At 45.0% G+C, this 71,006-nt stretch overlaps 2 protein-coding genes across 6 annotated transcripts; one reads left to right on the top strand and one right to left on the bottom strand.

Moving 5' to 3' along the window:
* The first annotated feature begins 4,860 nt into the window (after positions 1-4,860).
* AQP6 (aquaporin 6) lies at positions 4,861-9,019 on the top strand. The gene is made up of 4 exons (XM_007528535.3): positions 4,861-5,872; positions 6,442-6,600; positions 6,761-6,841; positions 7,802-9,019. Exons 1-4 carry the CDS (start codon positions 5,378-5,380, stop codon positions 8,012-8,014), a joined length of 948 nt encoding a protein of 315 aa, XP_007528597.2. The 5' UTR covers positions 4,861-5,377; the 3' UTR covers positions 8,015-9,019.
* An 11,715-nt stretch (positions 9,020-20,734) lies between these two features.
* Positions 20,735-65,883, bottom strand: RACGAP1 (Rac GTPase activating protein 1). 5 transcript variants are annotated; one of them, XM_060195394.1, is made up of 18 exons: positions 65,744-65,771; positions 52,209-52,297; positions 51,977-52,059; positions 44,207-44,409; positions 42,421-42,557; positions 40,944-41,013; positions 39,548-39,601; positions 38,811-38,888; positions 38,313-38,433; positions 37,830-37,960; positions 36,673-36,837; positions 30,347-30,442; positions 29,863-30,061; positions 25,366-25,471; positions 25,072-25,204; positions 24,820-24,955; positions 22,632-22,740; positions 20,735-21,353 (listed from the first exon to the last, which is right to left on the bottom strand). In XM_060195394.1, the coding sequence occupies exons 4-18, from the start codon at positions 44,402-44,404 to the stop codon at positions 21,281-21,283; spliced, it is 1,806 nt and encodes a 601-aa protein (XP_060051377.1). In that variant the 5' UTR covers positions 44,405-44,409; positions 51,977-52,059; positions 52,209-52,297; positions 65,744-65,771; the 3' UTR covers positions 20,735-21,280. The 5 variants fall into 5 exon arrangements, with proteins under 5 accessions (XP_060051377.1, XP_060051375.1, XP_007528553.1 ...); XM_060195392.1 differs by lacking the exon at positions 51,977-52,059 and having other exon boundaries at positions 65,744-65,883; XM_007528491.3 differs by lacking the exon at positions 51,977-52,059 and having other exon boundaries at positions 52,209-52,294; positions 65,744-65,880.
* Between the last annotated feature and the right edge of the window lie 5,123 nt (positions 65,884-71,006).

Below are 71,006 nucleotides of genomic sequence, written 5' to 3'. Positions count from 1 at the left end.
CGTGGGCCTGAGGGAGACAGACCTCAGCAGAGGGGGAGGCCTTTGGCCCTGAGCCCCTAGGAGGCGGGGCCCCCCTAGGGCTTGGCGCGGACGGGTTGCGCTGTGGGGCTGTTTGGCCAGCAGAGGGCACTGTGCACCTTGGTGTCTGCGCTGCACAAAGAGCTCGGCTCACAGGAGGGCACACGCTATCCCCGCTGACCCGCCGGCAGCGCAGGGCCCTAGTCTTCCTGGCATCACAGCTAGCAGGGGTGAGTGAAGCCACGTCAGCCCGCATCCCATCTCTCACGGCAGCTCCAGGCCAACTCTGGGAGCCTGTGTGTAGCCAGTCTTCCACACTTGCCCGTCACCCCCTGACCCTCTGCTCCACCTAAACCAGGATCCCAATTAAAAGCCTTGGGCCAGCGAAATAGCTCATGTGGTTAGTGTGCTGCTTTGCACGGTGCATAGCACAGGTTCAAGCCTGGCCCCCACTGCATTGAAGGAAACTTCTGTGCTGTAGTCTTTCCCCCTTTCTCTCTCTCTCTCCCCCCCTTTCTCTCTCTCTGTCTCAAGAAAGAGGGAGGGAGTCTTGATGGCCCGAGGGGATGGTCCCTCCCCCACTGCCCGGGGGCTGCCTGTTTCCACAGAGGAGAGTGGGCGTGGCAAATAGTGGGGAGATGGAGTTAAGACAGAGAATGGAGAGAGGGTTAGCTGCCTGGGTGTTTGGACAGGGGAATAGGTGGGCCCTCTCAGGCCTGTCTGAGTCCCCATTCCTCTTCTAAGGGCACGAGCCCTTCTTATCTCACCATACTTTGTGAGCATCATTGAGACAATGGAGGGTGGTTCCCTCTTTTCTCCCTGTTCCACCCTTCTTCCCCACAGCTGGCTCCTCCTGCCTCCCACAGGTCCCAAGGAAGCCTGAACCACTAGGAGATGGGGCACACACCCACAGCACACCCCTTGGAGAAGCCACCACCCCTTGACCCAGTCCCCAGAGCCCAGAGACAGGCTTCTGGGAGGCAAGAGGACACAGACAACTAGCAGGTGACTGTGGGCAGCCGGGCGTGGGCCTCAAAGCTGGGCCTAGAGCCCAGGACTGGTTGGATCCAGGGTGGGGCTAGCTGGAGCAAGTCCGGCCAATGCCCAGCTGCTCTTGGAGGGAAAAGGACCCTGTCCCAGCTCAGGCTGTGTCCCCAGGAGGCTGTGTTCCAGGGCCTAGCACAGGGCCACAGGTGCCACAGGTGCAACGTGCCCAGAGCTGCCACCCCCCCACACACACAGTCATGTCCACTGAGGTTTTTATTAAAAGGCTCCTTTATGCCAGGCTAGCCCAGAAATCTGCTCTGAAACAGTTTGGGCACTAAGGAAATGGAAGCCAGAACTCACCTCTGCTCAAATCTGGCTTCTTTATGAACCTCAACTAGACTCAAAGAGGGAATCAGACTTGAGCAAAGTCTTGATGGTGCAGCAAGGCCGAAAGGCCTTCTCAGCTCAGGGTGCAGAACATTCAGAGCTCAGAAGCTTGGCCCAGCTGGAGCAGGGGTGGAGCCTGGACAGCAACAGAGACCTCCCTCCGTTTCAGATGTGGATCTGCATTTGATCCTAAGGCCATGGGGAGCTCTTGAATGTTGTTGAGAAGAGTGATGTGATCAGCTTTGCATTGTATTTATTTATTTATTGCCTCCAGGGTTATTGCTGGGGCTCAGAGCCTGCACTATGAATCCACTGCTCCTGGAGGATATGTTTTCCCTTTTGTTGCCCTTGTTGTTATTATTGTTATTGCTGTTTTTGTTGCTGGACAGGACAGAGATAAATTGAGAGAGGAGGGGAAGACAGAGGGGGAGAGAAAGATAGACACCTACAGACCTGCTTTACCACTTGTGAAGTGACCTCCTGAAGGTGGGGAGCCAGGGGCTCGAACTGGGATCCTTGCACCAGTCCTCACGCTTTACCCCTCATGCCATGTACACTTAATCCGCTGTGTGACCGACCGCCCAACCCCCTGTATTTATTTTTTGAAGACATATCTTAGTTTCTTTCTCTCTTTTTTTTTAAATTTTTTCCTTTATTGGGAGATTACTGTTTTACATTCAACAGTAAATACAATAGTCTGTACATGCGTAACATTTCTCAGTTTCCCACAACAATACAACCCCCACTAGGTCCTCTGTCATCCTTTTCCAGGACCTGTACTCCCCCCACCCACTCACCCACCCCAGAGCCTTTTACTTTGGTGCAGTACACCAAGTTTCTTTCCCTTTAGTTCATTTATTATTTTCCAAGATATGCTTATATATAAACCATGTGTGCTGCTTAGCTCTGGCATATCTGATACTGGAGACTGAACATGGGGCCTGGTTGAGTGCACATGTTACAGTGTGCAAGGACCTGGGTTCAAGATCTCAGTCCCCACCTGCAGGGGGAAAGCTTTGTGAGTGGTGAAGCAATGCTGCAGGTGGCTCTCTGCCTGTCTCCCTCTCTATCACCCCCTTCCCTTTTGCTTTCTGGCTGTCTCTATCCAATAAATAAATAAAGACAATAAGAAGAAGAAGAACACAAGCCGTATGCTCTAGTGCTGACCTATCTCCCAGTCCTGCCTTCCAGTTTAGAAGTGTCTCTCTGACAGTGGAGGGGAGAATGGTGTGGAGGCTTGAGAGATAACCTGAGAGTCCATAGGAAGGTCAGTGTCGGTCTGGGGAGATAGCTCAGCCTGTTAGAGTACAAACTTTAGGTCAGAGAGCTGGCTCCATGTTATGGCACCAGCTTATATGCCTGAGGCCCAAAAGGCATTCAGTCTCCAGCACTACCTCATGCCAGAGCTGGACAGTGCTCAGGTTCTCTCTATCACTACCTCTATCCCTTTCTTTCTCTCTCTCCTCCCCTCCCTCCTTTCTCTTTTCAAAACCCAAGAAGCACTGCTCCTTCCCCAGGGCAGGAGGGAAGAGGGCAGCGGTTAGCTGAGTGTGTGATGTGGGGAAAGATGGCTTCCTGCCAGCTTGCCTGTCTGGGTCAGGGAGCAAGCTGGTCTGGCGTGTGGAAAAGCAGGAGTGAGTAGGGTACTTAGAGCAGAAGAGATCTGAAGAATGTGGAGTCTGGAGGGGATGTGAGGATGGCTGAGCTGAGCCACCACCCCCACTGAGTCTGGGGGACCATGGCAGCAGACTCACAGCTGGGCGGCTTTCCTAGCACAGATGGGGGCAGAGCAGCGTGACAGAGAGGGAGCTTCGGAGGACTTGGAGGGCACTGAGGTGAGAGGGCAGGATGAAGACAGCAGGAGGCTGGGGAGGGGGTAAGGTGGGGAAGCTGAGTGGACAGAGCCTGCAGCCTGAGCTGGGATGTTCACTTACAGATTTCAGATGGCCAGACCCAGGTGAGGCCAAGGGAGTGGGGCAGGAAGCAGACCAGAAACGGACCTGCCCACAGGAGACCATGAAGCCCCTCCTCAGCCAAATAGCAGAGATTCAGCTATTGAGCATCTACCTGGGCCAATATTTGGTCAAAGTACAAATAGGGATGAACAAAGGTTGACTCTTCTCCCCCTCCCCCCTCGGGGTGCACCGCCTCACTACTGAGGGCAGGGGGTGGGAGCGGGGTGGGCACAGGGACACCATCGTGACCGGAGCACCCAGGAAAAGAGATGGGGACACGGAAACTGAACCTTAGGAGTCACTAACCAGCGACCAGGGCAGAGGAGAGAACACATCCTCTAAGGAACAGGCAGCGGGTTGGTGGGGGTACTCCTGGGGGTCAAGGTCGAAGCAGAGAGGGAAGAGGTCGTGGGAGCAGGACCCCAGAGGACCTTGTAGGCCAGGCAGGCGCTCAGCAGGGAAAGGAGGCTGTGCAGGACTTGTCACTGGGGAGCAGCGGGATCAGATTTGCATTTTAGAAAGCTCTGCCGGCTGCAGTGTGGAGAATTGATTGGAGCAGAGCAAGGGAGCAGGCCGGGGGATAATGGTTAAAGGCAAAGAAGAGAGCCCAGTCAAGAAATGTTGAGGGTTCAAAATCAGCAGGACCTGGTGTTTTTACTGGCCAGAGACAGCGGGAGGGAAGGGTCAAAGGCACCTTTCAGGCACCAACCACCCCATGTGTGTGTGAGTGTGTGTAGGGGTTGGACAGAGAATACAGGATCTCGTTTTGAGAGAGGTTGAGTTTGAGGAGCCCAGAAACAACCAGGGGACACCTACCTGGATGGAGACATGTGGCCAGGGGACAGTTCAGCGAACCCAAATCAGGCTGAGGCAAAATCTTGCATCGGCAAGATAGCTCAGAGAGGGAGGCGGGGAGGTGGGTAGGGAGCTGTTTTGTCACAAGGATGATTCAAGTTAAAATCCAGCTCTCACCACACTAGGGGAATCTTTGGTGCTATGGTATCTTCCTCACCGTCTGCCTCTCTCTATCTGGAAAAGTCAGCTTGAGCTGTGATGGGGAAAAAAATGAAAAACCAGGGCTAGGAAATAGCATAATGGTTATATAAAAGACTTTAATGCTTGAAGCTCTGAGGCCTCAGGTTCAATCCCCTGCACCACTATAAACCAGAGCCATAAGCATTGCTTTGGTGTCTCTCTCTTTCACTAAATAAATAAAATATTTTATTTAAAAAAATAAAAGAAAAAAAGATGTGAAGACTATCATTTTAACAGCTGAGCAGCACTCTCTTAGAGGGAGAGGGAGCATTTGTGTTTGAGACAAGACCTTGATCTGCTGCGAGAGCAAGAGAGGTACATTGGGTCCAGGGGGGGAACTGAGGTCTCAAAGGTAGTTAAGCTGCCCCTGTGAGACTGAGAGGAATTGTTTTGGTTGCTGAGCAGGAGGGGGGGGAACAGACGCTAGAGAGGGGGTGGGGGGAGGAGAGAGGCAAGGAAAAGCCAGGAGGGTGAGTGAAAATTCCCACTACCCTACGTGCCCTTTGATTAGTGAAGGGAAAACTGCCTCTATTTGCCCCTCTGCTCCCAGGCCCATCATCCTGGGAATGTGGACTATTTTCACACCTGCTTTTTGTGAGCTGGGCCTTGGGTGGGTTTGTGGAGGCAGAAGCCTGGGCCCACTTAGAAGCTGAACCTGCAGGCAGAGGGGGCCAGGAGACCCCCAGAAATGCACAGGCTTCGAGCTGGGAGCCCAGTGATCCTACTCTGCCTGAGCTAGCATGGGGGTGTGAGCCATGCCCACCGCTGCCCCTGCACCCAGGGCCTCGGGTTGGGCCTCTGCCTGCAGCAGTGAGGCCTGTCCTGGCTGAACCCTCCTGGCAGGTTCCACATCAGTGCCCTGGCCCCTCCCCCCCCCTGTCAGGTGAGCTCAAGGTGGAGCAGGCATGTGAGTGCCACCCCCCAAACCTCCTACCAAGCCAACCACAAAACCCCACCAACCCACAGCTGCCCAGCACAGTCCTGTGGGCAGCAGCATGGCTGAGGAGCTGCAAGGAAGCTCTGACACAAGGCAGAGCAGTCAGAGAGCGGGCAAGAGAGGCAGGCCACGCGCAGAGGCAGCAACAGGCCTGGATGCCATGGAGCCGGACGAGCAGGGCTGGGCCCAGGCGCTGATGTGCCGGCTCTGGACAGCCATCAGCAAAGCCCTGTTTGCCGAGTTCCTAGCCACAGGGCTGTACGTGTTTTTCGGCGTGGGCTCAGCCCTCAGATGGCCTTCGGCACTGCCCTCTGTGTTGCAGATCGCCATCACCTTCAACCTGGCCACAGCCATGGCTGTGCAGGTCACCTGGAAGGCCAGCGGGGCCCACGTCAACCCCGCTGTGACGCTGGCCTTCCTCGTGGGCTCCCAGATCTCCCTGCCCCGTGCGCTGGCCTATATCATTGCCCAGCTGGCGGGGGCCACAGTGGGAGCTGCCCTGCTCTATGGCGTCACTCCAGATGACATCCGGGAGGCCCTTGGGGTCAATGTGGTAGGTGCGGGCAGGGGTGGCAGCAGCTCAGCCTGGTGCTCCCTGTCTGCTCTAGGCTGGGCCCTGGGCCCTGCAGAGTCAAGCTGCAGCCTTGCTGATGGTGGGGCATGGGCTTGTGGTTCGAGGAAAAGAGAGGTGAAAAGAGAGGGTACACTATGAGGTAGGAGCTGGAGGAGCAGGGAAGCTGCAGAGGGCTGGGGTCCTGAGCAGGGGAAGGGAACCCTGCTTAGTCTCTCCCCTCAAGTCCTCCCATATCTCTGCTCCTGTTTCCCAGGATCCACCATCTTTGCTACCCCCACTCCACATTCCCATAAGCATCTGTGTTCTAGCTGCTTCCCAGTCTCCTCCACCACCACCACCACACCCCCCCCTCAGTCCTGAGCCCGGCCTCTCCTTTGCACCACTGACCCCAAACAACTAGGGTGTGAGAGGCGTGATGCCAGTCAGCCTTCCAGGGCCAGCAGAGCCCAGTCACACAACTTTTTCCCTGGCCCCAGAGCTGGTGTATGTGGGTGTGTGTGTTGGGGGGGAGGAGTAGGGGCATCATCCAGTGTGACCCCTTCCCCTAGGTCCGAAGCAGCGTCTCCACTGGCCAGGCAGTGGCAGTGGAGCTGGTCCTCACCCTGCAGCTGGTGCTCTGTGTCTTTGCGTCCACTGACAGCCGGCAGACATCAGGCTCACCGGCTGCCATGATCGGAATCTCTGTGGCGTTGGGTCACCTCATTGGGGTAAGGAGCAGAGGCCACAGAGGCCCTGGAAGCCAGGAAGCATCCCTCACTGAGCCTGCAGAGGCTGGGGCTCCAAGCCGGGGCAGAGGAGGAGGCCCCACCCCCACCCCCAGGCCTGCTGGTGGTCTCCTCACGCCCTGAACCCACACTTGCTCCCCAGATCTACTTCACCGGCTGTTCTATGAACCCAGCCCGCTCCTTCGGTCCTGCTGTCATTGTTGGGAAGTTCACAGTCCACTGGGTAAGACCTTCTGCTGGTGGCTGTGGGGGTGGGAGATAAGGACTGTGACTTCACCTGCGATGTATCCACAGAGACTGAGGGAGACAAGCCTTCCCACCATAGACCAGTGTGACCTAAAGGGAAATGTCCCCAAGCTCAGAAGACCAGGGCAAATCTCCTGGCTTGTCTTTTCTCTCATTTCAGCTTCGAAGCCTGAGTACCCAGTGGATGGGCAAGAAATAGGCTAAGGTGGGGGTCGGGCGGTAGCGCAGCGGGTTAAGCGCATGTGGTGCAAAGCACAAGGACCAGCATAGGGATCCCGGTTCGAGCCCCCGGCTCCCCACCTGCAGGGGAGTCACTTCACAGGCGGTGAAGCAGGTCTGCAGGTGTCTGTCTTTCTCTCCCCCTCTCTGTCTTCCCCTCCTCTCTCCATTTCCCTCTGTCCTATCCAACAACAATGACATCAACAACAATAATAACCACATCAAGGCTACAACAAGGGCAACAAAAGTGGGGGGGTGTCCTTCAGGAACAGTGGACTCGTGGTACAGGCACCGAGCCCCAACAATAATCCTGGAGGCAAAAAAGAAAAACAGAAATAGGCCAAGGCATGCACTGCGGTCTCGGCCCAGACTGCGAGTCCCAGCTGTTTCTTTATTCACTTTCTCCAGCTGGACCACTTTTCCAACTTGGATAAAGAAAGACAAACAGAAATAGACACTCACATCAGCAGAGACAGGAACAGAACTAGCCAGCCCTCTTGACTGCAACAGGGAGGCGGGAATGCTAAGACGTGGGAGGCGAGGTCCCCTCGCTGTGTGGACTTGGAGAGACAGGGAAGCAGGACTCACACTTCTCACAGTCTAAGGATCCGCTGGAGGCCACCCAAGTCTGCAGCAGGGAAGCAGGCAGGGGTCCCCAGGCCACGCTCTCCTGTGGATAGCTCATGAGTGCTGTACACACTTCTCTCTGGTTCTACAGATCTTCTGGGTAGGACCCCTAACAGGGGCCATCCTGGCTTCGCTGATCTACAACTTCATCCTGTTCCCTGACACCAAAACCCTGGCCCAGCGACTGGCCATCTTCACGGGCACCACAGAAGTGGAGAAAGTGGCCGACAGGGACCCTGAGAAGAGAGACTCACATTCCACCTCAGAGGACACAGAAATGGAGAGCGTGTGTCAGACTCCCTAGAACATGCCCCCCACCCCATACTTCTGAGAGGAACCTGAAGGGGGCAGCATGTACCACCCGCCTTCAGTGTTTCCTCTGAGGGAAAGGGGGAGGGCTGACTAGGTGGGGTGAGGAGGCTTCACCCCTTATCCTCAACAGAGACATCAGTTCCTGTCCCTGGCATTACATTTCTAGATAGAAAGGTGGAGCAGAGGAGGTCAGGAGAGTTCAGGAGTGTCTTCTCCCTCACTTATGTGCCAGGTCCTCCAGACCCCCAAGTCTTAAAGGAAAGGGAACTGTTGCCCAGACTGTCATTCTGCAGAGACAGAGAGGGTTCAAGAGACCTCAGGAACCCAGCTTCTCACTAAGCTCCTCAAAGGGGTATTTCTGCTTTGAAGAGTGGCTTTGTGACTCTGGCTCAGAGTAGGGCTTCCTGGGACAGAAACTGCCTTCCACCGAGCTCCGAGCTCCTCCAGCAGCTCAGGAGAGGTTCTCCTCCCTTGGGAAGAGCTGACATGGAAGAGGAGTCTTTTCTGGGGGCTGCAGGAGGGCAGGATGCAGGCTGGGGGAGGGGGGGGCTGAGGTCAGGCACCCTTTCCAGCTCAGGCTCCTTCACCATAGAGCCCACTCACAGAACAATCCTGAGAGCAAGAAGTCCCCATCCCAGCCCTCACTTCCTGACCTAAGCAGGAGAAGTTATCTCTGGCTTTTTTTCAACTCTGCTGGGATCCTCAGAAAAGTTGTTGAATAAGTTCCAAGGATGACAGGAACTCAGAAAAAAACCCATGCAGCCAAGATCTGCAGGTCAACACCTTGGAAAGACAACTGGCATCGGTGGGTCTAACCTAACAAGCTGCTGTCAGTCTACTAAGCTGCCCATCTGGACCTTAAGCTTCCCTGGCTGTAAAATGGGCCCAACCTCCCCACAGCCCAGACTGCTGCAAAAGAAAACAAGAGATTGGAAAATGGTTTTGGAAGTTAAAATGCTAGAAAAAACAACCTCAATAAAGGATGATGATGGTTGAAGTTACTGAAATTATTGGGTTTGAATATGGTTGCGATTGATAATAGAAGGGAGGTGGGGAGAAGGGAGAGAGGGAGATGACGGAGAGGGAGGGAAAATAGAGCAGGTTTTTCTCATTTCCTCTGCTCTACTTCCCATAGCCCTGCCTCCTTCTCTCCTGGGTCTGCTGACCCGGGAGCTTTGTGAGGGTGTGTGGACGGGGGTGGGAGAGGGGGCTGAGGAGGGACCCTGGAATGAGGCGACAAGCCAATAAGTCAGTTCTTCTCATCTCTATGGCACCCATCTCCATGGTACCCTGAGATGCAGCAACCAAAAAATCCATTTAAAAGACAGGTCCTAACGAGAATTGGCATATTGCACCAACGTAAAAGACTCTGGGGGGGGGGGCGTTGTATTGTTATATGAAAACTGGGAAATGTTATGCATGTACAAACTATTGTATTTACTGTTGAATATAAAACATTAATTCCCCAATAAAGAAATTTAAAAAAAAAAGAGGTCCTTTTCCACAATGCCTCCAAAGGGGCTGAGGGAGGAGGGGCTGCCCAAGACGTCCAAGGGCAGGACCTGGGCCCAGCCTATGAGCAGAGCCGCAGTGGAGTCCCCGTGCTCCTGTGGCGCGGTGCTCTGTAATGCTGTCAGTGCGGAGTGCTGTCCACGCCTCTCCAAGCTGGGCCCCACTCATCCATCTTCAGTCTCGCAGAGCCCAGGGCTTCTTGTGTCCTTTAATGAGCAGGAACAGGTAGGGGTGTGTGTTTTGAGCAGGAACAGGCAGGGGTGTGTGTATGTGTGTGTGTGTGTAGGATATGACTGAGTTGCTAAAGGTCACGACCCAGCTCAGTACCACATGCCCCCCCCCCCCCCGCCCCTACAGTCGCCTCTTAAGCTCCCAGACAATTTATCTCCCTGTCCCCTGAGCCAAGCACACACTGGGTGCTCAATAAAAGTTTGATGAATGAATGACTGAGGCTGGGCGGCTGGGGAGGGAGGGGAAGCAGTCATTGATCAAGAGGATTTCGGAGTCACAGATCCAAATGAGTCCAGATGACAGCAGCTGAGGAGCCCCTGGGAAGAGGGGGCACCGCACTCTGGCTCCCTGCGCCCTCCCCAAGCAGACTACGTAACCTCTGTGCCACAAACTTCCCAACCACAAAGGTCAAGAGGATTGTTTGGAGAGAAATCTGGGAGCTGTGTTTCCCAAACTGTTATTTAAAGCCTCGCTGTCAGAATACACTAGAGCAAGAGATGAGCTTCACGGAAAGCGAGGAATTGGGTTAGAATCTGAAGAGCATCCAAAGTTAGACGTGGCTTCTCCTTCTGAGTCCTTTACTAGGCCAGCCAGCCATCTGCTTGGAGATGGTAAGGGCTGGCCTTCAGGGAGCCACGTGTCAGCAGTCCCAGCCAAGAGCAGCGGGCTCACAGCCACAGCCCCTCATGGCCTGGGTGGGGGGACCACTGCTCAGGGAGGATGGAGACCCAGCCAGACCGACCCTCCCTCCGTGTGCATGTCCCCCCCCTTGTCAGGGGGAAGTTTTTAATTAATGGTATGTAATCTGATCTGGCCTTTCTCCCTGCTGAGCACTGCCTTCAATCGGCAGGGCCATCTGCGATCGCAATTCATGATTCTCCTGAAAGGGTGGGGGGGCCGGGGGCCTTAGTGATTAATACAATTAGCCTTTTATGCTGGTGATTGTCTTAGCAGGAGCAGATGATGCCAGCACAGAACTGAGGCTGTCACTTCCCCATTGGCTGGCAAGAAGCCCCCTCTGCTCCTACCCCCATCCGCACCTCCAGACATGGTCTCGAGACAGGTCTAAACTGGGGCCACACCGTGCCAGGGGCAGAGTCCACACAAAAGACCAGGTTCTGGGACACATTTGGGCTCTTTAGACAAGAGACAAAAGGAACAAGATGGTGATGGTGATGATGATTCAGAGATTCTAATGGAAAGAAAATCGTTTCGACCTAAGATTCTGTAAAGCAGGGTTTTTAAACAAAGACTAATAAGGGTAGATTAAGAGTTGGGTGAGAGTGAACACAGGCCCAGGCACTGATTAGCTGTGAACTTCAGCAAGTTTCTTAATTATCCTGAGCTCCACTTTCCTCATCTAAAAAATAGGATTTATTCACTGCATGTAATGCATGTACTTAGCACCAGGCCATTGCTGCATCCCTTAAGAGGTGGGAACTAACTCTACCACCATTAGAGTAAGTGGAAAGAGAAAGAGAGAATAATGAATGTGTGTTGAAGGAGTATCCCAACAGGAAGATGAATCAAGAATCAAACTCAAGAAAGAAATAAGGACCAGGGAGCTGGGCGCAAGGACCCGAGCAAGGATCCAGGTTGGAGCCCCTTATCCCCACCTGCAGGAGGGGTTACTTCACAAGCAGCGAAACAGGTCTGCAGGTGTCTATCTTTCCCTCTCCCTGTCTCCTCCTCCTCTCTCAATTTCTCTCTGTCCTATCCAATAAAATTGAAAAAAAAAATGTGGGGTCAGGCAGTAGCACAGCGGGTTAAGCGCACATGGCTTAAAGTGCAAGGACCAGCGTAAGGATCGAGCCCCCGGCTCCCCACCTACAGGGGAGTCGCTTTACAAGTGGTAAAGCAGGTTGCAGGTGTCTGTCTTTCTCTCCTCCTCTCTGTCTCCCTCTTTTCTCAATTTCTCTCTGTCCTATCCAACAACAGCTATAACAACAATAACAAACACAACAAAGGCAACAAAATGGAAAAATAACCTCCAGGAGTAGTGGATTCCTGCTGGCACCGAGCCCCAGTGATAACCCTGGAGGCAAAAAATAAAAAATTGAAAAAAAAATGGCTGCTAGGAGCAGTGGATTCATAGTACCAGCACCAAGCCCTGGTAATAACCCTGGGGGAGGAAGGAAGGAAGGAAGGAAGGAAGGAAGGAAGGAAGGAAGGAAGGAAGGGAGGGAGGGAGGGAGGGAGGAAGGAAGGAAGGAAGGAAGGGAGGAAGGAAGGAAGGAAGGAAGGAAGGACCCACCTCCAGAACAAAACAGAGAGGTAGAACATTGCAGTGGTTGTGGCTGGGAGCTGTTCTGGTGGAGATTCAGCCAGTAAGACAAAGGAGACTGGGTAATGATGAAGGTGGAGGGAGAAGGACTCTGAAGGCCTGAAATTTCATATGAAAGCTAAGTAAACAAAAGGGGACTAGCTACAGGAGCTGAGTCTGAGGAGCACAGAGCAAATCTGACTTGTAATGGTCAAGTGACCGGGAACAAAAACAGTGGAGTTGGGATGGGAGGCTCAGCTGAGTCAGGGGAGGGAAGTCACCTCACCCCTTCTGAACCCACATCGCTATTGTTCACAGGCTGGAGCTGTGCCAGAGAACACAGGGACAGGCATGCAGAGAAGAGAGCTTCCTGTCAAGAGAAATGTTAACCTAGAGCTGATGCCAAGCCCCTGCAATGTCAGGAAGACAAGGCGGGAAGGAAGGAGGGGAGAAGTTAAGGGCTAATCAAGATAAAGCATCCGGCCAAACAGCGGCCACTGGGGCAACTAGGGCAGGGAGTCCACACAGCCAAGGTCTGTAATCACTTCTCAGGGAGCGGCAGCTACACCAAGGAGCAGTCACAAATTTAGCAAAAGCTGGAGAGGGGAGGCATGGCTAGGGGGTTTATGAGAGTAGGGAGTCCAACAGCACTAATTAATAGGCTGTATTTAATGGGCAGAAAGGGGGGTGTGAGTGGGCATGAAAAACAAGGTTTCAGAGTTCTGATCAAGCCAGATGAAGGGGCAGCAATTTCCCAGAACTGGAGATGGCAAAGGCCAGGAGCAGAGGCAGGAACCAATCACTCCACCCACTCCCACATAGTTGGCACAAGGCCCAGCAAGGCCAGGACCCAGCCTGTGGTCAAGGAAGGCCAGGACAGCGGTCAGGGGGCATCCAGTTCCAGAGCGACAGCTAGGGGGTGCATCCTCTGCCTGGCTGTTCCCAGGTCCTCTCTGGCTCCCTTGTTCATGCTGGGACCCAACTCGAATGTCAGCACCTGAGGCTCTCCACCTCCCTGGGCTCCTCCAGAGCCTTGCACCCACTCAACTGTCCATCTCACTTGTTAATCTGAACACATTTATTTATTTATTTATTTATTTATTTTTGCTTCTATGGTTGTCGCTGGGGCTTGGTGCTGGCACTACAAATTCATTGCTCCTAGAGGCCATTTTCCCCCCATTTTATTGGACAGGACAGAGAGAAATTGAAAGAGCAGGGGGAGATAGGAAGAAAGACAGACATCTGCAGACCTGCTCTGCAAAGTGACCCCTCTGCAGATGGGGAACTGGGGACTTGAACTGAGATCCTTGCACAGGTCCTTGCGCTTAGTATACAATATGTGCTGAACCAGGTATGCCAGCATCTGATGCCCCCTTGAACAGCTCTCTCTACCCTAGCCTTTTTTTTTTTGCCTCCAGAGTTATCACTGGGGCTCAGTGCTTGCACCATAAATCCACTGCTCCTGGCGGCCATCTTTTCCCATCTTTGTTGTTCTTGTTATTGTTGTTGGATATGACGAAAGAAATTGAGAGAGGGGGTGAGAGAGATAGAAATCTACAGACCTGCTTCACCGCTTGTGATGTGACCCCCCCTCCAAGTGAGGAGCCGGGAGCTCCAACTGCAGGATCCTTATGCAGGTCCTTGTGCTTCATACTATGTGCACTTAGGCCGGTGTGCTATAAGAAGGGAAAACTTGGGAGTCGGGCGGTGGTGCAGTGGGTTAAGCACACATGACACAAAACACAAGGACCGACCAGGATCCTGGTTTGAGCCCCCGGCTCCCCACCTGCAGGGGGGTCACTTCACAGGCGGTGAAGCAGGTCTGCAGATGTTTATCTTTCTCTCCCCCTCTCTGTCTTCCCCTCCTCTCTCCATTTCCCTCTGTCCTATCCAACAGCAATGACATCAATAACTACAACAATAAAACAAGGGCAAAAAAAGGGAATAAGTAAATAAATAAAAATTTAAAATATATATATTTTTTAAAAAGGGGGGAAACCTTTTTTTTTAAAAGTCTTTTATTTATTTTATTTTTGAGAGAGATGCAGAGAGAGAAAGACACAGAGAGAAACACCAGAGCACTGCTCAGCTCTGGCTTGTGGTGGTGCGGGGGATTGAACCTGGGACTGTGGAGCCTCAGGCATGAGAGTCTCTTTGCATAACCATTATGCTATCTACCCCCACCCGAAACCTTCTTAAAGTGGTCCTTTTAATGTACTGCTCTCTCATCTGAAGGCAACAGGTCCCTGAAGCTTATGATCTGTCCTTTTTTATTGGCCCCCATTACCAGGGCCTTCCAGTTTCAACAGGAAAAAGACTTTTGCATTCACTGAGCAAACTGGACAAAGGGTTCCAATAAACACAAAGATTCTAATACCTCTAAACTCATTCATGTGCTAAGGCACCTCAAATGTCTCTGTGCTATTCTATGATTTCAGAAATTCTTACTATTATTTTGATCCCAGATTTCACAATGGCTTTCCCCCAGGTCAGGGGTCATATGCAGTGACTCTGGGATCACTGGTACCAATGGTGATCTGACCTACATACAGCTTGTCTACCTTATGCCGGTGGTCCTAGAGCTGAGACTCACTTCTTCTAAACCACAGCTTCCCTCAGAGAACTTATTTAATCTCTTTGACCACCACTATGTAGCTGGACCCCTGCCTTTCACATCTGGTTCAACCAATAAGCCATCTCCCACAAAGAGCTAGCATTCAACCCAAATAACTTTGACTTACATTAAGAGGCACCATTATTTCATAAGCCAAACAAAAAAGCACTGTATTATATTTGTACAATGCCCTTGATAAGACACTTTAATTCTGAGATTTAAAAAGATGCTTAGGAGCCAGATGCTGCTGCAGTGGGTTAAGCGCACACATCACAGTACACAAGGTGCCAGGTTCAAGCCCCTGGTCCCTATCTGCAGGGGGAAAACTTCACAAGTGGTGAAGCAGGGCTGCAGGTGTCTCCAAATATACATGAATTTTTTTTAAAAAATTCTTTTAAATGTTTAAGTTGCATCTTTTGTTCAATGGCATGACCATTTCTCCTTTAAATCTTGACTCTTTAGAACTTAGAAACAAGGAGAAAGTAGAGGTCACACTAGAAGGTCTTTCCTTCCAGGGAAGGAATACCTTCATGCTTAGTGCTCTCCACTCTGCTCTCCTTTTTTTGCTGCTCCAAACCTCACATACCCAGACCCCCTCATGGGAAGAACTCCCTATTTTGTCAGAGGCAAAACAAAGACAAAGCACTCCAAGCCAGGGACCACCATTTTTGAGATCACCACCTAGCACTCCAGCACCATTCAACCAGCCACTTCCCACCCTACTGGGTTATCTTCCCCAAGTGTCCAGAGGAGGGCCACGAGAAGATGCCGAGATTAGTCATCTCCTTGTAATCGGGCTAAGGCAGCTCCGTTAAGCTGCAGGCTGCAGGCAGCTCCGTTAAAGTACAGCAGCTGGAAAGGGCTTAGCCTTTTAATGCCAGCAGCTGCATCTCCACAGTGTGGCTGCTCTGCTGAGGGGCTGGACTCTGTCCAGAAGCATCAGGCGTTTAGCCCCGTCAATGTACATTAACCCAGGAGGAGAGAGCAGCCAGCTCCCTGGAAGGAGGGGAGGTGGCTCATTTAAGCACCCCCACCCCTAGGCTTAGCTTTCCAGTGAGGAAGAAAAAATCCCAGTTTCCTCATGCCTCTCATTCTCCTAAAAGCTGGACAAACTACATCATCTCATAGGCAGAAAAACCGTCCTCTGTGGCAGGAGCAAGTCCATTAAAAAAGCAAACAAACAAAAAACCCACCAAGAACATATTGACTTGTTTTGACAACAGAAAGACCTCAGGATCCTAACCAAGTGGGATGAGTCTCCTCCAAGGCAGCCTTGTTCTGTGTGGCCGCACACCTGGGCTCAGAATACTTGCGAGCGAGCACAGAGGACTACCTCTCGTGGAGAACCATGGGCCCCAGGGCAGAGGATGGAGGGAAAAGCTGTACAGCTCTCACAAAGCCCTGGCACCAAGTGGGCTGCTAAAGAGAGATCACTTGAAAACTTCTTACTCAAAGCCAGATGGTGAACATGAGACAGGGTGAGAGCTAATGCCACTCAGGGGAAAGCCAATAAGCTAATCCGCTGACACGTTGCTAGAAGCAGGCTGATGGCTTTGGCTCAGAGACTTGCCTGTTCTTGGCTTTGAGCTTCAGAGCACACAAGATACACACGAGTGGCCTAAGAACAGACTGCCGCTAGGAGCAACCTCAGGCACACACGCGCACACACACACACACACACACACACACACACACAAATTCATCTTCCTCTTTCTCCACAAAACAGCCCTGGGTCCCCAAGCTCCAGCCTTCCATTCTACCAGACAATAACCCCAACCATTAAGACATCAGTGCTCCTCTCCCACTGCCTTGCCTAGCAGTGTGGGGCTCCCTGTTCTTTCTGGGTCATCTGTTGAGAGTCCTGAGGGCCCTGAGTGGAATCATCCATCTATGTACCTACTAATACACCTGCAGGCTCCTCAATACAGAAGTCTGAAATAGCAAGCACTATGGCTGACCTCTAGAGAAGGAGCTGAAAGTCCCCTCCCCCATTCTGGTCCCAGCTCAGTTGCGTGTGCCTGTGGGAATCTGGATCAAATCATCTCACGTATCCTGCCCACTGCACCTGAGTGTGGTAAGATCAAGTGAGGAGATAAAGTAAAGCACTCTGTATACTGTAAACAGCATTGCATTTCCTGGAAGCTTTAAGGGAACCGGGTCTTAATGTCACTGCCACTGCAACCAGAGAAGATACTCACTGGCAAGTGCTTTACGTTTTGGAAGATTTATTACCTTTGAGAGAGACCATTTCTCAAGAGCGAGAGAAGTCAGAGCACCATCCGGGTGTGCAGCACTGGGGGTTGAAGCAGGCGCCTCAGACTTGCAAGACTGATGCTCTGTCGGTCAAGCTATCCTCCCCCCTACTCCCAACCACCCACCCCAACTGGCAAATGTTTTTATCAGAAGTGTACATATCCATTGACCTGTATCTGAGCATAGACCACGGTTGATGTCCAAACTGTGAGGTATGAGAGTGACGCTATTAAAAAAAAAAAAAAAAGCATCAACTAAATGAAGCCTGGCAAGAGCTACAGAGGGTGGAGGCAGAGAAAGAAAAAATTCCTGCTTCCAGCTCCCTCGAAAGTGGCCTCCTTTCCCATCCCACACGACTGCACAGGGAAAGGCTCCCACACTCTGCAAGGTTATTCCTGGTGACGTCAAACTGTCTTCTGCCTGACTTTGTGAACAAAAACCATCAACAAATATAGACTCCAAGAACCAAAGTCTAATAAATTATACAACTTAAGGTCCTTCTGGCCTAGGGCCTTTGCTTATTTACAAAATATACCAGCTACAGGGAGTAGATAAAAAATAAATAATAATAAAATTACTAAGTTCTTGGGTTAAGTGGCTAGTCTCCAAACTCTGTTTATACTAGAAGCACAGTACTTTACACTAGAAGCTAGCATGTCTGCACTCGGCATGCTTAAAAGCTTTTCGCACTGGGGGCTGAACTTGAGTCATGACCAAGACTGTCATCAACGCACATTGACCGAGAACCTACTGTGAGCTGTGCTGAGTTGAACACTGAACTCTGCGCCACCCTTGCTTCTCATATCTGGACGCTACAACAGCTCTTTGCCTGCTCACACTGAGAGTCTAAGAAAAGGGGATGCATGAATAAGCAAACTGCTCACATGCCAGGCGCAGCAGGGGACGCCCATGTGCTTTTCCAATAGGAAACCATACACTGTCTATACATATGCATGAGTGAGAGCTGGGTACTGAAACAAAACTAAAACAGCAAGTCTGGTAACTTTGCTCCCTCCTCTCACTCAGGGCTCCTCACTGTGGACTGCTCAGTAATGAAGTATAAACTTAAGAAGTCAGGGGAGTCGGGCTGTAGAGCAGCGGGTTAAGCACAGGTGGCGCAAAGCACAAGGACCGGCATAAGGATCCCGGTTCGAACCCCGGCTCCCCACCTGCAGGGGAGTCGCTTCACAGGCGGTGAAGCAGGTCTGCAGGTGTCTGTCTTTCTCTCCCCCTCTCTGTCTTCCCCTCCTCTCTCCATTTCTCTCTGTCCTATCCAACGACGACAACAACAATACTAACTACAACAATAAAACAACAAGGGCAACAAAAGGGAATAAAAAAAAAAAAACCTTAAGAAGTCAGTTCTGGGGGTAGACAGCATAATGGTTATGCAAAGAGACTCTCATGCCTGAAGCTCCAGAGTCCGAGGCTCAATGCCCTGCACCACCATAAGCTAGAGCTGAGCAGGGCTCTGGTAATAAATAAATAAATAAATAAATAAATTGGTTAATTAATTCAGTTCTATGCCACAAGTTTAGTTCAAAGCCAAAAAAAAGGACCCTTTTTCCTAAAGCAAATCAAAATGAGCGCTCAGGCACTGAATTCACCTTCTTGAAAAAGAAGAAACTGGGTCAGACAGTGACACGCCTGGCTCAGAGTGTGCATTACAATGAGCAAGGACCTGGGAAGCCTCCCAAGCGGTGAAGCAGCTCTGCAGGTGTCTCTCTTTCTCTCTTCCTCTCCTCCCCCTCTCAATTTCTCTGTCCTATCAAATATTTTAAAAAGAAGTTCCCCACTTGCAAGGGAGTTGCTTCACAGGCGGTGAAGCAGGTCTGCAGGTGTCTATCTTTCTCTCCCCCTCTCTGTCTTCCCCTCCTCTCTCCATTTCTCTCTGTCCTATCCAACAACGACGACATCAATAACAACAACAATAATAACTACAACATAAAACAAGGGCAACAAAAAGGGAAAATAAATATTTTTTTTTAAAAAAGAAGTTGTCAAATACCCAGTTATAAACACCAACTGCTGCTACTGAATCAAACCATATAATGCTTATCCAGTTAAATAAACATCAAACTTAGAGCATCTTAAATAGGTTAATGGAAAACGACTGAAAGATTCATAGCAAGTGGGAGAATGAAAGTTCAATGGCATTAGAGGTGGCAATGACAGACAGCATCTAGGGTTACTAGGAGCAGCAGGCAGGGCCCAGCCACTCCCAAGCCCTTTCCATACATCTCCCATCAAGGAAATACCATTTAATTAACAAGGCCCTCACAAGTTCAGCTGTTCCACATGAAGTACTGTTAAAGTTGAGAGTGGGCACATATTTCCCTGGGCTGATATCAGAATGATTGTCATGGATGCGCTGTCTTAGCCTAGTCCAAACACTGAGCGACTGGCTGCCAACACTTGACACACAGGACCATTTCCTTTTTCGTTAATGGGTCATCAGTTCCTGCATAGGGTAGTCTTGCCTTCACTAACATTATACAATCCATTTACTTCCTCAACATTAGTGACTTCAAATATACCTCGGGGAGGTACTACAGAACAGCAAATATGGAGTCAGGCCAACACAAGTCTTGCAGAGATGTAAGAAAAAGAGATGCCATCTAGGAGAAAGCTTAAAAAAAAAAAAAGTCTAACAGATGTGTGTGTGTGTGTGTGTGTGTGTGTATGAGTGGGGAGGGGAGATGGGACCCATTCTCTGTCAATTTGCTGAGGCAGATGGGCCCTGCTGTGAGAGTTGCCACCTCCTGGGAAAAAAGCCAGTAGGTTGCCTCCTCTCTCCACGGTTACGGTTACGTATTAAGCATGCAACTGTTTACATTCAATCGCAGATATATTCTGTTCACCAGCCTCAGAGTTCCAAGCGCAGGTGCCCTCAGTTAATCATCCCAGCTCACTCCAGTCACTTCCAGCAGTGAAGGATATTCTACGCAGTTAGCCAGCCAGAGTTGGGTGTTACTGCTATCACTGTTATTATTTTTAATTTTAATCTGCACAGTTCTAGTCCCTAAATACATGTTTTTAAAAGTTTAGTTTGTGTTTAAAGCTGTTTCTTCAAGCAAGAGGCTAAAAGTCACAGGATAAATATAGGGCTTCAATTTGGACTATAAAAGAGCCTGAATGAGAAATGAAGGAGAAAAGAAAAAGAAAAAGAAAAAAACCTGGTCTGGGGTAACTGGGAAGGGATGAGCTGAACAACAGACTTAAAATACTTTGAGGAAAAATCTAAAAATAGGCACCAAAGGTTACCTCTCAGAACAAGAAAACCAACCTCACATTCATTTTTGAAGGAACTCTTTTATTTTTTATCCCCAAATATTATTCCAGATTTGTGTTTTATAGATAAGAGTTACTATGGGTCAAAGACATTCTGTAGCAGAAAGCATTCTTACAGACAATGGAAATAATTTTCAGAAAAGTATCACTTATCTCAATGTGGCAATGCTCCATGGGAAGCTTTCAGCATCCAAAGTGCAAAGACAAAAGGGCTGTAGCTTTTCTTGCCACACAGAAAATTGACAATCTCCCCTGTAGCCTACTCGTAATTGCTAGTAGGGATGCCAAGTAGACAGTGTATTGACCTTTAAGAGTAGCTCTCACTGAACAAGGGAGGGGGCAGTCATGCATCAGAGCAGTCATGCATCAGAACAAATTCAACCTAGAACTGGCTTGTCCCCAATCAAACCCAAAGCCCAGCCTGAGGCCCATTAGGGAGAAATATAAATTGTAGCATCACAGTTACATAGTTGTGCCACTGAACACTATTAAACTTAATCCAAATAAAATCTAAGCATACTTCCATCTCTAGTTCCACTGTTATCCTATCCTTTTTTTTTTTTTAGTTTTTTTTTAAATGAAGGTTCCAAGTTACAGATTGTTTTATAATGGAGGAAAGAGAACTTCTATATTCTCAGCAGTCATTCTAATTTCTCTGTCCAAACTTCTCTACTCTGCCTTTCCACCTCCTACTCTGAGAACAGTCGATCTTACTAAAGACGCAGAGCTTGTGTCATGGAAATTAGTTCTAAGTACCAGAGAAAGGTCATCCCATGAACAGTATCTGGCTTAAAGCCAAAAAATATGGCCCCTAGCCTAAAAAGAATCACAACAAAATTCATACTACCCATCTTACCCTGTAAAGATCTCCCAGAGAGATCCCCACAAAGATAGTACAAGGTGTTGCTATTACATGAGTTAGGGAGGAGGCAGATATATATAGTTATAATAAAACCCCCATGCACAATTAGACTTGATTAAAAGCCTGGAGAATGCTAAAAGTAGTGATGAGTACAGGCGGCTGCAGAGCAGAGAGTACAGGTGCGCCCGTCCTTGCCATCAGTAAGCGCTGGGAACTAGCAGGAGACGTGACTTCACTTAAGCAACGGAGAAGCAAAAAATTTGCCTTGTCCTAAGTTGGTGGCGGACTTGCTTTTGGTTCCAAATCTAACGGAAAAATAAATAAATAAAAATAAATTAATAAAAAATAAAATTGAAAAGCATCCTATAGAAATGGTAAAAGAGACAGTAGCAATGTAGCTCAGTGAGAGAATGCACGTCTTCCATGCATAAGGCCCTTTGTTCCATCCATGGCACTGCCCGCCCCAAGACAAATTAACATTACTTAATATCATCAACTAAGACAGGAAAACTGGGCAAAGCGCAAGGACCTACATAAGGATCCTGGTTCGAGCCCCCAGCTCCTCACCCGCAGGAGAGTCACTTCATAGGCGATGAAGCAGGTCTGCAGGTATCTATTTTTCTCTCCCCCTCTCTGTCTTCCCCTCCTCTCTCCATTTCTCTCTGTCCTATCCAACAATGACGACATCAATAACAACAACAATAATAACTACAACAATAAAACAACAAGGGCAACAAAAGGGAATAAATGAAATAAAATATTTTGAAGAAAGAAAGACTAGGAAAACTTTGACAACTCTGTAAGCTATTCTTTGTCATCAAGTAAGACAGAGCGAAATCTGTATAAATATCAGTTTAAAAAATCTTTATCTTTTTATCTCACATTAATTAAATAGTGATTTATATGACTACAAATTAACAGGCATGTACATAAACACCATTCCCACCACCAAAAGACTGTGTCCCATCCCATCCCCCACCACCACCACCCCGGGAAGCCGAACATCCAACCTCAGCTTTGCCCCCAGGGTTTTTACTTTGGTGCCTACTCCAGATTCAGTCAAATCCTGCTTTTAGTTTCCTTTTCTTTTTTTTTTAGTTTCTTTAATATTTATTTATTTTTCCTTTTTGTTGCCATTGTTTTTTTATTATTGTTGTAGTTGTTGTTATTGATGTTGTTGTTGTTGGATAGGACAGAGAGAGAAATGGAGACACCTGCAGACCTGCTCCACTGCCTGTGAAGCGACTCCCCTGCAGGTGGGGAGTCGGGGCGGGGGGGGGGGGGGCTTGAACTGGGATCCTTATGCCAGTCCTTGCACTTTGCACCACCTGTGCTTAACCCACTGCGCTACCGCTTAACTCCCTAGTTTCCCTTTCTGTTCTTCCTTCTCAACTTCTGTTTATGAGATTATGATTTAAAAAAAAAAAAAATCTTTAAAGGGGGAAACTTATGGCTTCAGGTTTCCTTTTAAGATCTGAATATCAGTTAAGATCTACCTCTATTTTTCAAACAAATGTTTCAGTCTAATGGAAAGAAGCATCAGAAACAGCCATTCATATACTAAGCTAGATGACTCTGCATACCTGGGGGTGTTCTTCGTGAGAGTGGAGCGGACTCTCTGTGACAGGGAGCTGGATGAAGGCGTCTTGATAAGCTGATGTTCAGGAGTGGTCAGCGGCCCCAGTAAACTCACTTCAATCAAAATTAAAACATTTTTTATGAGTCAGCAGCTTTTAAGTAGCCAGTTTTAAACTGAATCCCTTTGAAATGCTTAAGAGCTAAGACTACAGGTCTAGCAAAGAGGCAGATAGAAGAGACAGAGAAGCAGGAAGGCAGAGAGACAGTGACAGAGACCACAGCACCAAAGTCTCCTTCAGTGTGGTGGAGCTGGGCTCGACCCCAAGTCATGCACGTGGTCACCCAGAGATTATTTTTTCATGATTTTCTAACATGACTCTGCAAGGAAACTGCTCGATGAATAGTTGACATTCAGTGTACATCATTCTCAAACTCCAAATCACAAATCTATTATGTAAGCATTTGATTTTTACCTATACAAGGGGGGGGGGGGAATCCCCTTACAAAGAAACATGCAATAGTAATAAGAAAACAGGTCTCAGGTTGAAGGGATTCTAGTGGTAGAGTATCCACCACCTTACAGGCAACAAGGCCCTGGGTTCAATCCCCAATACATGAACAGCAAAGACAAAAAAACAAGTGGAACTCCATGGACAGCAGAGCAGTGCTGTGCATTCTCAAATGTTCTCTCAATCTCTCTGCCCCCCACCCCCGACACAACTAATATAAATGAACATTTTTAGAAAGCTTTGAGGCTAGCCTTAAAAGCAAAACAACCAAAAAACAGCTCTCCACAACCAGAGGATGGAATGAATCCAGTATTTTACATTGTCTGTGACATACAATCTGGCAAAGGTCTTTATGAAATCAAGTTGGTGAAACATCTCAAGAAACATTACAATGTTCAAGACCTTCTATTCAGTGATTCCCATAGCTGAGATCACACACATACTTATATACATATCAGCAGATATATACAGCTGACGGCAGGATTATTTGTATTTATGAAAAACTGAAAAAAATAGCATCAATATAGGACATTATAATAAATTATACTTTATAATAAAAATAAAGCTGTGTAGTAAAAATTTCTCACAGTACTTCTAAGTAAAATAAGGATAAATGATAAAGAAGTTATTCTTTCTTTACTTCTGTAACTTTATTTTTAAAATATCCATAAAACAGCACCACAGAAACACCACGGGCAGTGGAGTGGAGCTTGGTGCTTGCCTCTTGCTTTCGCTCTCAAATACTTAATAAATCGGGCTGGGGAGGTATCATATATGCCTGAGGCCCTGGGTTCATTTCAAACACAAAATAAAATAAAATAAAATAAAATAAAATAAAATAAAATAAAATACAGGGCCAGGGAGATAACTCAGATCAGAGAACAGGACTACCATGTTTGAGTTTGCAGAAGCCCCCAGGGTCAATCCATGGTGCGTTCCTGTGCCAGTGCTGAACAGTGGTCTGATCGGTTTCTCAAAAAATAAATCTTTGAGAGTCAGGCGGTAGCACAGCAGGTTAAGTGCAAATGGCGCCAAAGTGCAAGGACCAGCGTAAGGATCCCAGTTCAAGGCCCCAGCTCCCCATCTGCAGGGGGGTTGCTTCACAAGCGGTGAAGTAGGTCTGCAGATGACTGTCTTTCTCTCCCCCTCTATCTTCCCTTCCTCTCTCCATTTCTTGCTATCCTATCCAACAACGACAGCAATAACAACAACAATAATAATTACCACAACAATAATTAAAAAACCAAAGGCAACAAAAGGGGAAAAAAACAGCCTCCAAGAGCAGTGGATTCATGGTACAGGCAGCGAGCCCCACAATAACCCTGGAGGCAAAAAAAAAAAAAATTTAATTTAAAAGAAAAATTAATCTATCGCTGGATGATAGCAATAATGCAAAATATGCAAAAAAAATGTGCAAAAGACCTTTTTGCCTGAAGCTCTGAGGTCCTAGGTTCCACGCCAGCACCAAAAACCAGAGCTCTGTTTTTAAAAAAAGACAATAAAATAATAAATTACTTTAGCAAATTCACATGGATAAAGGAGAACATGGAAAGCTGAAAACATGTTAAGATGACAGAACTATACAATGTCCTTCAGTGTTAGAAAACTTAAAATACATTGAACAGTGCTAGCAAGGGGAAGGAGAGGGAGATCAGGCGACGTGAGAAGGGCAACGTGGCCTTACCTTTAACATCTGGCGTCTGTGGTGTTGAAAAGGCATTTGTGTTTTCAATTACATGCATTGGGTCAATATTCTCTTGTTCCACCATCATAAACTGACTCCAGTATTCTAGGGGCAGTGAAAGAAGGCGCTCAACCACCTAAAAGACACCAATTACGTTAGTGAATTTCCAGAACTCAGGACTGACTTCATACTATCATGTCATAAAAGAACACACAGACACACACACAACTAGAAAAAAAACGAAAGCCCTACCTTAGGTTGCCGCTTGATGTCCTGTAACATTGCCACTGGATCTGGATTAGGCACAGCATGGGCAACTATTGTAGGGCCAAAGACTTTAGCCAGATTGGCAACATCCATTTTAGTGTCTGGGCTCTGAGCCACTCTAAGCACAAGAGCATTAAATTAGAAGACTAGTTCCTCCAAGAAAAAGCAGACCAAAATATAAGTTCTGCAAGCAAACAATTCATCCCTCCAATTCCCTCCTAAACACCAACCCCACTGGAAAATTCCCTAGCTCCTCAAACAAGTCTCTGCTGTACTTACCTCTGCAAGTGAATCATGAGGAAAGCTAATGTGTCCCTGTTGGCCTGGGGCAGCTCACCAACTGCCTGGTACATGGCAGCTATGCTGTTGTCCTCATCTGTGAGTTCTATAAATGAAAACAAAGTACCAAAAGGCCTAGACTCCTTCCCCTTGACAGCGGGCTTCCAAGTTATCGACCACTAAGTCTCATCCATACAGTAAGTTTCTGAAGCTTCTGATTAAGTTCATGACTACATCGCACTCTGGTTTCATTAACAAGCAGGACACTGGCCAACAGCTCAATATCAGGAATCAGAAACTATCTCTTGCAGTTAGGCTGGCAACCCACCCATGTGCTAGGAAGGCAGACACAGAAATGCAGGGACCACAATCATCAAGAAGCTATCTGTTCACAAAGCGTGTCTACTGGTCGAGGTACTGTGTTCTCAAGTGCTGAAAATACAAGGGAACAAAGACACTGACTCTTGGAATATACATTTTTTTTTTCCAAAATATTTATTTATTCCCTTTTGTTGCCCTTGTTTTATTGTTTTATTTCTTATTGTTGTTGTTACTGATGTCATCATTGTTGGATGGGACAGAGAAATGGAGAAATGGAGAGAGGAGGGGAAGACGGGGGGGAGAGAAAGACACCTGCAGACCTGCTTCACCGCTAGTGAAGCGACTACCCTGCGGGTGGGGAGCTGGGGGCTCGAACCGGGATCCTTCAGCCGGTCCTTGTGCTTTGCGCCACCTGCGCTTAAACCGCTGTGCTACCGCCCGACTCCCGGAATATACATTCTATGGGAGGAATTAGTTTAAAAGCAAACAGATCAAAGGGTGATGCTATGATAAAACGAGGCAGGCAAGAAGTAACAGGAGCTGTTGGGAAGTTTTCTTTTTATTCTTCCAGGGTTATCGCTGGGGCTCGGTGCCTGCACTATGAATCCACTGCTCCTGGAGGCCATTTTCCCCATTTTGTTGCCCTTGTTGTTATTGTTGCTGCTGTGACTTTTTTAAAATTTATTTTCCTTTTTGTTTCCCTTGTTTTTTTTTTTATCATTGTGGTTATTATTATTGTTATTGCCAGATAGAACAGAGAGAAATGGAGAGAGGAGGGGAAGACAGAGAGGGGGAGAGAAAGACACCTGCAGACCTGCTTTACCGCTTGTGAAGCGACTCCCCTGTAGGTGGGGGCTAGAGGCTTGAACGCAGATCCTTGCGCATTATAGCTTATTTGTTCAACCAGCTACCATCACCCAGGCCCGGGAAAAAGATATTTCTGAGGACAAAATAGCCCAAAAGAAACCTGAAGGAAATACAGGAGCAAGTCATGCAAATATCATTCCAAGCTAAGACAAAAACAACTGTGAAGACCTCTAGATGGAAATAAGCTTGATGCATCTTAAGAATTGGAAATAAAAGATGAGGATAAATAGCACAAGGTTATGCAAAGAGACTCTTGTGACTGAGGCTCCAAAGTCCAATCCCCTACACCACCATAAACCAGTACTCTGGTGGGGAGAGGAAAAAAAAACAAACGATGGGGCAGGGGAGTCAGTCTTACAGGAGGGGAAAAGCAGAGCAAAAGAAGTTACCACGTGCCGGGACCTGGGTTTGAGCCCCTGGCCCCCAACTGCAGAAGGAAAGGGTTTCAAGTGGTGAAGCAGTGTTACAGGTGTCTCTCTTCCCCTCTACCTCCCCCTTCCCTCTCAATTTCTAGCTGTCTCTAACCAATAAAGAAAGATAATTTAAAGAAAAAGCTTTAAAAAATTAAAAAAGAAAAGTGAAAGGACATTCAAAGAGATAATGTTGGGGTCCCCAGGGAAGCGGCTCGGTGACGGCCCACAGCACAGCCTATATGCATGGCGACCTTACATGCCAGAGGTGTGTTCTGGTTCTCTCATTAATCAAACAAAACAAACAAACAAACAAAATCTTAACAGAGGGACATCACTGAGTTCAGTTTTTTGTAAAAATATTTATTTATTTATTCCTTTTCATTGCCCTTGTTGTTTTATTGTTGTAGTTATTATTGTTGTTATGAGTTCAGTTTTTAAAAACTTTTTCTTTTCCATCTGGCACTGGGGAGTGGGCCTAGGGGTTCATATGTGGGATACCTCTTGAGTGATCTCCCCTGTCCAACTCTATTCATTTTTTAAATATGTATTTTATTTATTTATTTCCCCTTTTGTTGCCCTTGTTTTATTGTTGTAGTTATCATTGTTATCGATGCCGTTGTTGTTAGATAGGACAGAGAGAAATGGAGAGAGGAGGGGAAGACAGAGAGGGGGAAAGAAAGAAAGATACCTGCAGACCTGCTTCACCGCCTGCGAAGCGACTCCCCTGCAGGTGGGGAGCTGGGGGTTCGAACCAGGATCGAACCAGGAACCAGGTCCTTGTGCTTTGCGCCATGTGCGCTTAACCCTCTGTGCTACCACCTGACTCCCTCTCATTTTTTTAAAGTCATTCTTTTTTTATGTATTATCTATTTTTTATATTTTATTTATTCCCTTTTGTTGTTCTTGTTGTTATATTGTTGTAGTTATTATTGCTGTTGTTGGATAGGACAGAGAGAAATGGAGGAGGGAAACACAGAGAAGGGGACAGAAAGACAGACACCTTCAGACCTGCTTCACTGCTTGTGAAGCGACTCCCCTGCAGGTGGGGCTGGAACCGGGATCCTTGTACTGGTCATTGTGCTTTGCTCCACATGCGCTACTGCCCGACTCCCTATTATCTTTATTTATTTATTGAAAAGAGTCAGAAATCGAGAGGGAAAGGGGAGAGAGAGAGAGATACCTGTAACACTACTTGACCACTTGTAAAGCTTTCCCCCTGCAGGTGGAGACTGGGGGCTCAAACCCGGGTCCTTGCACACTGTAACATGTGCGCTCAACCAGGTGCGCCACCACCCAGCCCCTCTCTATTTATTTTGTTTCTTTTTGAGACCGAGTAGAGACACCACAGCATCCCTCCACTACCCAGGGAGCTCCCCCAGCACCATCCATGGTGTTCCCATGTGAAGCTGGGGCCCGGCACCTGGAACTGATGCACAGTAAGACATGCGCTCTGTCCTGGGGAGGTGTGGAATGTACCCCTGTGACAACAAAAAACCCTGTAAGTCACCAGTTCCTCAGTAAAGTGACATTGAAATGGGGAAAGGGAGAAAAGAGGAAGGGAGTATGAGAATAGATTGTAGAGGGCAAGAGTAGATATAGAAAAGAAAAAAAAAATCAGTGGTAGGTTTTTACATCACTCCAGGGTGGAAGATGACAAGGAGATAATAGAAGGGGTGACAACTTTCCAATTTAAGATACTAACAAGACCTCTGCTGGTAGGATTCGCTGGAAGATTAAATATGAGGTATGAGGATAAAGAATTAAAGATGACTCCAAGTTCAAAAGCACAGCCTATGGGATTGAAGGTAGCTCACCCAACAGAGCGCACACTTTGCCGTGTGTGAGGACTCAGGTTCAAGCCCCCAGCCACTACATAAGAGCACCATGCAAAAGGGAAACAAATAATTGTGCAGAAAGACACTCTCCCTCTATCTAAGAGAAGAGAAAGAGTGGCCCAGGAGGTAGCACAGTGAGTAGAGCGTCTGACCTATGAAAATGAGGAACCAAATCTGATCCTGCATTGAATGTGCCAGAGTGGTGCTCTAGTTCATTACCTACCTCTCATAAGCAAATATTTAGAAATTAAAAGGAAACTGAAAAAGTCCATTCAGAGTAGAGGAATCATGTAGAGACAAAACTCCAGCAAAAAACCTTGGGAAGGGGAGTCGGGCAGTAGTGCAGCGGGTTAAGCGCATGTGGCGTGAAACACAAGGACCGGTGCAAGGATCCTGGTTCGAGCCCCTGGCTCCCCACCTGCATGGGAGTCGCTTCACAGGAGGTGAAGCAGGTCTGCAGGTGTCTTTCTCTCCCCCTCTCTCTCTGTCTTCCCCTCCTCTCTCCATTTCTCTCTGTCCTATCCAACAATAACAGCAATAACAACAACAACGATAAACAACGAGGGCAACCAAAGGGAAAAAAAATAGACTCTAGGAGCAGGGGATTCGTGGTACAGGCACCAAGCCCCAGCAAAAAGCCTGGAGGTAAAAATCTCAGGTGGGAAGGAGGAAAGGGAGGAAGGGAGGGAGGTCTGCCTCAAACTTGAGCAAAAAAGGAAAAAAAAAAAAAAGGAAAATCTCTTAGGAGTGAGGGAGACAGAAGCAGAAGCAGAAGCAGTAGTGCATCAGACTTTCAAGGCCCCAGAGGTCACAGGTCAAACCCTGGTACCACCATTATGTTAGAGCTGAGCAGTGTTCTGATCTCTCTCTCATGAAAATCAATAAAGCTTTTTAAAAACTTATTAATGTCCTATATGGTCTGGACAGACAGAGAAAGGATGGCTAACACTCATCCATCCTTTGATGGAACCTACTATGTTTCAGACACTAGACTCAGCAGGGGATAGTGAACAGAACAGTTATAGCTTCTTGCTCCTGGAGGATTCCTATTCTGCCCTTACCTGCAGCTTCCATAAAGGTCTTGTTCAGCCGAAAGGTAAGAAGGGGTTCTTTGAGGTTCCGAAGGAAGTCTTTCAGGAGACTACAGACTGCATGGACGTCATCCACCTTGCTGAGCAGCGGTACAGTTTTCACTCTGAGAAATTTCTCTTTCAGTTCTTTTACTGTCCTGTCACAGCCCGAGATCCGATATAAGCCTGTCTATTATTAAGATGATGCTTTCAGTTAAGAAACTCCTAATTGGTGCGCGGGGTGGGTGTGTGTGTGTGTGTGTGTGTGTGTGTGTGTGTGTGTGTAACATCATGAAGGTTATTAAAAAAAAAAAACTCTGTCTGCGGCTCTGAGGCTTTGAGGTCCCAGGTTCAATCCCACACACCACCATAACTCAGAGCTGAGCAGTGTTCTGGTAGTAAAAATAAAATAAAAATAAAAAGCCTCCTAATCATTAACACAAATAATATTTGCCCTCTCCGAGGGTTGACTTACCTCCGTCAGCCCTCTCTGCTCAATCTCATTTACACAATGGACAACTATGGAGGGGATCATTGGAGCAGTATGGGACACATAATCTGCCAGCATGCCCTGGAAGGAAAAGGTTTTAAACAATTATTTACACACACCAACATGTGGGAAGAACCATCTCCAGACTAAGACTCGGCTGAGACATCATGTCTATTTTTAAATTCCAATGCCCAAAGCAAATATTAGAACAGAGATACTCAAATTATTTTTCCTGCATCCACACCAGATGAACTTTGGTCACACATGCACAGCATGAACAAGCACTTAGACCACCAGTCACTAGTCATAACTCCACCCCCTCTTCTAGTCCCAAGGGAGTCAGTGATCAAACAATAATGAGATCATATAAGTATGACCTCAATATAAACTTAATACTCTAAAACAGGAAACCTATTTTTTTCTACCCTTAATTATACTTAGTAAGAAAATCTAGCTAACACAATCACAGTGATGCACAAATACACAAATACACCTAAGAGAGAAACCTGGGGGCAAGGGTATATAGCATAATGGTTATGCAAACAGACTGTCATGTCTGAGGCTCCAAAGTCCCAAGTTCAATCCCCTGCACCACCATAAACCAGAGCTGATCAGTGCTCTGTAAAAAAAATAAAGAGAGAGAAACCTGGGAGTCAGGCGGTAGCGCAGCAGGTTAAGCGCACGTGGCACAAAGCGAAAGGACCAGCGTAAGGATCGTGGTTCGAGCCCCCGGCTCCCCACCTGCAGGGGAGTTGTTTCACAAGCAGTGAAGCAGGTCTGCAGGTGTTTATCTTTCTCTTCCCATCTCTGTCTTCCCCTCCTCTCTCCATTTCTCTCTGTTCTATCCAACAACAATGACATCAATAACAACAACTACTACAATAAAACAAGGACAACAAAATGAAATAAATAAATATTAAAAAAAGAGAGAGACCCTTGGTTTAATTATGATGCAGAAAATCTGAAAGAATATATGCATGGATGAGAACTACAGTGCTCATGGGGAACACACAGAACTTCTGTGGTGGGTGTAGTATGAAATTATGCCTGTTATCTTATGACTTTGCAAATCATTACTAACTCACTAATAAAAATGATCTCTGGCCCAGACGGTGGTGCAGTATATACAGTTGGACTCATAATCATGAGGTCCCAAATTTAAAAAAAAAAAAAAAATTTATATTGACCAGTGGAATAGAATTGAGAGCCCAGAAATGAGGCCCCACACCTATGGACATCTAATCTTTGACAAAGGGGCCCAGACTATTACATGGGGAAAGCAGAGTCTCTTCAACAAATGGTGTTGAAAACAATGGGTTGAAACATGCAGAAGAATGAAACTGAATCACTGTATTTCACCAAATACAAAAGTAAATTCCAAGTGGATCAAGGACTTGGATGTTAGACCACAAACTATCAAATACTTAGAGGAAAATATTGGCAGAACTCTTTTCCGCATAAATTTTAAAGACATTTTCAATGAAATGAATCCAATTACAAAGAAGACTAAGGCAAGTATAAACCTATGGGACTACATCAAATTAAAAAGCTTCTTCACAGCAAAAGAAACCACTACCCAAACCAAGAGACCCCTCACAGAATGGGAGAAGATCTTTACATGCCATACATCAGATAAGAGTTTAATAACTCTTGCCAAACTCAACAACAAGACAACAAATAACCCCATCCAAAAATGGGAGGAGGACTTGGACAGAATATTCACCACAGAAGAGATCCAAAAGGCCGAGAAACACATGAAAAAATGTTCCAAGTCTCTGATTGTCAGAGAAATGCAAATCAAGACAACAATGAGATATCACTTCACTCCTGTGAGAATGTCATACATCAGAAAAGGTAACAGCAGCAAATGCTGGGGAGGGTGTGGGGACAAAGGAACCCTCCTACACTGCTGGTGGGAATGTCAATTGGTCCAACCTCTGTGGAGAACAGTCTGGAGAACTCTCAGAAGGCTAGAAATGGACCTACCCTATGACCCTGCAATTCCCCTCCTGGGGATATATCCTAAGGAACCCAACACACCCATCCAAAAAGATCTGTGTACACATATGTTTTTGGCAGCACAGTTTGTAATAGCCAAAACCTGGAAGCAACCCAGGTGTCCAACAACAGATGAGTGGCTGAGCAAGTTGTGGTCTATATACACAATGGAATACTACACAGCTATAAAAAATGGTGACTTCACTGTTCTCAGCCGATCTTGGATGGACCTTGAAAAACTCATGTTGAGTGAAATAAGTCAGAAACAGAAGGATGAATATGGGATGATCTCACTCTCAGGCAGAAGTTGAAAAACAAGATTAGAAAAGAAAACACAAGTAGAACCTGAAATGGAATTGGCGTATTGCACCAAAGTAAAAGACTCTGAGGTGGGTGGGTGGGGAGAATCCAAGTCCATGAAGGATGATAAATGACATAGTGGGGGTTGTATTGTTAAATGGGAAACTGGGGAATGTTATGCATGTACAAACTATTGTATTTACTGTTGAATGTAAAACATTAATTCCCCAATAAAGAAATAAATTTTTAAAAAAATTTATATTTATTTTCCCATTTGTTGCTCGTTTTTTTTATTGTTGTTGTAGTCATTGTTAGACAGGACAGAGAGAAATGGAGAGAGGAGGGGAAGACAGAGAGGGGGAGAGAAAGACACCTGCAGACCTGCTTCACTGCTTGTGAAGCTGCTACCCTGCAGGTGGGGACCCAGGGGCTTGAACCGGGAACCTTATGCCAGTCCTTGTGCTTTGCACTATTGGGCAGTACACCAGCCAGCTCCCCCCTGCTTAACGTTGCAGTCTATTTACATAACCACTGTTACCTAAGAACCGCCCTGCCTGCAGGGCACTGGTTTAATCCCCACTGGTTGGCGCTCTTTTTCTACCCCGCCCCCCTCCTATTCACACTCTGTTTTCCACCACTAGTTTGCACTCTTTTTTCGTTCCACCCTCTCTACGCCACATCCTGTTTCCACCTTACTATTTCCTTCTTGGCGAGGATAAATACAGCTGCTCTTCTGATTAAACACACATGGGGTTGCCTTCTGGCCTGAATCCCAGTCTTTCTCCTGCTGCGCTAGCCCTAGCCCTAGCCCTAGCCCTAGCCCTAGTCCTGCGCGATTTCCTGATCCCTCTCCCATGCAGCAGCCTAGGTTGGCTCCAGTTGGAGTTCTCTCCAACCCAGAGGGCACTTGCTTGGGAAGAAGCACCCTCAGGCTATCCCGGCATTGCACCACATGTGCTTAACCCACTGCACTACTGCCCGACTCCAGACGCCCCATATTTAGTTCTCAGCATCTTATGTGCCAGGGTAATGCTCCAGTGCTCTCATTCTATACTGAAATAATAATAATACATGTATGGATAATGGTGCTTATACAGTTTTTTAAAAGGATTTGTTATCATTACCCAGAAAGGGAAACAGGTTTTTTTCTTTTTTGGTCTGTTTAAGAATTTATTTATTTATGAGAAAGACAGGAGGATAGAGGGAATCAGACATCACTCTGGTACATGTGCTGCCAGGGATTGAACTCGGGATCTCATGGCTGAGAATCCAATGCTTTATCAACTGTGCCACCTCCCGGACCACTACAGTAACTTTTTAAGATTTCTTTATTTATGAGAGAGAGGAGAGGAAGAAGAGAAAGATAACCAGAGCATCCCTTTGGCACATGTAATGTCAATTCATCAAACTAGGAGCGACATGCCTGAGAGCCCAATACTTGATCCACTGTGTCCGTCACAGGTCACAACAAGCATCTTGTTGGCTTGAATTTAGATTTAAAAACAAAAAAAAAAGCGACCTGATCTAGCCCAATAGGACCTAGCTCAAACAAAAAAGAAAGTAAAGTTTCCCAGATGAAATTATGATGACTTGGGTTTATCTGGCAGTGCCAGGATAGGGAAAAGGAGGCAATAATATAACAAGGCTAAATGTCAGTTAGTTATCATGAAAGTTAAATGATAAGAATTAGGGGGCTTGCTACACTAATCTCAGCTTTGATGTATGTTTAAAATCTTATAAAATAGAATTAATATGGGAAGGGGAGAGGGAAAAAGGGAAAATTTTAGAAGGGAGAGGAGGGCAGAGAGAGAGAGGAAAAAAGAGGAATTTGGTTTAGAGATGTGAAAAGGGCCTGGTGGTGGTGCACCTGGTTGAGTGCACATTACTATACCCAGGTTTGAGCCTCTGGTCCCTATCTGCAGGGGGAAAGTGCCACAGGCGCCGCCATGTGAGCTGCTTGACACGATACCAACTTCATAGAGAGTTCAACGCGGCTGGACTCTCCAGGACAAACTGAAACCAGCCTGCTTTTTGCCATGTATAGGGCCTGGGATTAAGCTCTGTGAGATCTTAATAATATTTACCTATGGCCAGGCTCAGAGCCTGACCAATAACAAAAGTAATGGCAAAACCTGCACTGCACTCTGTGAGACTGACTGATCATAATAGAACAAGCAATACCAATAATGCAGGATTTGTCAGGAGGCCCCCATAGGAAAAAATTGTTTTCCCCTTTATCTACACCACTTCCTTTAGTATTCCCCCTAAAATATAGAGAAAGATTGGTGGTTCCCACAGTGGAGGGGGCACCTGACATAGCATAACTAATAAATGGAAAGTTATGGTACCTGCCTAGATACAATGGGCCTTTTAGTCTACCACCCACCACTATGCCCCCACTTCCTTATGCAGGAATAGCACACGAGAACCTAGGTCACACAGTGAGTGTACACAGAAGATGGATTCCAGCTAGAGAGCTTAACTTTATGGAGAGGCTGGCCAGGTCAGCGCCACCTTGGTGCCTTCTCAGTAAGGAACAAAACAAAACTTCTTGATCAAACAATGGAACAGATTTTATGAAAAATGGGCTGCTCAATTTGTTTAAGGCCCCTAGAAACATAACAAGCTTGAACTTTCTATGAACCATTGGCTTCTGATGCATAGGGGTAAGAGAATGGCATAAACATACAGGTAGAATATTAATCTTAATCAACAGGACATATGCCTAGCACACAGGTACAGGAATAACAAAAGACATAGAAACTGTAATGTAGGGAGTCAGGCGGTAGTGCAGCGGGTTAAGTGCATGTGGCACTAAGCACAAGGACCGGCATAAGGATCCAGGTTTGAGCCCCTGGCTCCCCACCTGCAGGGGAGTCACTTCACAGGCGGTAAAGCAAGTCTGTAGGTCTCCCCCCGTCTTCCCCTCTTCTCTCCATTTCTCTCTGTCCTAACAACGATGACATCAATAACAACAACAATAACTACTATAACAACAAAAAACAACAAGGGCAAAAAAAGGGAAAATAAATATTTTTAAAAAACAACTGTGATGTGATCTCTTGGGAGAAAAGTGCCCCTGGAATGTGAATGTTCCACAAAGCAGGAGGTGTTTCCTACCTGTGCTGTTCTTACGTTGTGATTTTTGTATTAATAATCAAAGCCTTAGTGATTTTTGTATTAGTGACGAAAGCCTTGGTGATTTTTGTTTTAATGATCTAAGCCTTATGAGACTGTAAGAATAAAGTTCTGCTTAAGTATGACAGAGACGTCTGCTTGAGCTTGACAGCATCAACTCACTCCGTCTCTCATTCTCCCTCATTCTTCGCCAACGCCCTTCCTCCTCCAGAATACCCTAATTACCTGCTGGGGCAGGCTGGCCCCCAGCAGGGAAGCTTTGCAAGTGGTGAAGCAGTGCTGCAGGTGTGTCTCTGTATTCTCTCCCTCCCTCTCTATCACCATTCCCTCACGATTTCTGGCTATCTCTATCCAACAAATAAAGACAATTAAAACAAACAAACAAATAAATAGATGTGAAAAGGCAGCTAAGGCAATGTTGTTCCGCCCAATAGCTCAACTCACTGCGAGCACCACATGCACTGGAGTGGTGCTCTCTAGTCTGCTGCTCTTTCTCTACATCATGTGAAAACTCTCACATATGTAATAAAAAAAAAGATAAATCAGGGAAGCAAGGAGGTAAGGAGGATCGATCTAAATATGGCCAGGGAAAAACACGGTGGTAGCACACAGACCTGCATGCCTGAGGTCCAGATTTAATCCCTAGTGCCACTTGCCAGAGTTGAGCATTACTCTGGCTTCTCTCTCAGGATGGTGTGAATGGAGAGGTAAGCTAAGTGGGCTCTGTTGTAAAGTAATACTCTATAATTTCTATTCGTAACTTGTGAATGGAACTACATTTGACATCATTATTAGCTTTAGAACAAAATATCTAGAACAAGGCATTTGAAACACTAAAGAGGGCACAACATAGCAATGGCTCCCACAAATCATACCTCTCCAATCTTGACAGGTGTTCCAGTCAGTGTAGGAATGCAGGGAAGGGGACACCGGTCCCGACATTCTGGATGAGAGACAACACGACAGTCTCGACACTTCAAAGACAGTTTGCCAAATTTTATCCGCTTTCCACATGGGACGCAAGATTCAGGCTTAATAACCTGAGGATAAGACAGGGCCGAAGGAACACAGTTCTCTGAATAAGAAAATTAACACTCCCATCAACATCACCAAAGATGATGTGCTGAGTACTGCTAGCCATCAGCAATCAACAGTTAGTGAACATTTAGTAAATACCAAGTAATGGTCTACCCCAGTGTACACGTATATTTGAGCAGTTCTCACAATAATCCTACAAGGTAGACTTCAGTTTCTCTTTAAGAAAACAGATGGACAAAGAAGCCCAGTAACTTAAAGAAGGTTATCCAGCTAGAAGAGGGGAGTGCACAGCAGTGGAAACAACTTGTTGCCAAGGAATCAGAAATCCACCACAGTAACTCTGCCACTTAACTGTTGTGTGGCTCAAATATTGTCAGTTAACTCATGTGAGTCTCAACTCCTTTGCTTGAGTTTTTCATAGAGAAATCAAATACCACAAAATTCAAATATGTTGAAGTCAAGCATAAAAAGTAAATACATATCACAAACAAGTGCTTCTGAAAAGTTGCTTTCTTTGTGTTTAATACTTCAGAACTGAAAGACACATGCCTTCTGTAACTCATAGCTAGCACTGGAGAGTGACACTGAAGGCAAGAAATTCAACAGTTAATTTTATAAAGTATTTAAACCCACTCCTGGTGTGTTATTATTGTGTGTTTGTTTACTGCCACCAGGATTATCACTGGGGCTCAGTGCCGGCACTACAAATTCACTGCTCCTGGTGGTCATTTTTTCCTTTTCTTTCTTTTTCATTAGATAGCACAGAGACAAATTGAGAGGGGAGGGTGACAGGAAGAGACACCTGTAGGCCTGCTTCACATTTTGTGAAGGTCTTACCCCCTGCAGGTGAGGAACGGGGGCTCGAACCTGGTTCCTTATACATGCCAAAGTGTGTATTCAATCAGATGCACCACCACCCGACCCCCAACCCTAGTACATTGTACTTCCACAACCCAAAAATTAGCTGGGCCTGAAAGAAGCCATTGCAGATTACCGTCTTGGAGACGAAGTCATGGAGGCGCATCCCTCCGTTATTCTGCGGCGTGCTGGAGCTGTCAGTCTCAGGTCTTGGCTCCAGTTGCCTGCTGCTTAAGGTGGAGTCACTGTTCCAAGGTTGTAAAGTACCTAGAAAACAAGCAACTTTTAGCTTATCGTGGGCTCTTTTCCTTCTGAATCTTGAGCCCAATTTTAGTCTACTTGGCAGAGAAGCAGTAATCTGAGTGTAAACATTATCAGCAGTGCACAATGATGCAAAACATGGACGCATGTGTTTCAAGATCAAGTTACATATTGCTGGAATAAGTCATGTGCGATCCCAGTCTAAAGGCAGAGTATGACACAGTTCTCTGGCCCTCAGTGAGTAGTAGTAAAGAAACTAGATCCAAGTCCTACTTCAGGAAGGTTTTAAGAAACCAGTTCTCTGCTCCAATTTTACCAGCTGTTTTACACAGGCCTTTCAGCCACTAGCCCTGCAGACCTGGTCCTTTCCTTCGGCTCCTGGTCCAATATGGTACAGTTTCAATGGTGGACACTGCTTCAATGGGTCCACCATCGTTAGGAACAGTCACTGTGGTTTTTGCCACTATGGATTCGTTCCCCTAAAACAAAAAGAGTCATAAGAAAAGGGTAATGAGGATATCTAATTTTCCCTCTACTAGAGGCAGTTTTGAAATGACTGAAAGACTCCTAGGTCTTGGCCAGACTCAAGGTCCAAATACAGAACACAATTGGCATCTCATACTTCAGAATAGAATATAAGTCATAAGGGTACAATAAAAGCACTTAAGAAAAAAAAAATGAAGGTTGTTTACTTAAGCAGAGTAATTCTATTCACATAGATATGGATCTTATTACACAGAAAAATTCTCAACAAACACCTCTGTCAAGAACTGCAAAGACACAGGACTTCTTAATATTTGGGGCCTCTCATCTCATTTGTTCAAGACCATAATTCTCTTGGCCTAACTTTTCTTACCTGGTCTACTGTGGAACCAATGGAACGGGTTTTCTTTGCAGGCCCAGGTGGACCATCAGTAAACTGCCGGCTAGAGCGCTAGAGAGGAGACAAAGACCAACAACTTGAGTGTGAAGCTCTAAGGCACAGAAGATAAAATTATTCCATTAGACAACCTGATGTAAATCCTAGGGGGTACATCTACAGTAAATAACAATATGCTCTCTCTTATTGCCTATATCCATGTGGAGCTTAAGTCGTATCAACACAAAAATGTTCTTACCACCCTAGAAGAAATGAGTAAACTTTGGAAAATACCTAGATGACAACAGTACCAGAGAGAACAGAGCTATAATCCTATCTAAGGACATGAAGTCTTTGGAAAGATATTAAATATCCTAAACAAGCATAAACAGATAGATCTCTCTATACCCCATTATATACACACATCATCTAAAGCATGTATTAGAGCAGAGTTCTGCATGAAAATTCCTATGACAACTCAAACAAACCGAAGTTGAACTCTTTCCACCACATAAATGAACTGAAACACAGCCCAGAGCAGTGAAACAGAAAAGGAGTCTGTCCCGATTTACTATGGGAATAAAGCTATGGCAGTATCGTCCCCCAACATGAATTCATTTGTAATATGTACTTACAATAGTTGGAGCAACATGCAAGGAATGCAGGACAATAGCAAATTTTCTGGAAAATTTTTTTCAGTATTAGTTTGTAAAGGAAAAATAAACTATACCAACCCTTTTTTCTCTTTTCTTCAGTTTGAAGGTCTTTATCAAAGAAGAGTCCCATTCCTGTTGACAATAGCACTGTATTAACATTGTTCTTTGGCTAGGCCTCCCCTAAACCCTGTGCAGATAAATTTATAGAAAACTTTAAAAGCTTTGTGAATCAAACTACTTAGCTTACAGTTCAGGGACAAGAAGGAGGGAGGGGGGCTTACATGGTGTTACAGCAATAGTAAGCTAACATGCTTTCTTTCTGAAATTGAAGCTATTATAATAGAATCAGGAATCAATACCAGAGAGGCAAAAAAAGGTTAAAGAATCAACCTCTTCGTGATTATCTCCAGTATCTAGCTCTTTATTTCTGATTATTTTTGTAATTAGCTTTAAAAGTTACAGACTGCTGGACACTACACAGACCATGATAGGTGTGATTCTTGCTCTTAAGGGATTGCTACTGGCTCTGTACAAAACTGACATTTAAAAAAGTTCCAGTTTAGGTTTCAGCTCTCAACCATCCCTTTTCCTTGGGTTCTAAAAAAGCAGTCCTCTCTCAAGAGTTATCTGTCTTATTGTGGTTTAGTTTCGCTTAATTTATTTTAGCCATTTGCATTCATTGCCAGTAACTACCTATGAAGTTCTTTTTATTATTTTATTCTTTTAATTATATTTGTATTTATCATTGGAGACAGAAATGCAGAGGAGGTAGAGAGGGAGAGACAGAGAAACAACTGCAGCCCAGCTTTACCACTGTGAAGCTTTCCCGCTGCAGGTGGGGACCAGGAGCTTGAGCCTGGGTTCTTGAGCATTGTAATGTGTGTGCTTAACCAGGTGTGCCACCACCTGGTCCCAAGCTACCTATGAATCTTTATCTTTCTTTTTTACCAGAGCACTGCTCAGCTCTGGCTTATGTTGGTGTAGGGGACTGAACCTGGGACCTCAGAGCCACAGAAGGGAGGGTCTCTTTGCATAACCATTATGCTATTTATCCCATCCCTCCATAAATTTCTTACATACATGTATGTTTTTGTTTGTTTTACCAGAGCACTATTCAGCTCTGGCTTATGGTGGTGCAGGGGATTGAACCTGAAACTTTGGAGTCAGCCTCAGGCATGAAAGTCTCTTTGCATAACCATTATGCTACCTACCCCTGCCCCATACATATATATGTTTCAATCAGTAATACAGCTCAGTTACACTAAATAAATTTAACTTTGTGCCAAATTCTCAATCTAAATCCTTACTTCAAGAAACTAAATATGTAAGCCGATCTCCTACAGATTCTGTGAATCTCTATTTTTTAAATGCTGGCTCATTGTACTTAAGTGAATAATAAACACATTTCAGAAGACAGGACAAAGGAGTTATTTCTGAAGAGACAGATAATTCTCAGAGATCAAATGTTCATTACCAGTGATTCGTCAGTCTTGTCAAAGCTGATATCTGATAAAATGGAACCGGACTCATCAATGGTTGACAGTCTAGGTGGGAAAATAGTACAATGTTAAGCGCAGAAAACTGTAAAAAGTAAATTCATACCCAAAACAAGGCCCACAGGTCAAGCAAAGTCAGCATTTTTGTTTCTTTTTGTTTATTATCTCCAGGGTTACCGTTGGGGCTCAGTACTGACACCAGGAATCCACTGCTCCTGGTGGCTATTTTTTTCATCTGATTCAGTAGGACAGAGAGAAATTGAGAGAAAGAGGAACTAGAGAGGGAGAGAGAGAGACAGAGAGACACCTGTAGGAGGGAAAACAGGGGCTTGAACTTAGGTCCTTGTGCAGATCCTTGCACTTAGTACTATGTGCACTTAACCGGGTGCACCACCACCTGTCCCCGCCACCCCCAGGCCAAATCAGTATTTTTATAGCACTGTCTCCCCTGTGGAGACAACTCCAAGTTCACACCTAACTGAGGTAGATCTGCGTACGGTTTCCATGAGGGAGTGCGTTTTTATGCAGCACAGAGGTAGAAACTTTCCAGTTTAGACAGTAGTAGAAACTTTCCGTCAGGAATATGGGTATCATTTATGGCTGAGTTTTTTTATTTTTAAGATTTGATTTATTTATTAATGAAAAAGTAGGAGGAGGGGGAGAGAGTGAGTGAGTGAGTGAGTGAGAGAGAGAGAGAGAGAGAGAGAGAGAGAGAAAACCAGCCATCATTCTGGCATATGTGCTGCCGGGGATTGAACTCAGGACATCGTGCTTTACCCACTGCGCCACCTCCCAGACCACTGGCTGAGTTTATATTACAGGCCACTAACAGAAGGGTACTTTGGTTTGATCTCAATTGTGGTCAGTTTCTACATGAGAGAGTATTACCCAGCATTGGCTTTTTAAGAAATTAAATCTGTACATCTTCTTTGTTATAAAGATTCCCCATAAGACAAGCAGGTAGCAAAATAAATAGCTCTAAGAATGCTGACCTTTCCCTACTTATTGTACTGGCGGTGTTAAATTGCAAGCCTGGTTGAGACTATTTTAATAGTGATGCAGGGGAACCAAAATTATTGTCTGGTCTTGGCTCACAGAAGGCCCTCCTACAACAAAAGAACTACAAGAGCTCTCTGGAGAGTCAACACAAAGTATTGCTGAACTGCCACTTCACCTCTAGGTTTCTTAGCAATGTGCAGGGTTAGTTATCGATGTGCAATTCAGCTCAAACATCAGAAATTTACCCATGGTGAGACAACAGCCTCAGATTAAAGGAGAGAAGAAAAGAAATAGGGTGGGACTTATCTTTATTCCCTACCCACCCTTCCTCCTAAGACTTTTTCTGCTTTATTCAGCACACATTCCAAAAGAAGTATATTTAAGAGTTCAGATAACAAGAACTTCTGACAGCTATGTCGCCTATGATCAGATAACAACAGATGGCAGTTCCCCCACCTTTTGTTCCCAGCATTGCCGTTGGATGGTTGGCCTCTGTTGAGGAAACCCAGGGCTGATTTCTGTTCCTCGCTTAGTTGAATGCTGCCAGATGTGTCACACGTGAGCATCTCTCGAATCAGCTGAATCTGTCTTTCCTATAGACCAAAGCAGAATAGAAAATCCTAACTAACTAAAGAAAGCTTCACCTCAAATTTATGGGATTGGGCAGACCAGAAGACATTAAAATACAGCATTATGCAAATAAGCCTTCAGGAAAGCTGCTACACCGATAGCATATTAATTCACATCAAGCCCAGATTGGGTCTCTGATTTCTGACTGGCAAAATGAATTCCATCTAGAATGGTGGGGCTTCTGCTACAAGACCTTTGAATCAAACTGCTAATCCAAGAGGTGAGGACTGCAAAATCAGAGTTCCAAAATAGATTTTGCATAGCAAAAGCACTTTAGTTTCGTTTTATCAGGACAATTATTGGTTCCTGCAGATCAAAGCAGCCACCCACCTTCCTAAATGGTGAGCAAAATGCATTGAAACAGATACAAAGCTGTGACACACTGGAACCAGACAATTTCAGCTTACTAAGGCCGTCTAACACTGTACCGAGATGGATTAGGCCCTCCTAGTGAAGATTTCTCTTCGTACCATAGCCCATCATGGCACACCAAAATCCTAGTGCTCTGTTAGTCACACTGTTCAAATGGTCGAATGCATCTAGCCCTTTACTGTGTGCATTATCAGCAGTGATGAAGGAAATACTTGAGTTGCCTTGCCTATATCGCTAATAAAGAATTAGCTATTGATGCAAGTATAAGGACATACGGGTAGCATGAGAAATGGCTAACAGCTTGTGACCGATGAAGCTTGCTAAGACTTCCTTACCTTTCCCTCTAGTTTTATTATTTTTTTAAATTTCTTTATTGGGGGATTAATTCCCCTAGTTTTAATTCTTTAAGTTAGCATTAAACTACATTAACTACCTTTACAGCATTAACTACATTGCAACTCTAAAGAAGAGGGGAAAAAACAAGCAAATAAACAAAACGCTTCAACTTGTGAAATTTAAGCTGCAATGTTTTTAAAAATATTTTATTTATTTATTTATTTATTTCCCTTTTTTGTTGCTCTTGTTTTTACCATCGTTGTTGTGGTTATTATTATTGTTGTTGTTATTGATGTTGTTGTTGCCCAATAGGACAGAGAGAAATGGAGAAAGGAAGAGAAGACAGAGGGGGAGAGAAAGATGGACACCTGCAGACCTGCTTCACCGCCTGTGAAGTGACTCCCCCGCAGGTGAGGAGCCAGGCACACGAACTGTGATCCTTAAGCCAATCCTCAAGTTTTGTGACATGTGTCCTTAATCAGCTGCTCTACTGCCCGACCTCCTAAGCTGCAATTTCACCTTCAACAATGGACAAGGAAATTTTTTTAATATTTTATTTATTCATTCCTTTTTGTTGCCCTTGTTGTTTTACTGTTGTAGTCACTGTTGTTATTGATGTCATCATTGTTAAATAGGACAGAGAGACATGGAGAGAAGAGGGGAAGACAGAGAGGGGGAGAGAAAGACAGACACCTGCAGACCTGCTTCACTGCCTGTGATGCGACTCCCCTGCAGGTGGGGAGCCAGGGGCTCGAACCGGGATCCTTAAGCCGGTCCTTGAGTCCTTGAGATTTGCGCCACCTGCGCTTAGCCCGCTGTGCCACCGCCCGACTCCCTGGACAAGGAAACATTATCAGGTGACAGACTGGTACACTCATAGTTCTAGCACGAAAACAATGCCCACCAGCTTTTCACAGTCAGCTTCAGCTCGCTGTCTCCGTTTGATCTCTACGTCCACTTGATTGCGTGCGTGCTTCAATTTAACATCCAGAGCACTACGCTCAGTCTCTGCTTTCATCAAAAGGTCCTTGTATTTTCCCAGTTCGTGGTCTATCCTCTGCCACTTTTTACGGAAATCCTCAAAGTTCTTTGCCAACTGCATGAATTCTAAGGAAAAGCAAAAACGTTAATAATTCAAGAACCAAACAGAATATAAATGTTCTAATAAATGAGATCTCTAGTTAGCTTGACTCCCTTACATAATTAAGGGACTAGCTGAACTATGGGCAACTCCAGCTAAAAATAACCAGCAGCAGATCCTGGGTATATGTTCATCACTCGAGATGAGTGCTTTGTGGGGAGCAATTCCTATTTCAATGGGCCACTTACTTTTGGCTTTGCCAGTGGCATCTGCTATGAAGTAAGTAACTCATTAGTCACCTTTCTCCAGATGTAACATTAACACTGAAAGCCCCTGAACAGAAGGTAATCAAAAAGGGGTACCTCTAGGGTAGCTGTCATGCACAAGGACAGTTATAGCTTTAAAACAAAAGCAGCCTCCATTAGAGTCATGCATTGCTGAGCCAGAGAGATGCTGAACAGCAAATTCAAATGTAACATGCTCCAGTAGATGTAGATTAATATTACAGATGTCTGGGACTGCAATTTCATCCAGCTATATAATTATACAAATATTGATTTGAAAGTAAAGAGCCAATTTGCTTTTGCTGTTTAACACTGCCCTGAAGGGTATGTAAACATTCCAGCTGGAAAGATAGACACTATCATAGTAGTTTGGGTGAGTCACTGACAGCAGAATGTGGACTCTTTAAGTGTCTGCAAAGAGGGCATCACTTCCAAGGCAGCAACTCACATGGCAACCCTGGATATGGGACACTCCCTTTTTTTTCTTTATGCACTACTGGGATCAAGCCCTGGGCCTTGCATATGTGAAGCAGGCATTCTACAACTGAGCCTTTCACCTGCTATTCGCAGGAACTCTTCTTCTACAACGCCTAACTATTTTCTCGTCAACCTCACTCTATTGCTAAGCATCACTCACCACCGTCACATGGAGAAGGTTTCTAAGGTGATTATCTGCTGGTCAGACTAACCTAATTTATGACTGAAACTGGGTCATATTTACACAAAACTGGCAGGTAATAAGAGTATTTTTCTTACCTGAATTTAACCTAAAAGTACATGAAGAGTATAATGTCCTTTTTAAATAATTTTAACAACTTGACTAAATTTCTAAACTTATAAATTGCAATACTAACTCAATTTAGAGAAGTCAAATCTCACATATAAGGAAACTTCAGCTTTCAGCAAACAGATTGTTAACAAAATAGAATATTATCACCTAGTTATCTTAGACAATGCCATTATCAGGGATATACACACACACACACACACACATAAACTCACTCTAAAATCCAAATGGTTGTAAGTGATATATACTGGTTATGTAACAATTTGAACACATTATTAAGCTTTTTCTCTCAATCTTTTTAAAGATTTTTGTATCTTGGGAATGAGGGAGGTGACTTAGGCGGGAGGTGATGCAGTAGCTAGAGTACTGGACTTAAATGCATGAGGCCGAGTTCAACCCCCAGCACTACATATGCCAGAGTGATGTTCTGGCTCACTCTCCCTTGTGTTAATAAATCAATCTAAAAATAAATAAGTTAAATCTTTAGGAATGACAAAGTGAACCTAGACAGTGCACCTGCTTTTGAGCTCAGTTCCCACAGCAATGAAGTAAACTTTGGTGTGTGGTATCTTTCCCTTTCCCTGTCTCTACCTGAAAGTTAGCCTAGAGGGGTGAAGCTCCAGCAATGACAAATATATATATATATACACAAAAAATAATATTTTATTTTATTCTATGAGAGAGCAAAATACAGACAGACAGACAGAGCAGAGCACTAGAGTGCTGGGGATTGAACATGTTGCCTCAGAGCCTCCAATATAACCTCAGAGTCTTTTGCATAACCATGATGCTGTCTCCCCAGTCATCATATATATGCTTCACCGCTTATGAAGTGACGCCCCTGCAGGTGGGAACTGGGGGCTCGAAACAGGATCCTTGTGCGGGTCCTTGCACTTCATACTATGTGCATTTAACCCCGTGTGCCATGGTCCACCCCAGCCCTACTTTTTTTTCTTTCTTTTTTTTTTTTTAAAGAGACCAGAGCACTGAACTCTAGCATATGGTAGTGCTGAGAATCAAAACTTGAGTCTCTGGGGTCTCAGGTACATAAGATTTGTGTCCCAACACTTTACGTTAAAGGAAAAGTGGCTCACTCCGAGTGCACATATTACCATGTGAGAGGACCCAGGTTCAAGCCCCAGGAAACCACACAGATGCACCTGCGGGTGGAGTGGTGCTGCAGTCTCCCCCCGCCCCCCCCCCACAAACCCCATTTCTGTCTGTCTTTCACCATCTACCTAGAAGGAATGGGGAAAAAGCCACCAGAGAGGTATACAGACATAAAGCCCTATAGTGAAAAAGGAAGAAAGGAAGACAGGAAGATATCCAAAGAACATTCTTTTACAAATTTAACCACTTTAATATTATAAATTCACAAAGAAGAAAACTGAAAGAAGAGCTAGTTACTTGGCCATGTAGTTACTCTGGGGCTGGAAGGACAGCATAATGGCTATGAAGACTCTCACATCTGAAGCTCTGAAGTCCCAAGTTCAATCCACAGTACCACCATATGCCAGAGCTAAGCAGTGCTCTGGTCTCTCTCTCTCCCATTAAAATAAAGTAAAAAATAAAAAGTTGTCCGGGAGGTGGCACAGTGGATAAAGCATTAGATTCTCAAGCATGAGGTCCTGAGTTCAATCCCCAGCAGCACATGTACCAGAGTGAGGTCTGGTTCTTTCTCTCTTTCCTCAGTTTTCTAATAAATAAATAAAATCTTTAAAAAAAAAAAAAAAGTGCAGTGGTTACTCTGGCAATTTATCAAGCAGTGCACATAGGGTTTGAGTACTTTTCTGATATATGTAATACTTCAATTTCTTTCTCATCCCCTCCCTCCCATTTCCCCTTATTTCCATCCTCACAATCACATTCAGTCCATTCAGTCACAGCTGCTACTTCTCTTTCCTAAGCTATGGCTACCAGGTCCAATTTCCCAGTCTCCACATAACTGCCATCTCCATCTTGCCAGGAAAACCTTACGAAAGTATAGGTGACTATGAGACAGACAGACAGACAGACACACACACACACACACACACACACCCCTATTCCAAATCCCTTCACACCCTCCTGGCTTCTACTTATACTGTTGTCTCAAGTGGCCTTTCATCTGTCTGTTGGGATGCTAACCTACTGTGAGGGTCAACTTAAACCCAACTCTTCTCTACAAAGCCAACCCTTGCCCTCAATATGTGCTAGAAACTGGTAGGCCTGAATAAACCTGAATTTTAAGATCTCTTATTCAAATATTGTTCTCTATGAGACTCCAAAGTAATTCATCTTCTGAGATCACATGACCTCGAAGATAAGCCTAATTAGTATGCCACCATGGCTACTGAGTTGGTAGCAGATGACAGGGTCATGTAATAGCTATTAGAGAGGGAGAAAATAGAGTATTTTTTGAAAGACTTATTTATAAGACCTACTAAAGCATCAATCAAATTAAAGGAAAATACTGACCAGCAAAACAAGATGCCATTCTCAGTACAGCATAGATTAAAAGAAAAAAAAAAAACTTTTAAGACACATTTTTTAAAGAAACTTTTAAAAAAAAATTTCCCCTTTTGTTGCCCTTGTCTATCATTGTTATTACTGTTGTTGTTATTGCTGTTGTTGTTGTTGGATAGGACAAAGAGAAATTGAAAGAGATGGGGAAGACAGAGAGAAGAGAAAAATAGACACCTGCAGACCTGCTTCAACACCTGTGAAGCGAACCCCCTGCAGGTGGGGAGCCAGAGACTCGAACCAGGATCTTTACACCAGTCCTTGCACTTCACACCATGTGCATTTAACCCTCTGTGCCACCACCTGGCTCCCAAGAAACATTTTTTTTAAGATTTACTTATACGAATGACAGTGAGAGAGAATAAGAGGAGAGAGAGGGAAGAGAGGGAGAGAGAGAGAGGAGAGGGGAGAGAGAAAGAGAGGGAAAGGAACAAGAGGATAACTCTGGTATATCAGATGATTGGAATAGAACTCGATCTCACACTTGAGAATCCAACACTTTATACACTTGACACCTCCTGGGCTACGACATCCCAGTGAGGCTACCATAAGAGCAACAAGTAAGAAAAAGTTGAAATGGGAGTGGAAAGAAACACACACACACCAAAAAAACTGCTAAAAAATAATTTTCTCACAAATAAAGACAACAATGAGATATCACTTCACTCCTGTGAGAATGTCATCTGTCAGAAAAGGTAGCAACAACAAACGCTGGAGAGGTTGTGGGGTCCAAGGAAGCCTCCTGCACTGCTGGTGGGAATGTCAATTGGTCCAACCCCTGTGAAGAACAGTCTGGAGAACTCTCAGAAGGCTAGAAGTGGACCTTCCCTCTGATCCTGCAATTCCTCTCCTGGGGAATATATCCTAAGGAACCAGTCACACTCATCCAAAAAGATTTGTGTATACCTATGTTCATAGCAGCACAATTTGTAATAGCCAAAACCTGGAAGCAACCCAGGAGTCCAACAACAGAAGAGTAGCTGAGAAAGTTGTGGTCTATATACACAATGGAATACTACTCAGCTATTAAAAATGAATTTACCCTATTCACTTCATCTTGGCTGGAGCTTGATTGAACCATGTTAGGTGAGGTAAGTCAGAAAGAGAAGGATGAATATGGGATGATCTCACCTACAAACAGAAGTTGAAAATACTACCACAGTGCCGGCTTGCCTTCCCTGGGCAGATGACCTCACCAATGTGTCCTGGACCCCCACCTCCTTGGGAGTCCTATCCCACTAGGGAAAGATAGAGACAGGCTGGGGATATGGATCCACCTGTCAATGCCCATATCCAGTAGAGAAGCAATTACAGAAGCCAGACTTCTCACCTTCTGTACCCCATAGAGATCTTTGGTCCATACTCCCAGCTGGATAAAGAATGGGGTAGCTTCCAATGGAGGGGATGGGATATGGCACGCTAGAGGTGGGAGTTGTGTGAACTATGCCCCTCTTATCCCACAATCTTGTCTATCAGTATTAAATCACTAATAATTAAAAGAGAGAGAAGCTGAAAATCAGAAAACACAAAGCAGAACTTGGACTGGGTTTGGTGTATCGCACCAAAGTAAAAGACTCTGGGGAGGGGGGCAGGGTTCAGATCCTGGAACATGATGGCAGAGGAGCACCTAGTGGGGGTTGAGTTATTATATGGAAAGCTGGGAGATGTTACACATGTACAAACTACTGTATTTTACTGTTTTTTTAACAATGTTTTTATTATCTTTAATTATTTATTGGATAGAGACAGCCAGAAGTCAAGAAAGGAAGGGGGAGATAGAGAGGGAGAGAGACAGAGAGACACCTGCAGCCCTGCTTCACCACTCACAAAGCTTTCCCCCTGCAGGTGGGGCCCAGGGGCTTGAACCCAGGTCCTTGTGCATTGTAACAGGTGCACTTAACCAGGTGCGCCACCACCTGGCCCTCCTGTATTTTACTGTTGACTAGAAACCATGAATCCCTCCAATAAAGAAAATTTTAAAAATAAATAAATAAATAACACCTCCTTTTTCTCCCTGGCTTCTCACTCAACCTAAACCACTTTTACTACTAAGCATCAAATGTTTGACAAACACACAGGTAGGTAAATTTCTTCAAGTTCTGTGCATGGCTGGGAGGTAGCTCAATCAGTAGTGTGTGCACTGCCTCTGATCCCTGGCACCATATGGAAACATCAAGGACAGTGCTTTAGTGTCTCGCCCTTTCTCCTTTCCAGTGCTCCCTCTAAGTATAGAGAGAGGAAAGGCTGGACTCTGGAGTCCTTTTTGTGATCTAGCACATGTGTGAAGTGCTCTGTTCAACCCTGAGCAATGCATTAAAAAGAGAACTTATGACTTTTTTAATTACATTGTTTCAAAGATTTATCTATTTAGCAGGGTAGACAGCATAATGGTTATGCAAAGTGACTCTCACGCCTGAGGCTCCGAAGTCCCAGGTTCAATCCCAGTACCACCATAAGCCAGAGCTGAGCAGTGCTGTGATTTTTTTTTAAAAAAAGGGATTCATTTACTTACTTGTATTAGAGCATCATTCTGGCACATGCAATGCCAGGGATTAAATACTTGCAAATCCAAGGCTATAACCACTGTGCTACCTCCTAAACTGTAGAGATTATGACTTTTTAACCTTTTTCAGCTTCTTTTTCTTCTTCTAGCGTTTGCCCTTCTTCCGTAGCCAGTCAACAGCAGCTGAAAATGTTTTACAGGCAGCTAGGGAAATAGCTCAGTGGTAGAACACAAGAGTTGCATGCCTGAGGTTGCTGGTTCCACCCCCAGGACCACACATATCCAATTGATGTACCCATCGCTCTAGATTTCATATGAAATAAATTAACTATAGTGTTAAAAAAAAAAAAAAAGGAAATGCTTTATGTTTTAAGGAACAAGAGGAAAGGGGCCTGGTGGTGGAGCACCTGGTTGAATACACTTGCTACAGTGCGCAAGGTTCAAGCCTTTGGTCCCTACCTGGAGGGGGTAAGCTTCCTGAGTGGTGAAGCAGTACTGCAGATGTCTCTGTCTGTCTCCCTCTCAATCTTCCCCTCCCCTCTCAATTTCTGTCTCTATGCAAAATAAACAATAAATGTTTAAAAAGGTGAATAAGAAGAAATCCCCAAATAAAAAATATAGACAACTACTACTCAAAAAATTAAAAGAGGAGCATGGGGTCCAGGCAGTAGTGCAATGGGTTAAGCATACATGGCTTGAAGCGCACGGGCCAGCATCAGGATCCCGGTTCGAGCCCCCGACTGTAGGGAAGTCGCTTCACAGTGAAGCAGGTCTGCAGGTGCCTGTCTTTCTCTCCCCCTCTCTGTCTTCCCCTTCTCTCTCGATTTCTCTGTCTTATCCAACAACAACGACAGCAATAGCAACAATAAACAAGGACAACAAAAAGGAAAAAATAGCCTCCAGGAGCAGTGGATTTATAGTGTAGACACTTTAGCCTCAGTGATAACCCTGAAGGCAAAAAAAGAAAAAGAAAAGAAGAGGAGAGGAGGGGAGGGGAGGGGAGGGGACGGGAGGGGAGGGGAGGGGAGGGGAGGGGAGAGGAGGGGAGAGGAGAGGAGGGAAAAGCAATGGCAGTATCAAGGAGCAGGGAAGATAGCAAAGTAGTTTTACAAACAACTTTCATGCCTGAGGCTCTGAGGTCCTAAATTCAATGCCCACCCATAAACTAGAATTAAATAATGTTCTGGGGGAAAAAAATTCTTAGAGATTCAATATATTTTGCCCAGTTCATGGTGCAAAATGAAATTGGCAACAACAATGAAAATGCTCACTATTTAGTAGAAAGAGAGCTTCATTAAAAATTTAAAAAAGAAAAATAAAACTGAGTATAACCCACTTAAGAGCTAAAGAAAAAACGTGACCATTTAAAATGAGAGTCCATGTTAGTCAGAGTTATGAGTTATTGTTAAACTGTTTAAAATTAGATTAACCCATTAAGATTTGATCATGGGTTATCATGATTATCAGAGCTGAGCAGTGCTCTGATAAAAAAAAAAAAGATTTCTTTATTCACTTACTTATATTAGAGCATCATTCTGGCACATGCAATGCCAGGGATCAAACACTTGAGAATCCAAGGCTATAACCACTGTGCTACCTCCTAAATTGCAGAGATTATGACTTTTTAACCTTTTTCAGCTGAAAAAGTTAACTTTTTTCTTAGTTAAACCCCACCCCCCCCAAAAAAAAAAGCCCTAAATCTGCAATCATTTTTACCCTGCTCATACAGACCAGCTTGGAATGACTTACGCAGTTCATTTCCTTCACTGAGAATCTCCGCCTGGTGTACAAGCTGCTCAAACAAATTCCGCAAATTCAGCATAGTAGTATCCATCCTTCTGCCAAGAAATCAAATATACGTTAGGGGTCCTGCCTTCTCCCCCAGATAGAAGAGTCAGTAGTGATCCAAATGTAGCCATTAGTGATTAACATCTGATTCTTCCATTCGTAGCTACCATTATAAAACCTTAAGCCAGCAATTGATGCTTTATGTAATTCTTACTATGAAAACATTTCAGATGAAGACTCATTTGAAAATTAGAGAAAGTATTTCAGACCTCTGAATAGAAGCTCCCTTCCCAGTCTACTTTTTACATCCTGGCATTAGGGAATGAGTCCAGGGCCTCACAAATGCGCAAAAGTTATCTTCTCCGCAGGCAAATTCTCCTTTTTATTTCAAAGAGAACAAAGAAGAGACAAACACCACAGTACCAAGCCATCAGCCATGGAGCCCCACCACAGTGCTCCCATGCGGCGCCAGGGCTCCAAACCAAGGCTCTCTCCCTCGGTAAGGCACGTGCTCTGCCAGGTGAGGTATGTCCTGGTCTCCCTGCCTTCTTTTCCCTCACTCTGTAACCATCCTGGAGCTGAGAATAATGGAATTAGAGACAGGCAAACCACTTGACTAGGTGACCAACTATAAAACGCAATTCTTAGTGGCATGGAGCTATACCCTGTAATCCTTATGATCCTATAAATCACTATTCAATCACTAATAATATCTTAAGTAATAATAATAATGTAAGCATATTTTTTAAAGTTTTTTTTATTATTATTTATTCCCTTTTGTTGCCCTTGTTGTTTTATTGTTGTAGTTATTATTGATGTCGTTGTTGTTGGATAGGACAGAGAGAAATGGAGAGAAGAGGGGAAGACAGAGAGGGGGAGAGAAAGACAGACACCTGCAGACCTGCTTCACCGCCTGTGAAGGGACCTGCCTGCAGGTGGGGAGCCGGGGGCTCGAACCGGGATCCTGACGCCGGTCCTTGAGCTTAGCGTCACCTGCGCTTAACCTGCTGCGCTACAGCCCGACTCCTGTAAGCATATATATATATATTTTTTATTTTTTTAAATATTTATTTTATTTATTTATTCCCTTTTGTTGCCCTTGTTTTTTATTGTTGTAGTTATTATTGTTGTTGTCGTTGTTGGATAGGACAGAGAGAAATGGAGAGGAGGGGAAGACAGAGAGGAGAGAAAGATAGACACCTGCTGACCTGCTTCACCGCTTGCAAAGCGACTCCCCTGCAGGTGGGGAGCCGGGTTCGAACCGGGATCCTTATGCCAGTCCTTGTGCTTTGCGCCACCTGCGCTTAACCCGCTGCGCTACAGCCCGACTCCCAGCATATATTTTTAAAAGGCAGTTCTTAGTCAAGCCTTCTGATTTATACAACATTTTTGTCATGGAATCCTCCAAGATTTTAAAAACCTTCAACATAACTTAAAAGGTTGATTTTCTTAATTCCATGTTTAGCTAGTGCCCCCCGTCGCAACTGCCTTTTAAAATGCAGGACACGGTCAGCACATTTCCTAACGTCGGCACAGATGACGTCACAGGAGTGATTAAGTGAGGAAATCGCCAGCTCAGCAGCATAAGAATTATTTCTGTAATGCAGGGCTCTCTGCTGGACTGCATGCAGGGACTATGCCTAATAAATTTATACTAAGTATAGGCAAAGGATTATGTTGTACCACATTCTGGCATCAAGGAGACAATACACCACCTTCACAGTTAGAAGGGCAAAGGAAAAGGCATTTGCTACTGTGTTCTATACAGTGAATTCAGGCTTCTTATTTCTCCCAAAAGACCTGCTGATATTACATTAAAAAGTGTCCTTGCAGGCGGTGCTGTTCCAAGTAGGCAGTAGCTGGAAACACTTTGAGGAAATGAGATCTTCATGTAAAAGTCAAGAAACAAAGACATCAACTCTGTTATAAAAATCATTATAAAAATCATTAAGAAAAATAAAAAGTTTAATTTCATTTGACAATTTAATGGTACCAGAAACATCATTAAAGGAGCCTTGTTTTTCTTACTCATTCCCTCAACATTCTAGTCCAGGTTCTTATTTCAAGCATCTAAATATAATTTTAAGAATTCTCAACCGGGTGGTGACACACCTGTTTGAGCTCACATGTTACAATGTGCAAGGACCCAGGTTCAAGCCCCTAGTCCCCACCTGCAGGAGAAATTCTTTGCAAGTGGTGAAGCAGTGTTACAGGTATCTCTCTGTCTCTCCCTATCACCCCCTTCCCTCTTGATTTCTGTCTGTCTCTATTCAATAAATAAATAAAGATTGTAAGAACTCTTCAGTGATTTTTACAATGTTTCTAAGACTACAGCACAAGCAGTGAAGGCAAGAAAGGGATGGGGGAACCCCATAAAGGAAACACAAGTATATAAATATCTAGGTATATTTCATTAAATGCTACAGAGTAATTCATTTGTACTTCTATAATTGTTCTAACAGTAAAACAGCTTCCTGTTTATTTATTTTGATGAAAGAGAGATACAGAGAGAAAGATTCTGAGAGATCAGAGCACTGCTCAACTCTAGTTTATGGTTGTTTTGGGGACTGAACCTGGGACATCAGAGCCTCAGCCATGAAAGTCTTTGTCTCTCTAGCCCTAAAAGAGCTTTCAACTCCAGCTTGGATGCAATACATACCTGAATCAGGGCCGGAAACCAACATTTTCAAATGGCAATATATCTGTTCCAAGCTACATAATCACAGCAAGCTGCTAAGCAACCAGGCCAACAAATTTATTACAAAGATCTTCTCTAAGCGAAGAACAAAACTAAAAGAATAGCATTAAAACGGGCAGGAAGTAATCCGGAAGTCATGGAGATAAATGCCCATGGATTAAACAATGTGGCAAAACAGGCAAGTAGACCTCAAGTACAACAGAACAGAAGCAGGCTAGGGCATTGTCAGTAGCCTACTCAATTATTTTCCCTTTGACTCCTAGTAAAAATAGAACAACGCTGCTTGTTACATGGAGGACTGATTTCTATCCTCTCAGCACTCATCTGCATATCCTGAGACTATAAGACAGTAAGAACTCGGTATAGAGGAAAACTTCCATCTGTCCAAAGATGCAGAAAAGAAAAATTTCACAGTACAACTAGTATTTTGAAAGCTGGTTGTTTAAAACAAAATTTCAAAAGATTTGTAATGTCTTCATCAGCAATACAACAACCCGATCTTTTTTTCCCTTATATAGTTTTTAAATTTTTTAAATATTTATTCCCTTTTGTTGCCCTTGTTGTTTTATTGTTGTGGTTATTATTGATGTCGTCGTTGTTGGGTGGGACAGAGAGAAATGGAGAGAGGAGGGGTAGACAAAGAGGAAGAGAAAGCTAGACACCTGCAGACCTGCTTCACTGCCTGTGAAGCGACTCCCCTGCAGATGGGGAGCCGGGGGCTCAAACCAGGATCTTTATACCGGTCCTTGCACTTTGTGCTTAACCCACTGCGCCAACGAACGACTCCCTCCCTTACATTTGATAGGACAGAGAAAATTTGAGAGTGGAGGGAGAGAAAGAGAGATAGACAGACAGACAGACCTGCACCACTGCTTCATCACCTGCAAAGCTTCTCCTTTGCAGGTGGGGACCAGGGGCTTGAACCTGGATCCTTGTGCAACAGTAACTTATGTGCTCAACTGGGTGCACCTGGTCCCACAACAACCCAATCTTTTACCCCCTTTAAAAGAAGTTTATCAGTCCAAGGTAGTAGAGTAGATAGTGTTGAACTAGCAAGCATGAGGTCCTAAATTCAATAGCTGGCATTACAACACATACCAGAGTGATGGTGTTTCTTTCTCTCCTTCATTAATGAATTCTTTAAAAATAATAAAATGAAATGAGGGTCAGGTAGTAGTGCACAGGGTAGAGTGCACACGTCACCATGAGCAAGGACTTGAGATTAAGCCCCTCTACCTCCCCCCCAACCCACCGCAAAGGGAAGCTTAACTTGCAGTCACACAGTGCTACAGGTGTCTCTTTCTCCCTCCCCTCTTCCTCTTCCCACTCAATTTCTGTCTCTATCAAAAAGGTAGGGCAAAATGGTCCCTGGGAGCAGTGGATTTGTTGTGCAGGCACCAAGCCCCAGAGATAATTCTGATGGCAACCAAGGAAAAAAGGGGAAAAAAAAGAAATAGAAAAGAAATCCTCACATTTTCTCAAATTCCTCTTTCCTGGTGTGTGTTGTTTTGTGCATACCAGTCCTAGAATAATGGCTAAGACTTGAAAACATGAACTGATTCTCAAAAAAAAAGAGAAAGAAAAGAAAAGAAAACTAAAGATACAGAGAATCTCCCTGGGAACATTTCACCACAGCATCTCGGCTACTTTCCTCAATGCGGTTCCCTAACAGGAAGCCAGCCTAGTTCCTAGTAGACAGTCCTCTGTCATTCACTACACAGAAAAAAGGTGGCCTTAAACTGTCAGGCCATCATAGTCTCCAGGTTTTCTGTGAATAGTTTGGTTACAGAAATTGCATTCTTCCCTCAATATCAGACATTACCTAAAGTGCAACCTCCAACTTCTTAAAAGTTAACCAACTATCCCATTCAATTATGTCTCTACAGACATCCCACCCACTTATTTCTCCAGTCTGAGCCTCTGTAACTCCAATCATAAAGCTCTCAATTCCTCTCCTGGGGATATATCCTAAGAAATCAAACACACTTATCCAAAGAGATCTGTATACACCTACGTTCAAAGCAGCACATTTTGTAATAACCCAAACTTGGAAACAACCTAGGTGTCCAACAACAGATGAGTGCCTAAGAAAGATGTGGTATGTTAAAAAAAAAAAAAGATGTGGTATGCATACACAATGGAATGCTACTTAGCTATTACAAATGATGAAACCACCTCCACCTCATCTTAGATGGAGCCTGAAGGAATCATGTTAAGTGAGATAAGCCAGAAAGACAAAGAAGAGTATGGAATGATCTTTCTCATGGAAATAAGAACAGAAAGGGGAAACAAAGTAGAACCTGGACTGGGTTCGGTATAGTGCTCCAAAGTAAAGGATTGGGGGTGGAGGGCTTTCAGGTCCTGGTGCATGATTGTGGAGGAAGACCTAGGCTGGGGGTGAGAGTGTTTTGCAAAAAATTGAGAAATTTTACCCAATAACTCTATTACTCTAAACCATTAATCCACCCCCCAATTAAAATGGGGAAGAGGAGAAGCCCTATTATTGAGTTTGAGACACTGTCCTCTCCTTCCCCTCGTGTAAATATGACCTACCCTATCCCCTCCCCTACCGAATCTGATTTCTAGCATTTTCCCAAACACTCAGTCTCCAAATTTCATTTTTAAGTTGCACTCTCCAAGCATGACCATCAAACCTGTCACTTGCTGGGCATCTTCACTCACTTCAACTGACCTTCCCCTACGCTGTACTCAGCATCACGACAGTTGGCATTCAGATCCACCTTGCACTCTGCTTTAGCTTTACCATGTTCTACCCTAGGCCCAGGGAGACTAAACCAGACAGAAGACTCTTATTTAGCACTACTGTATCACACACACTACTTAAATATGAGATTCTGACAAATGGCAGTCAGAGAACAGACACACATTCATGATTTTCATTCTAGAAGCAAGCAAACTGTTACGAAGACTAGTGAGAGCTATGGTGTTTATCTTTGGGAAGAGGGAGGGTGGGACAGAGAACCTTGGTGGTGGGCATGGTGTGCAACTATATACTGTAATCTTACAATCTTGTAACCTACTATTAATCATAATTTTTTAAATGGGGAAAAAAAAGGAAATTTGGTACCCAATAAAGTCGTATATATAATTTCCATTCTACCTGAACTTTATTAAGGTGTAATACAAATGAAAATAAAATTTTCAAAAGTGAGGGGAGGCTTGGGAAGTAGTACGGTGGCTGGAGTATTGGACTCAAAAGCATGAGGTTCAGAGTTCAAGTCAAAGCATTTATGTTAAGACTCTGGAGTGGGCGGAGGGTTCAGGTCCTGGATCATGATGGCAAAGGAGGACCTAGTGGGGGTTGTATTGTTATGTAGAAATGTTATGCATGTACAAACTACTGTATTTTACTGCTGACTGCAAACTATTAATCTCCCAATAAAGAAAATTTTTAAAAAAGCATTTATGTGCCAGAGAAGTGCTCTGGTTCTCTTTTATTAATAAAAATATCTCATATGAAGCTTCTCCCATGCAGGTGCCCCCAAGTAATAGTGGGGGATCAAATCTGGGTCATCATACATAGTCAACTAAGTCTACTGAGCTATTTTCCATAAAGTTTTTGTTCTGCCATTCGTAATTGTATAACCTTAAGCACCTAGGAGGTGGTGCAGCAGATAAAGCACTGGACTCTCATGAGGTCCGGAGTTCAATCTCCAGCACTGCTTGTGCCAGAATGAGGTTCTGGTCTGGTCTCCTCCTCCTCCTCCTTCCTCCCTTCACTCCCTTTCTCATAAATAAATCTTTTAAGAAATGTTTTTTAGGGCAGAGGGTAGATAGCATAATGGTTATGCAAACAGACTCTCATGCCTGAGGCTACAAAGACCCAGATTCAACCCCCCGCATCCCCATAAGCCAGAGCTGAGCAGTGCTCTGGTGTTTCTCTCTGTGTCTTTCTCTCTCTGCATCTCTCTCAAAAATAAAAAATAAATAAATAAATAAAATACTTTTAAAAAAGGTTTTTAGAGACTATTGAGTTACAAATTCTGAGACTCATTGGTAAGTGGGGCAATATCAGCGCTCTTTATTTACCTTGTAGAATATTAATATGTTAAGATAAATTAACATAGACAAAAGTTTTTAAATGCATGAGTTGAACCTTACTATAAAAATACAGAAATTAGGGGAGTCGGGCGGTAGCGCAGCAGGTTAAGCGCAGGTGGCACAAATCTCAAGGACCAGCATAAGGATCCCGGTTCGAGCCCCCAGCTCCCCACCTGCAGGGGAGTCACTTCACAGGCGGTGAAGTGGGTCTATAGGTGTCTATCTTTCTCTCCCTCTCTCTGTCTTCCCCTCCTCTTTCCATTTCTCTCTGTCCTATATTCAACAACAACATCAATAACAACAATAACTACAACAATAAGACAACAAGAGCAACAGAAGGAAATAAGTAAATAAATATTTTAAAAAATAATACAGAAATTGGGAGCCAGGCGGTAGCGCAGTGGGTTAAGCACATGTGGCGCAAAGCGCAAGGGCCAACATAAGGATCCCGGTCCAAGTCCTGCGCACTCACATATAGGGAAGTCGCTTCACAAGCGATGAAACAGGTCTGCAGATGTCTTTCTCTCCCCAACTCTGTCTTCCCCTCCTCTCTCCATTTCTCTCTGTCCTATCCAACAACGACATCAATTCTTCTTCTAGCGTTTGCCCTTCTTCCGCAGCCAGTCAACAGCGTCAGGTTGAGCCTGATGTAAAGTTTCGAGACCTCCTTTGAATCTGGAGAGGTGGCAGTCATTGACTATGTGGGTCATAGTCTGTCTGTAGCCGCAGGGGCAGTTCGGGTCGTCTCTGGCTCCCCAGCGATGGAACATAGCGGCGTCTGGCCATGGCCTGTTCGATAGCGATTGAGGAGGGCCCAATCATAACGTGCTAGATCAAAGCAGGGTTGACGCTTGCAGGGGTCTGTGATGAGGTGTTTGTTCTTTACCTCAGCTGACTGCCAACTCTGTTTCCAAGAGACTGGAACAGAGAAGATCAGTGTAGGCATAGGGGACCAGATTGGGTGACGAGACGTCAAGCATTGGACAAGGTGGGCGAAGATATCCACGTATATTGGCAGGTCCGGTAGATGTTGGCAGGTTCGGTAGATGTGGGAAATGAACCTCCACCCACTTTTTTTTTTAAGGACAAGTTGTTCTATATTAGACTTGTAGCATCTGAGAAGAGTTAGTCTTCCCTCTACCGTAAGTTTACTTGGGGTAATCCAAAAACACAGCCAGCAAAATATAATCCTCTTTCCTTTATATGATGTGGGGCCATTTGTTTTTAGCATTGTATAGAAGTGACTCTCAGGAATTACTGAGATGACAAAATATCTTTCCGCATTGCACAGACTGATATCTCAGCCAAATGGTAATTAGCAAAGTTAAAACTTGAGTTATCCTTTTATGGTGTCGATTAAAAATTATTTTAATTTTCCTGTTGGGACACATATTCACCCTTAACTTTTCCCCCTTCCTTATGTAGCTCCATAGTGAGGAGATACACTGAAGTGAAAGGAAACCAAACGAAGTCATATTGTAGTACATTGCTTTGCAGATGTAAAACAGCTGTCACTTCTCACGACAGAGGCAGCTGTCTTTTAGGAAAACTGAAAGGAAACAAAAAGGTGCTGGAGAATGTCAGCTGTTATTGATGAGAAGCCTCTGAGGTGGAGAAGTCACTATGTTACAGACCCCCAATCTGTGAGTATCCCTAAGGGAACAATTTCATATCACCAGGAAAGAGTCTCAGCTTGATGTGATTGCTTTGAGTCCCCAATTTAATTTCAATCACCCAGCCAAGAGACAAATGCCATCCTTCAGAATAACAAACTGCAGATCTTCCTGCGGAGTACCCTGGGAAAAGTCTCTCCTTTCCTTCCTCCTCCTACAAACATTATTACTTTGAGACGCACACATCAGGTTCAGATGCATCGAGGGTGTTAAATATTGTAAGACAGAGTGATGGAGCTTGTCATGTTGTTCGAGAAAGATTATCAGTGAAAATCACTCTCATGAGCATTGCTAAATCTAGATTCCCCCAACCCTTCCCACCCCCACCCCAAAAAAAATATATCAGCAATATATGCTCTTCATTGCCAAGAAAAAACGAATCTCTAAGACAATCTCAGTATTAAATCTCAGGATTTAATATAAAGAATCTCAGGATTCTTTCACATGAAGACATTTCAGTGGTGGGAGAGATAGCTCAACTGGTAGAAGACAGACATCTCCTGCAGGCTTCCGGCTGCATGAACTAGAGTGGTGCTCTAGATCCTCTCAGTGTGAAACTATCTCATACGAAATAAATAAATAATAATAAATAGAGAGAAGCATTTCAGAGTGAAAATTTTCCCCAAATGTCCCAACTTCTGCTTCACCATATCAAACGCCTCTGTACACCTGGCAGGCAGAAGGGATATCTTGAAACCAAATGTTCTTACGAGCAAATCAATTGCAGAAAGAGTAAACACAATGTCTCAGCCCAACATGAATGAAAAAAAAAAAAAGGGAATGGACCATTAACTGCAATTCTTGAGAAAATTATTATCAGTTCAGTTAACTAAGGTTTTTTTCTCCTACAAAATCTTTCCACTCTGATGTGTTTCATTATTCAAGGTTTTACAATTCATAAAAGTATTCTCTAACCATTTGAGACCAAAGAGCAATCTTCCTTATTATTTATAACAGTCATTTAGCAGATAATAAAACACTGTCCTTTTACTATTGATTTTCAATGTTCAAAACAAATTGGAGTCAACCAAAATGCCCATCAACAAATGACTCAACAAAGAAATTGTGGAATATAGTATTCAACAGAATACTACTCAAACATTAAAAAAGATGACATTGTGTCATCTGGGGCTAAATGGATGGAAATGAAGATGATTATGGTCAGTGAAGTAAGTTAAAGACAACAGCCAGATAGCTTTACTTGTATGTGAAATATAAACACCTAATGGAAAACGTGTGCACACACACATCTTCCCTGTGAAAACTACAGTGGTCATCAAAATCAAGTAGGGGAAGGAAAGATGGAGGGTTCAGGGTTCCATCTGGTGTGATGGCACAGCAACTTTGGTAGACGATGTGGTGAGCTGGAGCGGACAGAAGTGAAACAATACTCCAACAGTCTTCAAATGTTCTAAATCAATGTCAAAACAGAGAAAGACAGAGAGAAAGACAGAGAGAAAGAAAGACAGAGAGAAAGAAAGACAGAAAGAAAGAGAGAAAGACAGAGAGAAAGAAAGAAAGAAAGAAAGAGAGAAAGAAAGAAAGAAAGAAAGAAAGAAAGAAAGAAAGAAAGAAAGAAAGAAAGAGGGAGAGGGAGAGGGAGAGGGAGAGGGAGAGGGAGAGGGAGAGGGAGAGGGAGAGGGAGAGGGAGAGGGAGAGGGAGAGGGAGAGGGAGAGGGAGAGGGAGAGGGAGAGGGAGAGGGAGAGGGAGAGGACCAGGAACTGAATAAGTCCCATCTGTGGCTTCCTCATATGGGAAGATTCTCTCCACACTTGGCCTGTTACCCAAGCACCTGGCTCGCCACACCTAGGGTTATTTCTTCCCTTGATTCACCTCAGTGCTTCCTCAACGCTTACTGACTCCCCAAATATCTAAGTTTCTTAGAAAGCAGAGATTTTTGTCTGCTTTGTTCACTGTTGAGCCTTGGATTCGAGAACAGTACCTGACACTTGGTAAATGGTTAATAATTATCTGTTGAATTGATCAACTGAACAGCACTGTGAAGACCATATTTTTTTCTTCAGAAGCAATTTCCAAATCTAGGATCACTATATCATAGGTTAAAAACCTTACAGCTTGGGAGTCGGGTGGTAGCACAGTGGGTTAAGTGCAGGTGGAACAAAGCACAAGGACCAGCATAAGGATCCCCACCTGCAGGGGAGTCGCTTCACAGGCAGTGAAGCAGGTCTGCAGGTGTCTGTCTTTCTCTCCCCCTCTGTCTTCCCCTCCTCTCTCCATTTCTCTCTGTTCTATCCAACAATAACGACAACAATAATAACTACAACAATAAAAACAAGGGCAACAAAAGGGAATAAATAAAATAAATATTTTTTAAAAAACCTTACAGCTCTATTGTCAAAAACAAAATTAAGTTTTAGAGAAAGGGTGGGGAGAGAAAGTGAGTGAGAAAGGGAACCAGAGCATTACTGGCACTCTTCCATGTCTAGGATCAAACTTGGGACCCCAAGTTTTTTGTTTGTTTGCTTGCTTTGGTTTTCATTGGCGGGTGGGTATAGGTTTACAGTAAATATAGTTGTTGATACATATGGAAAATTTCTTAAATTTCTCTGAAAGGCCTAGGTCCTCCTTCAGACCTGAAAGCCCTCCCCCACCACCTCCCATGTCCTATACTTTGGTGCAATACATCATGGACCCCAAGTTTTTTTTTTAATTTTTTTTTAAAAGATTTTATTTATTGATTGATGAGAAAGATAGGAGGACAGAGAGAAAGAACCAGACATCACTCTGGTACATGTGCTGCCAGGGCTTGAACTCAGGACCTCACGCTTGAGAGTCAAGCGCTTTTATCCACTGCGCCACCTCCCGGACCACTGTTTTTAAAATATTTTATTAATTTATTTATTCCCTTTTGTTGCCCTTGTTTTTACTGTTGTAGTTATTCTTCTTCTAGCGTTTGCCCTTCTTCTGTAGCCAGTCAACAGCGTCAGGTTGAGCCTGATGTAAAGTTTCGAGACCTCCTTTGAATCTGGAGAGGTGGCAGTCGTTGACTATGTGGGTCATAATCTGTCTGTAGCCGCAGGGGCAGTTCGGGTCGTCTCTGGCTCCCCAGCGATGTTGTAGTTATTATTGTTGTTGTTGATGTCAGATAGGACAGAGAGAAATGGAGAGTGGAGGGGAAGACAGAGAGGGGGAGAGAAAGATAGACACCTGCAGACCTGCTTCACCACTTGTGAGGCGACCCCCCCCCCTGCAGATGGGGCGCCAGGGGCTGAAACCAGGATTCTTAGGCCAGTCCTTGGCGCTTTGTGCCATGTGCGCTTAACCCACTGCACTACCAGCCGACCCCCTCAAAAAGAAACTTTTTAAATGTGACTCTGGGAAAGGAACCAGGGCCTCGCTCATGCATGACAGCACTAAGCAGTTTCCCAGGCCAAATTTTTCCCACATTTAGAAATCGTGGAAAGACAGCTTAGCAGTACTGTTCCACCATCCACAATGTTCCCCTGTGGTGCTGGGACTTCAACTCAGAGCTTCCGCAAGCTATTCCACTTTTTAGATAAGTAGAGAGACAGAGACCAAAGCAAGGAAGCTTCCTTCAATGCGGTGGGGGCCAGGCTCGAACTTGGGTTGCACTACGTTGACCTATCTCCCTGGTTGCCAGTTTTTTGTTGTTTTTTTTTAATTCCCTTTTGTTGCCCTTGTTGTTTTATTGTTTTAGTTACTAATGTCATCACTGTTGGACAGGACAGAAAGAATGGAGAGAGGAGGGGAAGACAGAGAGGGGAAGAGAAAGACAGACACCTACAGACCTGCTTCACCACCTATGAAGAGACTCCCCTGGGGGGGGGGGGGGGGCTGGAACCGGGATCCTTACTCCAGTCCTTGCTCTTTGCGCCACCTGAGCGCTAAAGTATTTTCTAAGAGAGCTGTAGCATAAAGACCTACAGGAATCATACACCAGTCAGTTTTACTTGTTTTTTTTTTTACCTGACCACTGCTCAGCTCTAATTTATGGTACTTGGGAGACTCAGGTATCAAAGTCCTTTAGCATAAAGTCCTTTGTATGCCGTCACCATGGCCCAGTCAGTTATCTTGTTAAGCTCCGACACCAAACTGGAAGCTCCTTTAAGATCACAAACTACTGTCTTTTACTTGCATCTTACGACAGGAAAAGTGTCTCCTCTAAAACACTCAAAAAGTTTAAAAAGATAACATGCCGAGGCCAGTGGAATAGCTCACTTGGATAGTATGCTGCTTTGCCATGTGTGCGACCCTAGTTCGAGCCTGGTCCCCACCGCATTGAAGGAAGCTTCCTTGTCTTGGTCTCTGTCTCTCTACCTATCTAAATAAATATAAATAGAAGAACTGCGTGCACTTACATTAAAACTTCTTAAAGGTATTTTTAAAAAATAGATCTCTCGTGGTCCGGGAGGTGGCGCAGTGGATAAAGCATCGGACTCTAAAGCATGGGGTCCTGAGTTCAATCCCTGGCAGCACATGTACCAGAGTGATGTCTGGTTCTGTCTCTCTCTCGTCTTTCTCATGAATAAACCAATAAATTCTTCTTAAAAAATAAAATAAAATAAGCCTCTCTCCCCACCCAACTCACCTTCCTATCTAAACACACCTTGCGCCCGCCGGGGAATTCGCGTCTCAAACGTCAGCGCATCTTTTCACAGGCTGTGAAAGGTCAAAGGCCTCCGCGGGGCCCAGGCACCGGGGCCGCTGACGTCACACGGGGACACCCCGGATTCTCCGCCCGGCTGGTCCCCGCCCCAACTGTCCTTAAAGAACCCGCGCCAAGCGCAGAGTGGGGCTCAACGGGCAGAGGGCGGCTCTGGCCGGGGAGAGGCCCTGGTTCGATCGCCAGCACCGCAGAGCAGAAGCTGTCTCTCTCGCTCTCTTTCAATAATACAAGTTAAATGAAATTAAAGTGATTGAAAGCAGGGCACCAAGAAGGAAGCCCCCTCCGGACCCCGAGCCGCTGCCCATGCAGGCCGCCCCACCCCGCCCCGCAGGCCCCGCTGCAAGGGGGCGCCCGCCCGCCCCGCACCCCGGCCCCCGCGTCCGCCCTCCGACACGAACCCCGCGCCAGACGCACCTCTCCGCTCAGCCTCCGGCGCCGGCTTCACCGGGTCCCCGAGGCCCGGCCGCGGTCACCCGGACTCCTGCACGACTCCCAACGGAAGAACAGCAGCCAGCCGCCAGCTCGGGTTTGAAATCCCGCACTGACCAATCAGAGGGAAATTTATGCCTCCCGCGCTGTCGCCTCGACGTCGCGACGACGCATGCGTCAGGGCCAAGGGGGCGGGACTGGGGCGGAGGTGAGCATGCGTATTCTGAAGGACAGACGCCACCGGCCGCCATTTTTACTGAGGTCAGTAGGAGGGTCTCCCTTCCAGGACTTCCTGAAGCCATTCAGAATACCATGTTGAGTGGGCTTAGGAAACAGTTAATAGTGGTTATGTCAAGAGGCTTTCATTCCTGAAGATCCGAAGTCCCAGGTTCAGTCCGTAGCGACCCGTAAACCAGAGCTGAAAACTCTGGAAAAACAAAACATTTGACCCAAAAGCCATGTTGACAACGGGCAAATGATAACTTCTTGAGTACAGGTTATGTTTGGCATCACTGTTGTTTTCTCCAGGCTGGGAAACATACTGAACAGTGTTACAATACTCTATTGGAGTGAAAGAATTTTTCGAGCTATGCAATGCCTTCATTCATCAGGGTTTTCATTTGACAATTTATCCACTTGTGCCTATTTCATAACAAAAATAATCTAGTAGGAAAAGAAAAAATAAATATGAGCTTGGGCTGGGTGATAACATATGTTCCTATGGGCAAGGGCTGGGGTGCATTGGATCGACCTCGTGGTGCATCCCGTGAGTACCCATTCATTGGGGAAACTGACGATCCTTCCTAGCCGACTGAATCCACATGGATCCCAGTCACTTTCAAAGCCAGCAACAAGCAGCTCCTGACAGCTTTCAACCTGACCTGTTGACTGGCTACGGAAGAAGGGCAAACGCTGGAAGAAGAAAGTGACGCTGTTGACTGGCTACGGAAGAAGGGCAAACGCTGAAAGAAGAAATGGGCAAGGGCCCAGGTTCAAGCCCCTGGCCCCCATCTTCAGGGAGGAAGCTTCGCGAGTGGTGAAGCAGAGTTGCTGACGTCTCTCTGTCTCTTCCTCTCTATCTTCCCCTTCCCTCTAATTTCTCACTGTCTCTATCCAATAAATAATAAATAAAAACTAAAAGCAAATGCTTTTAAGAAAAGGAAAAATAAATATCTCTACTTTCCAGTAGCTACAAAGGAAAACAGAAATAAACATAAAAGTGCTTTAGGGACTGCCCGGTGGTACATCCAAATGAGTGCACCTGTTATAATGCACAAGGACCTGGGTTCAAGCCCCCAGTTGCCACCTACAAGGAAAAGCTTTACAAGTGGTGAAGCAGTGCTGCAGATGTCTTTCTTAACCTCTCTCTATTTCTCCCTGTCATTCTCTCTTTCTTAGCGGAACACTGCTCAGCTCTGGCTTATGGTGGTGCTGGGGTTGAACTTGGGACTTTAGAACCTCAGGCATATGAATCTCTGCATAACCATTATGCTATCTCCTCCCTCCCCTAGATGTCTCTATCTCCCCCCTCAATTTCTCTATCTCTACCCAATAAATAAATAAATAAAATAAAACTAAATTTTAGTTTGTGCTAGCACACTTTCATACTTTCATTTCACCAGGACCCACAGTGAGAAATACACATGCCTTCACTCCCAGGTGTCACACTCTAGTCTTTTGTTTTTGTTTAGTTCTAGCCTATGGTGGTGCTGGGGGTTGAATCTAGGGCTTATGGGCCCCAAGACTGAAAGTCATTTTGCATAACCGTTACTCTCTTTCCCCAGCCACAGTATTTATTTTTCTTTCTTTCTCCCTCCTCCTCCTTCTCCTCCCTTCTCCTCCTTCTCCCTCCGCCCCCCTTCTTCCCAGAACCTTTGTTCAGGTCTGGCTTATGTGGGTGTTGGGCATTGAACTGGGGACTCTGGAATCCCAGATATGAAAATCTTTTTGAGGAAGTTGGGCAATAGCGCAGCAGATTAAGCGCAAGTGGCGCCAAGCGCAAGGACCGGCGTAAGGATCCTGGTTTGGTTCGTGCCCCCGGCTCCATACCTACAGGGGAGTCGCTTCACAAGCAGTGAGGGCCAGAGTAGATAGCATAATGGTTATGCAAAGATACTGTCATGCCTGAGGCTCCAAAGTCCCAGGTTCAATCCCCTGCACAGACATAAGCCAGGGCTGAGCAGTGCTCCGGTTTTTCTCTGTGTCTTTCTTGCTCTCAAAAATAAAATAAATAGTGGTCTGGAAGGTGGCGCAGTGATAAAGCTTTGAGGTCCTCTCAAGCATGAGGTCCTGAGTTCGATCCCCGGCAGCACATGTACCAGAGTGATGTCTGGTTCTTTCTCTCTCCTCCTGTCTTATAAATAAATAAATAAATAAATAAAATACTTTAAAAAGAAAAGAACAAGCGGTGAAGCAGGTCTGCAGGTGTCTATCTTTCTCTCCCCCTCTCTGTCTTCCCCTCCTCTCCATTTCTCTCTGTCCTAACAATGACAACATCAATAACAATAATAACTACAACAGCAATAGAAAAAATAAGGGCAACAAAAAGGAAAAGAAAATCTTTTTGCATAACCCTTATTCTATCTCTCCCATTATTGCTTATCTTAACATGTAAACTTTTCTATTTTTGTTGTTCATGCCCATTCAATTTGTTACTAAATAATGAGTGACTATCTGCAATTTTTTATTTAAAAAAGTGTTTTAAAAATGTGTACATTAAGCAGTGTAGATTTTACAACCAAAAACCTCTATTTAAGCAAATTCCAATAGAGCACTTTTGTACAGGTCTACCACTGACTCAGCTATGTTATCTCTGTGTAATCCTTTTGTTGCCCTTGTTTTTTTTTTTAAATATTTTATTTATTTATTTTATTTTTGAGAGATGCAGAGAAAGACACAGAGAAACACCAGAGCACTGCTCAGCTCTGGTTTATGGTGGTGCGGGGGATTGAACCTGGGACTTAGGAGCCTCAGGCATGAGAGTCTGTTCGCATAACCACTATGCTATCTCCCCCACCCTTATCACTTTGTAATCCTATACGTCCTCTAATGATCATAATTCTCCAGAAATAATAGAGCCACATCTATCACACAAGAGGGTGTGTGGGAAACTATCAAAACTTACATTTGGTAAACTGGAATAAGGCTTGCTGTTGACGTTATTAGGAAAGAGATGACAAAAGAAAATGTTAACTACACATATATCCCATTTAATCCTCCCAACAACCCTTCAAGGTCAGGCACATTCGTTGATTGCATTAGCCTGTGCCTCCTTAGATGATACCTGTAATACAATTAAGTGAGTACTAAGAGAGAATACTGATGTGTGAAGTGCTTGGGAATCACAGGCAAGAAAGTTGTTAGGCAAGTCTGCAGAGATTGGATTCTCTGTTGGGACTTTAAGTGTGTACAGGGATTAACCAGAGAAAACAGGGTGGCAAATTCCTAGCAATTAGAGGATCATATGACTTCTCAGGAATGTGTCAACATGTATATTTAATAAACACACAAGCAAACAGTTTATGAATTTTGAAGGCTGTAAAAGAACACTTTGATATGCTGGTAATGTTAGGGTTTTAGTGTATGTGATGCCCTATTTATTATTTTTTTTTAGAGAGAGAGAGAGAGACAGAGGAGGCAAAGAAGAGAGAGAGAGAGAGAGAGAAGAGACCACAACAAAGCTTCCTTCAGTGCAGTGGGGCCAGGCTCAAACTTGGGTTGCCCCCGTGGCCAGCAGCACACTATTCAGACTGGGTATTTCTCCAGCCCGGTGATGCCCTTTAAACGCCTCTAATCAGAGGAAGGCAAGGAGAAACTAGCCGAGTATGTTGTAACCAGGACCAGGGAGATGACACCACTGGTAGCTCCAAGAAGTACAGACTAGGAATGGATTGGACTAAATTCTGAGGCAGTGACAAAATAAACGTGACTTGGACTGACTTTGACTAGTGTTGACTCTTTCCAACTTTGCACTCCTTTCCAAATTGACTCTGAGACTTGGAAATGCAAAGTCAGACTAGCCTGAGGCTTATAGTTTTGAGGGGATGGCATCCCTTCTTGGGAAAAGCCATACAGTTACCTTCCTTTGGCTTTGGCTTTGACTGGACCAGGACTGAACCTTCCAAATACCACTGTACTGATAAGGATGCCAGATCCTTGGCTGGGAGGCACTGGGTACTGGAGTCTGGGCACTGGAGCCCACTCGAACTCTGGTTACCCTTCTCATAACCATGGCAAAAGCCATGCCCCTGGTGACATTTTTCTCTGCCGTTTCCTTATACATGATGTATTATTGTTGTGTGTAACTGAACTATATATACCCATCCTTCCCCTTCATACTATGCATGATTATTCCTGGAAAACTCCTAAATCTGATGATGACCATGTCACTCTAACTGTATTTCATATAACAGCAGAATCCTCTGACTGGAGAAATGATTCAACTAGTAAAATGTTGACATGCCTGAGGTTTCCAGTTCCATCCAAGGCACCACATGTAGCAGAGTAGTGCTCTGATTTCTCTCTCTCTCCTCTTTTTTTTTTTTTTTTACCAGAGCACTGCTCAGCTCTCGTTTATGGTGGTGCAGGGGATTGAACCTGGGACTTTGGAGCCTCAGGCACAAGAGTCTGAGTCTCCTTGCATAACCATTATGCTATCTAGCCCCACCTGACTTTTCTCTCTTTAAAAAACAAGGCGGGGGTGGGGGGAAGTAGGTGGTGGCACACCTGGTTAAGCGCACACATTACAGTGAGCAAGGACCCAGGTTCAAACCCCTGGTCCCCACCTGCAGGGGGAAAGCTTCATAAGTGGTGAAGCAGGGCTGCAGGTGTTTCTCTATTTCTCTCCCTCTCTACCTCCCCCTCCCCTCTCAATATCTCTCTGTCTCTATCCAATAATAAATACATAAAATAAAAATAGAAGATTGCCTCAGTTCTAATATTGTACAAGATGTATTCTGGTTATCTTTTCCTCTATTTTTCTTGTTTACAACAAATGATATATGCACCCCTATGTATATAGCTGCATTATTTACAAAAGTTATCATATGACAAACAACTTTAAATTCCCAACAATAGGGGCTGGGTAGTGGCACACCTGGTTAAGTACACGTTACAATGCGCATGGACCCAGGTTCGAGCCCCCAGCCCCCACCTGCAGGGGAAAAATCTTTGCAAGTGGTGAAGCAGTATTGCAGGTGTCTTTCTGTCTCTTCCTCTCTATCTCCCTCTCCTCTCTTGATTTCTGACT

Source organism: Erinaceus europaeus, chromosome 7 (assembly GCF_950295315.1).
Source record: "Erinaceus europaeus chromosome 7, mEriEur2.1, whole genome shotgun sequence".
In the NCBI taxonomy this organism is placed as follows: domain Eukaryota; kingdom Metazoa; phylum Chordata; class Mammalia; order Eulipotyphla; family Erinaceidae; genus Erinaceus; species Erinaceus europaeus.
The sequence above is the reverse complement of the archived record's forward strand: the minus strand, read 5'-3'. Positions and strand labels throughout refer to the sequence as shown.

Excerpts from the sequence above, each read along its gene's own strand:
- AQP6 (XM_007528535.3), top strand. The coding sequence starts at position 5,378 with ATGGCTGAGGAGCTGCAAGGAAGCTCTGACACAAGGCAGAGCAGTCAG. Across the intron at positions 6,601-6,760 it reads CGTTGGGTCACCTCATTGGG|ATCTACTTCACCGGCTGTTC; the intron begins GTAAGGAGCAGA and ends CTTGCTCCCCAG. Across the intron at positions 6,842-7,801 it reads GGAAGTTCACAGTCCACTGG|ATCTTCTGGGTAGGACCCCT; the intron begins GTAAGACCTTCT and ends CTGGTTCTACAG.
- RACGAP1 (XM_060195392.1), bottom strand. The coding sequence starts at position 52,293 with ATGGATACTACTATGCTGAATTTGCGGAATTTGTTTGAGCAGCTTGTA. Across the intron at positions 44,410-52,208 it reads CAGTGAAGGAAATGAACTGC|AATTCATGCAGTTGGCAAAG; the intron begins GTAAGTCATTCC and ends GCTTTTCCTTAG. Across the intron at positions 22,741-24,819 it reads ACAGACGCCAGATGTTAAAG|TGAGTTTACTGGGGCCGCTG; the intron begins GTAAGGCCACGT and ends TTTTGATTGAAG.